Here is a 72,089-nt window from a genome sequence, read left to right as displayed (position 1 = left end):
ACTTCTCTGAAGAGGAAAGAAGGATGGCAAATAGACACATGAAGAAACGCTCACCTCTCTAGCCATAAAAGAAATGCAAATCAAAACAGCATTGAGATTCTGCCTCACCCCAGTTAGAATGGCTATAATCAAGAACTCTAATAACAACTGATGCCGGAGGGGATGTGGCCAGAAGGGAACCCTACTGCATTGTTGGTGGGAGTGTAAACTTGTTCAACCACTTTGGAAGGCACTATGGAGGTTCCTCAAAAGACCACATGTTGAGCTCCCCTATGACCCAGCAATCCCACTTTGGGGCATTTACCCAAATGATCGCAAACAAGACCATACTAAAGCTACCAGCACAACTATGTTTATTACAGCATTATTTACCATAGCTAAGATATGGAACCAATCCAGAAAAATGCAATTTTGTGTGGAATTTAATTATTCTATTAATGTTTATGAGAGTTAAGACATTCTCTGTGTTTTTCACAGACCCTTAGTCTAAAAAGGACAACTGCGAAACACCTACAGATACATACTTACCGTGCCAAAACAGAGGATATCTTCTCTGACTAGTGTAATGTACATGTCACAGATGGACTAGCAAGTGAATAAAACATGAAAACAAAAATTACTATTGGAACAGAATTGCAATACTCTATCTGTAGAGTTTCATTTGGCAAATCAAAAGAGACATGCAAATAGCTTCTAGCTTTTACTGAAGTTGGCAAGGTGCATGATACCATGACAGATTCAATCACACTGACTATGCTATTATTACAGAATTAAAATTGCGTACACAGTATGCTTTGATCACACTCACATTACCTCCCTGTCCTTCATCTCTTCTCCCAAACCAGTGTAACAAACTTCACTGATTCACTTTCAAATGCGTACATAAAATGTTTTGACCATACTCATCCTACTTCACCTTCTGTACTTTTCCTCCCCCCTCCCAACCTGAACTTGGATTTGGGCTGGTACAATTTTTCAGCAAGAAATGAAAAACTTGTGTCATAGGTAGGCATTGTATTATAAAGCCATATTACTCTAACCTAATTTACATCTGTGTACATAAACCTAGGAAAATAACTCACTTTTTTATAGAAATTATGCATTTCATGTAACATTGAAAATCATGTAGAAACTTTGCAAAAAGCAGTGAGAAACATATTCTTATAGATAGTTTGGGTAGTTGTAAGTATAGTTAGAATTTTAGCAAAGTGTCACAGATTTTTGTCTAAAACCTTTAAGACTGGAAAAACTAAGTTCATTATATAAAAACAGAGATTCAGACAACTTAGGAACTGATATTTTCTTCTGCAAAAGTAATAAATTCTATTGCATTAACAAAAGTACTTGAAGCGTATTATTGCAAACTAAAGAATAGAGAAAGGTCGCCTAGATTTTTAAATTTAGTTACAACTAAATTAAATTAATATTTCTCTACCTAGCCTTAAAGATATTCATCACTGACAATTGTTTCAATTAAACTTGAGGAATATAAACATACACGTCCTATTTTCATTAAAATTTTTTACTTAGAAAATTCAAATGTTTCTGTTTCTTACAAGGTTTGTAATACAGTCTATGTGTGATACTCACTTGGAAAGTAAAATCCTTCTATTTCTACCATGTTAGACCTATTTTCATCATAGGAAATGGGCTATCTATAATCTACATTATATATTATGTTGCCATTTGGAGAAAATACTTTTTTTAATTTCAGTTAAAAATGAAAAGGAAATGGGAAGCAATGGTGGCTAGGATACACTCAGTGCTCTCATGCACAGATTGTCTATGCTGCCATGTCTTAATGCATCCATAAAGTTGATGATATTTGTTTGCCATGCCTGCTGGTCCCATCTTTGCTTTCCCTCAAAGAGCTGTGACAGACAGTCTATGGCCTATGGGGGATTGCTCGTACCTACAGTGGGTGATATCTGTCAGCATGTCTTGTTCCTCTTTCCTGTCTTGACAGGAATTCTGCATCAGGGTTGAGGATGGTTGAGAACCCAGTCCATTTATGCCTGTCAGCTTCACTGACAGGGAGCTGCCAGTGCTGCCCTCTTCAGGGTCGTCTAGCCCAGCTTCCAGGCACGTAAGAATGGGAGATTTTTCCTTTCCGATGAGCAAAGAACAGTGCATGCCACAGAACAATGACACTTGCTATTGCAATCTGGCTAATTTATTGAACGGATTGTCCCTCCCCCTACTCCAGCTAAGATCAGAAGGGAACCAGACTTATCTGCATTAACTCTCCTGATACAAGAATGCTGAACACCCTCCCCCCCCACACACCATGGATATGTGCACCCATAGTGAAATGAGTCCCCACTGCTCATCCCATGCTAAGCATTATAAAAGATGAATTTCATCTTTGTATCATGAATTTACCTGGTGCATTAATTCCATCTTATAAGAATATCACAAGTTCAGCTACTTCTTTAATGGCAATGTACTTCTGATACTCTATGAATTGCAAAAATGAAGGCCACAGTGCTAGCTAATTTGGACTGTGGTGAAAGTCCTCTTCTTGACTTTCAAATGGTGTCTTCCTGTGGTATCTTTATCTGAGAGAGACAGAATATACAGGGAAAAGAAAGAAGAATTCTAGTTACTACCTCTGCTTATAGAATACTGATTCTTCTCATTTCTTTTTCTCATTGTACTGAGCTAGGAACTCACAGCCTGATCTTTCTTTGACTGATGCTTGACCACTTGAACCATGCCTACATCCCAACTTCATGACCCAGTTTACACCAAATTACCTCCCATGGGCCATCTGCTTTCTTAATATTATCAGATATTAAGTGAGGCAAATTTTCTATATGTGATATTTTTTTTTAATTTAATTTTATTTGAGAACATACTGTACAGAGGGGTTACAATTACATGGGCAGGATAATGCATACATTTCTTACCAAGCATTGCAGCCTCCTCCTTTGTTTACCCTTCACCTCCCTTCCCAGCCTCCCCCCTCCCCCCCACCCAATCATACCCCCCCTAGCCCCCCCACACCGACATTGTAAAGCTGGTTTTGACATGACATTTTGTACTTCTCATTGTTGCAACAGGTCCACCTGAATCCTTAAACGACTTGTTTGTCCCCATCTCCTCCACATGTTATACTGACATCAAATATAGTGAAAGCGGGGGTTACACTGTGGGGGAGGAACATACAAAGCAACAAAGAAATAATCTTATAAATGCGTTAGAAACACATGCATGAAAGAAACAAAAACATTAAAATACATATTTGAGGGTTCGTTTTCCTAACATCACATTATCTGACCTTTTCCGCTTGACTCATACCTATACTAGATATTGCAAATAAGGGAAACCATGGGACCTATGTTCTTTTGGGCCTGGCTTATTTCATTTAACATAATTTTTTCCAAACCTTTCCATTTCCTAACAAATGGGGAAATGTCATTCTTTCTGATAGAGGCATAGAATTCCATTGTGTATATATACCACATTTTCTTGATCCATTCATCTACTGAGGGGCATCTGGGTTGGTTCCATATCTTAGCTATGGTAAATAATGCTGCAATAAACATAGTTGTGCTAGTAGCTTTAGTGTGGTCTCTTTTGTAAACATTAGGGTAAATGCCCAAAAGTGGGATTGCTGGGTTATAGGGGAGTTCTATGTGAAGTCTTTTGAGGAACCTCCATGCTGCTTTCCAAAGTGGTTGAACAAGTTTACATTCCCACCAACAATGAAGTAAGGTTCCCTTCTGTCCACATCCCCTCCAGCATCTGTTGTTGTTAGAGTTCTTGATTTTTGCTGTTCTAACTGGAGTGAGGTGATATCTCAATGTTGTTTTGATTTGCATTTCTTTTATGGCTAGGGATGTTGAACATTTCTTCATGTGTCTATTGGCCATCCTTCTTTCTTCTTCAAAGAAGCTTCTCTTTAAGTCTTTAGCCCACTTATTTATTGGGCAGTTGTTTCTTTGAGGATTTGTTGTTGGGTGGTTTAATTTTTAGGGTTCCAAGTATATTTTAGATATGAGACCCTTGTCTGTTGTATGGCTAGTAAAGATCTTCTCCCAATCCGTGGGCTTTCTATTGATCTTGCTAGCTATGTTATTTGCCCTGCAGAAGCTCTGCAACTTCATGCAATCCCATTTGTCCAACCTTTCTTTGATTTGCTGTGTTTCCAGGTCTCTATTCAGAAAATTTCGGCCTGAGCCAAGGAGACCTAGGGTTTCTCCTATTCCATCCTGTAATATTTTCAGAGTGTCTGCTTTGAGTTCAAGGTCTTTGATCCATTTGGAGTTGATTCTGGTGCAGGGTGATATATAAGGATCTAGCTTTAGTTTTCTACATGTAGTTAACCAATTTTGCCAGCACCATTTACTGAAGAGGCTGTCTTTCTTCCATTCTATTGTTTTAGCTCCCTTATGGAAGATTAGATGGCTATAGGTCTGTAGGTTCATTTCTGGGTTTTCAATTCTATTCCATTGGTCCTGAGGTCTGTTCTTATGCCAATACCAAGCTGTTTTGATTACTAAGGCTTTATAGTAGAGTTTGAAATTTGGTATTGATATTCCTCCAGCAGTGTTCTTTCCGTTGAGGAGTGTTTTTGCTATTCGGGGTCTTTTATTGTTCCATATGAATTTTTGGATTGCCTCTTCTATTTCCTTGAAGAATGAGGTTGGAATTTTGATGGGTATTGCGTTGAATTTGTAGATAGGCTTGAAAAGTATTGCCATTTTCACGATGTTAATCTTTCCAATCCAGGAGCATGGGAGTTTTTGCCAGTTTCTAAGTTCTGTTTTGATTTCCTTTTTCAAGATTTTAAAGTTTTCATCATAGAGGTCCTTCACTTCTTTAGTTAAGTTAATTCCTAGGTATTTTATTTTTTGTGGGCCTATTACAAATGGAGTTGCTTTCCTAATTTCAGCCACACTTTTCTCATTGTTGGCATACAGAAAAGCCATTGATTTTTGGGGGTTAATTTTATAACCTGCTACTTTGCCAAAGTTTTGAATCAGCTTGAGTAATTTGGGAGTGGAGTCTATGGGATTCTTTAAATACAAGTTCATGTCATCTGCAAAGAGGGAGAGTTTTATTTCTTCTTTCCCTATTTGGATCCCCTTTATGTCTGCATCTTGTCTTATTGCTGTAGCTAGGCATTCTAATACTAGATTGAAGAGAAGTGGAGAGAGTGGGCATCCTTGTCTTGTTCCTGAGTTAAGAGGAAATGTCTTTAGTTTTTCACCATTGAGTAAAATGGTGGCTGTAGGTTTGTCATATACAGCCTTTATTGTATTGAGGAATGTTCCGTGGATTCTTAATTTTTCCAAAACCTTCATCATAAAGGGGTGTTGGATCTTGTTGAATGCTTTTTCTGCGTCTACTGAGATAACCATGTGGTTCTTATTCTTGCTCCTGTTGATGTGATGAATAATATTAATTGATTTGCATATATTGAACCAGTTTTGCATCCCTGAAATGAATCCTGTTTGATCGTGGTGTATGATTTTTGGGATGAATTGTTGAAGTCGGTTGGCCAAAATTTTGTTGAGAAGTTTTGCATCAATGTTCATCAAAGAAATGGGTCTATAGTTCTCTTTCTTTGATGAGTCCCTGCCTGGTTTTGGGATGAGGGTTATGATGGCTTCATAGAATGTGTTCGGTAGTGAGCTTTCTCTTTCAATTTCATTGAAGAGTTGGAGGAGAATTGGTGTGAGCTCTGCTTTGAAGGCCTTGTAAAATTCCGCTGTAAAACCATCTGGTCCTGGACTTTTCTTAGCTGGGAGGTCTCTTATTGCTGTTTCTATTTCAGTGCTTGATATGGGCCTGTTAAGATGGTTTAATTCATCTTGGTTTAGTTTTCGCATGTCAATATTTGCTAGGAAGAGGTCCATTTCTGTCAAGTTCTCAAACTTATTAGCATAAAGTTTTGAGAAGAATTCCCTTATAATGTTCTGAATCTTGGTTGTTTCCGTGGTGATGTTTCCATTTTCATCTCTGAGTTTATTAATTTGGGTGTGTTCTCTTCTTTTTCTGATAAGATTTGCTAAGGATCGGTCAATTTTGTTAAGTTTTCGAAGAACCAACTCTTTGTTTTGTTGATTCTTTCTATAGTTTTTTTGGATTCTAATTCATTTAATTCTGATTTAATTTTGATTATTTCTTTCCCTCTACGGGATTGGGGTTTATCTTGCTGCTCTTTTTCAAGGAGGTTTAGATGTGTCATTAAATTGTTGTATTCATGTCTCTCCAATTTGTTGATGTAGGAGCTCAGAGCTATAAACTTGCCTCTGAGTACTGCCTTTGCTGTGTCCCAGAGGAGCTGGTAATTTGTGTGTTCATTTTTGTTGAATAGCATGAACATTTGAATTTCCTTTCTAATCTCTTCCATGACCCACTCATGATTCAGCAGTGTGTTGTTCAGCCTCCATGTGATACCGGACTTTCTTTGGTGGCTTTTGGTGTTGAGTTCTAATTTTATTCCCTTGTGGTCAGAGAGAATGCAAGGTATAACTTCAATGTTTCTGAATTTAGACAAGTTTGCGTTGTGGCCTAAAATCTGGTCTATTTTAGAAAACGTTCCATGTGCTGCTGAGAAAAACGTGTATTCTGATGCTGCTGGGTGAAATGTTCGGTAGATGTCTGTTAAGTCTAGTTGATCTATGCAGCTGTTTAGATCTGCGGTTTCTCTGTTGAGTTTTTGCCGAGTTGATCTATCTAGTGGGGAGAGTGGTGTGTTAAAATCCCCAACAATTAATGTCTTTGGATCTATATGGGATTTGAGGGAAAGTAGTGTTTCTTTGATAAATTTGGGTGCTCCATTGTTTGGCCAATAGATATTTAGAATTGTAATATCCTCCTGAAGGAGAGATCCTTTAATTAGTATTTAGTGACCTTCTTTATCTCTTCTCACCAATTTTAATTTGAAGTCTATTTTATCTGATATTAGGATTGCAACTCCCGCCTGTTTTGGGGGGCCATTTGCTTGGTAGATTTTGTTCCAGCCTTTAACATTGAAAATGTGTTTGTTTTTACGGGCAAGATGTGACTCTTGCAGGCAGCAGATAGAAGGGTCTTGTTTTTTAATCCAACTAGACAGTCTATGTCGCTTAATTGGAGAGTTCAGTCCGTTAACGTTAAGAGATAGGACTGAGAGGTATTTGGGAGTTCCTGCCATGTTATCCACCTTCTTGGGGGCTGCGAAAACTGGGTTCTTCCTATGGGTCTTGGATTCTCAGTTTGGGTGCAGTTTCTTGGCCTTTATTGCGGTTTTGTTGGTTTTCTATGTGTAGGACATCTTTAAGAATCTTTTGTAGGGCTGGTTTGGTGGAGATGTATTGTTCAATTTTTCTTTGCTATGGAAGGTTTTTATTTGGCCTTCAGTTATGAAGGAGAGTTTAGCTGGGTACAGTATTCTTGGTTGATAGTTGTTTGTTTTTAGGGCATGGCATACATCATTCCAGGCTCTTCTTGCTTTGATTTCTCTGCTGAGAAATCTGAGGTGATTCTAATTGGTTTCCCTTTATAGGTGATTAATCTTTTCTCCTTGACAGCTTTGAGGATCTTTTCCTTGGTCTGAGTTGATCCAGTGTGGATTATAATGTAGCGGTGGGATGTCCTATTCTGGTCTGGTCTATTTGGGGTTCTAAAGGCTTCTTGTATCTGGACAGGCCTATCTTTTTGCATGTTTGGGAATTTCTCTGCTAGGATCCTGTTAAACAAATTTCCTAGACCATTAACTTCTGTTTCTAGGTGCTCCTCTCCACCCATTATCCTTAGATTAGGCCTTCTGATGGTGTCTTCCAGGTGTTGGATAGATCTATCATATTTCTTGGACTTGTCTTGGATAGTTGTATGTTCTTTCTCTATAATATCTAGGCTGTCTTCAATCCCTGAGATTCGATCTTCTGCATGGTCTAACCTGCTGTCAAGACTCTCTACTTTGTTTTTTATCTCTTTTCCTTCTAATTGGTCAGCTTTGATGGCTTCAAGTTCTTTGTTGAAGCTCTGTTTTAGGTCTTGTATGAATTTCTTTACTTCCTTAATTTGGTGTTCAGTGTTTGTCCTCAAATCACTTAGTTGATTGGTTATGGTTTCTTTGGATTCCCATTCCTTCTGTTGGGTTCCATTCAGCATTCCCTTTGTGGTCTCCCTGACTTCCTTCAGCTCTTTGTTAATGGATTCCGTGAATGCTTTTAGTGATGTTTGTGTGTTCTCTACCTGGTCTCTCAATTCCTGTATTACTCTTTGATTAGCTTCCTCCCATTCGTGGGATTCCTGCAGTTCTCTTTGAGTGTTCTCAGCCTGCTCACGCTATTCCTCCCTTTCTCTTTGAGTATTCTCAAGTTGTTTACGCAAATCCTGTATCAGTTTTTGAGTAGCTTCCTCACGCTTATGATATTCCTGTATAAACTTCTGGGATGCCTCCTCTCTCTCCCTATCAAGCTCATACAGAGTCCTTTGTACGTTGTCAAACTTCTCATTTATCATGTTTGCCAGCAGTGTTTGTAGAGCTATTTGGGAACTCTCCTCTGGATTATTCATTATCTGTTCTAACCCCTGATTATCAAGATTGGGAATTGAGATACCCGAATTTGCCATTTTTCTTGTGTTTTTCCGGCTTACTCTGCCCATTTGAGATGAAGATAGCACCAGTTTTGTGCTAGAACACTATCTTAAGGCAACCATCAACCAAAGTTTGCATTTGTACAGTCAATAGTCTACAGATACAATCTAGTTCAACAGATACATCTATTTGACATCAAACAATATATGTTAAAGGACTTCGAACCGCAGAGAAGAATTTGGAAAACCAGAAATTATTATTATTAGGGAGAGATGTGGGTAAAAAATAGGAATAGATTGGTGTGGGGAGGCACAGGGAGAGTTAACTATGTCCTAATCACAATGCAGGAAATAGGTTGGGTAGGATGCAAGTAGAGAGAGAGAGAAAAAGAAGAAAGGGAAAGGGGGATGAAAAGAGACCAGAAAAAAAATAGAAACGTAAAAATTAATGTTATTATAGAGATTAAAAGACCATCTATTTAGAGAGGAATGTGAATATATTGAGAGAAAGGGAGGGACATAGAGGAGATGTGAAAAACTTTAAAATAATGCTTAAAATATTATATAGGTATAAAGAGGTAGTACTGCTATTAATGAATTTAAGTCTCAGAGGTTTTGGATTGAGTAATAAATTTGTGGATGAAGTGTTTACACAATGGGGGATAGGGTCTACTAGTTAACTACGGGTTTATCTGAGGATGTGCAGGACAAGAGTTAAGTCACATAAAGAAGAACAAAAGAGAGGAAAAGGTGGAAAGGATAGGAAAGGGAGAAGAAAAGATCAGAAGTTCAGTAGAGCTAGACAAAAAACAAAAAGATAATTAAGAAAGAAAGAAAAAGAGAAAGAAGACAAGAAAAGAAAGGAAAACGCACATTCACATATTCCTAAAATAAAAATTATAAGAGGAGAAAAAAAAAGTTACTGGAAAACAATTATTTTTTCAGAAGAGGCAAAAATTAAAGATTAATAAAATTTTAGAAAAGGAAAAAAAATTTATATATATATAAGGTTACAAAAAACAAACAAACAAAAAAGTTCTTTGATTTTTTTTTTTTTTTTGGGAGGGGTGGGAAGAATCCTGTATCTCCCTTTTGTCTGTAACCAGCCTCTTGTTGGAGTCTCTGGTCAGCTTGAGGTCCTGTGGCTTGATTGGTTTCTTAAGTCAGTTTGTTCGAACAGGTAGAAAAATGCTCTGCTTTACCCAAGATTTTGAGATCCCCCTCCCAAGTTAGTTTACTGGGAGGGTGATCTGCTTTGAGAATCACAAAAGAGGGGGATGCAGTGGTGAGGCTAGGTTCTGGGTAGAGTTGAGGCCTTTCAACAAACAGTAGCTTTTCCCTGGGGCTATTTTGTGAAAAAACTCACAGCGCCCAGCCTGGAGCCATTCTCAGGGTTTCTGTTTTTCAATTGATTGTGGTGGCTGCTAGAAGGAGGGGCAGCCTCTGGCTCTGGTTACCCAGTGAGGAGAGCCACTCCAATGGCTGGCGCCTGAGCTGGGTGACTTTTCCCTGGATGGAGCTGAGTCTGTGAGGTCACTTCGCTGTTAAGTTCTTGTGACCTGCTAAATGACTCGTTTTATTCCAAGGCCTGAGCTGGAGCTAGGAGCTCCTCTGAGCTTTGTAGGTATCCAAGATGGAGATCAGCGGTGCTGGGGGGAGGGGTGGCCTTCCCTCCTCTGCTCCCTGAGAAGGAGTGAGGACGTTGGGCTTCTACTCATGCCGAGTCTTGGATCTTGGGTCGTCTCTGGTCTGCAAACTTCAGGATGAAGATGTCCATTCCTTGTCGGTTCTTGCTGGTGTTGAGTAGAATCCGCTCGTCCGCTGCATCTGGCTCCTTCATTCTAGACTCTCTGTGTCTCAGGTATGACCCCGCAGTGGTGGTTGCCGCAGTGACCCTGCCGCCGCAGCGGCAGCTGCTGGCAGGCGCTCAGATGTGTCTCCTTGGCTTCCCCTCTCTTGACTAACTCTCTGTCCTGTGATGGCACACTTGGTGTGATTCTCTGGCTTAGGACTGTTCACTGGAACTCTAAAACTTCTTTCTATGCAAGAGCTTGTTCAGATTCCAGCTTCTCCTCCGCCATCTTCCCGGAACTCCCCTATATATGTGATATTTTTATGTCGAGTAATCAATTGTATTTTTCTGCCATGGTTCTTTCTTTCATTTAAAATAATCATTGCAAAGGTGATATACAGAGCGGTTCAGATCATGTCAGGTAATACATACACTATATGTGAATATTTTAGTTCACATAAAGTTTCAGTTCATAGCCACTTTATACTTTAAACTACTCATTGTTTAAATACTGACATCAGTGTTTAAATTTTTAATATATTTTATGTAAGGATCTTGAGAACCTACATCAGTTCCTATAAAATGAGGTATTTGCTTGATTAGTTATATTCAAAACATAATCAGCATTGTTCTTTGACAACTAGTTGATGGCAAAAGATGTGGTAGATTTTATTACTCTCTAGGTTTTGTCACCATCTGTATATATGTATATGTGTGTATATATATGATATATGACATATATATGATACAATATATATAAAGTATGCATATGTATTACAATATAGCCATTGCTATATTTGCATGTTGTTTCCATGACACATTTTGTATTACATTGTGAAAAACTTGAAAGCAAAAATCTTAGTAATATTTACCTCAATTTCAATTATTTATGAACTGTAGTAGAAACCAAGTAAAGGTTTATGAAGAGGATACTGAATAAAAAATATCAAGGGCTTGGAACTTATGGTTTAAACCTGAAATCTTCCACGAATATCTCAATCCCCAGGAAACAGTCAGAAGCATAAATGATTTCTTGTTTTCAACCTATTGAGCCAATTAATAGAATACATACCCTCATGTGGTCCAGTTTCCACCCTACTGGAACTGTGCAATACTAAATAGATATTGTTCTTAATCCAAGATCATTATGATTTGTTACGTAGTAATTTAAAGTTAATGTATGCAGTTTAAAGCTGTGGCTAAAATTATATTTTATCACCCAATAGCTCTGATTCAGGATCTGATATATAATCTGTGTAATTTGTCAATAATGTTCTGAACTTAAGGATGACTTTGAAAACAGAATGTGTTTTTCCCTACTATCAATTCTCTTCTCGATTCTTTGCTCATTCATTCATCAAACAGTTGTTGAACACATATGTCTGAGGACATGAGAAAAACTCTTGGCAACTGAAATATAAAAAGACATAATTCATAATTGGAAATAAATGAATAAAATCTATATTCAAATGGTATATGTAAAATTAATTTTGGTCTATAATTAATATTTTTAAATACAATTAGCTTTATTCCTAAACTCAGAAATATCTCTATTGAAAAATGCATACCTAGTGCACTACAGCAAATTAAAATGGCAAAAAAAAGTCAGATGAATCCAGAAACTACAAGGATACTAGTGCGTAACTTTTAGAGTCTGATAATATCAAGGATCAGCCAGTCGTCAATCAAGGAATTTCATGGTTTCGGATACATGAAAGCCGGCTTTGAAGAAAGTATATTTCTTCAAACTGGATTAAGATTCTCAAAGTTATTCCTAGAGCAACAGGAAATCTTCCCACAAGCATATGCTTGGGCCAGAAGTCTTAAGAAGAAAGAATTGAGCACTGGCACTTTCTCTATTAATCTATCAAATGAATGCTAAAATGTCAGAATCAAGAGACAAATGCCTACAACATACACAGTCCTTCAAAGACAGAAAGTAGCTTGAAAGAGAGGTCAACAGCCTCCAAGACATTTCACCTTTTCCTGGAATTAAAATGAGATGCTAAAATAAAAAAGCCAAGGCTACTTGATCTTCGTGTAAATTCTTCTTTAAAGGTCCCTAGTTAATTCACTAGTACATTTTCTTTGAATTTTCTTATTTAGAAAATGCTTTCAAGGAAAATATTTTGAAAAAACTTAAATCACTGCAAGAAATACCCAGAAGAATACACAAAGTCATTTATGTTTGTAAATCTAGTATCACAAATCCAGTGACTACAAACAAAATTCTATCACCCAGATGTGTGTGGTGGTACACACATTAAGACCAGCACTCAGGAAGCTGAGGGAGGAGAATTGTGAATTTTGTCTAGTAAGACTCTGTTTTAATTACCTAATAAAATAAACATTTGTCACAACAGTGTCTTCATTCTTTTCTGTCAGGATGTCCATTGCTTGATTGTCTTGTAGAACCATCATCATGAGTACAGAAATAGAGAGACTCAGAATACAATATGAAGGGAAAAGTATTTTGATGAACAAAGAATAGATATGAGACTACTTCACTGGAGTAAGAAAAAGAAAAATTTACTCTATAACTTTTTTTTTACAGAATTTATACCAAAGATTGTATTTTTTCACAAATGAAAACCAAGAAAAAGACCAAGAATGATATCGCACCGTGGAACATGTTTGCTTAACCATTGACATTGACATTAAATACAAAAGAAAACCCAGGGAAGCATGTGCAATGTGTTTGGGAGTGTGAGCGCAGTGGAGAAGGATTTGTCATGTCTCCCAACACTGTGGACTGTTTGGAATACAGATGGGGCTTTGAGCTTGTGACTCCACTCATCATTCCTTCCCTTCAATCTTGTATGATTATTTCTCAAGGATATTTACCATCATCTCTTTCTTGAGATCAGCTATTAGTAGAGGTTTTTTTTATTTGTTTTTATTTGGAGGGGGGTTGTTTTTTCTTTGTTTTGTTTTGTCTTTGTCCTATCAAAGTACCCAATTTGGAAACTTGTGTAACTGTCCCGTAGTCAGTCCCCAGGATGGCTGTGAAGAAGTCACTTTCTAGTCTTCATTCTACTTGTAGAATTAAATAGGGTTGACCTAATCAGCACAATATTGGTGAAACTATAAATGTGACTTCTAGGCCAGTGTCATCAAATCTACTATAGCTGGTTTCTTATTCTCTTGGGCCAGTCACTCTGGGAAGGCAGTTAGCATGTGGTAAGGACATTCAGCCCTGCATAGAGAGATCCATAGAGAGAGATTCAAGGGTTTGATAATGACCAACATCATCCTGTTAAAGAAACAGAATGACTACAAATGACCTAAGCTAAGTAAGAGGTGATTTTTCTTCCTTTTGAGATATTAAGAATGCATCATCTTGTTCTCCTTATAAACCAATAAAGATCCAGATAAAAATATTTTTAAAAATAGGCACTACACATTTATATTTAGTTTTTATCTGAGTCAACAGCATTTGAAGTTTCTGCAAACCTACTAGTGCAATAAATTAAACATCTTTCAGTAATCTTAAATGTATAGTTTTCATTTGGTAATAGTGTGCTTTGAAAAATTACATTTATTTAAAAAAACTAAAAACAGAAAGGTTATAGCTAGGTTATAAGTCAGGCAAAGGGTTCATTTGCTCCTGGATAATGTGACTCTTCATATTTTCAATGATACTTTAAATATATTTGTTTGTAATTTGTATTTAGTGTGGAAGCTATAAAGCCATGATCATATGATCATATTCCATTTTTCATATAATTACATTTCACATGTAAATTTGATTTTTTTGTATTCATTACATATGAAAGCGATCATTTATTTTTAAACTCTACTTTTCATACTATTTTGGATATAAACAACAATATAATAAACAGATGTAAGAACTGTTATAAAACAACTGCTAGAGAAGTGAAAATAAAATATATCCAGGTGAATTCCTTCAGGGCCATGAAATAATGAAGCTGAACTGCTCACTTCGCCTCACTGATCAAAACCAAACAACCACTGACTCTGGCATGTATGGGAGATAAATGGCTCATCAGGTCATATATTCTGAATTATAGACTAACAATACCAATTTTTCCTCAAGAAATATCAGGTCTGGTTCTTTCATTGAGGAGTAAAAGATAAATGCAGGTTGTTTTGTTTTCTGTTTTTTTGTTTTAACAACAGTACCAACACAAACCTGGGTAAAATGAAGTTTTTAATGTTAACTGAGAGAAAAGAACTATTTTTTCCTTTTTATGAAACTATCATGTCTTCTCACTAAGCAAATTTGATTATTGAGATAATTATTTGTAATTGCCAGCCTTAAATATGATTCTGAAGATACCTAATAAAATATGATTATAAAGATACATTAGGAAACAATAGAAATATAAAAGCACTCATATGGAAAATTAAATCTAGCAATTATGTCTACAGATATCCCATAAATTTGGAAAAATGGTTTGGATGAAAGAATCGGTGTATTAAAACATGGATATTATCACATTTAATTTTTATAAATACAAACATATAAATACAATTGTTTAATGTTCTTTATGTATTTTCTTGCTGGAACTTTACAGAAATATTTTACTGTGAGACATTTGTTCTAGCATTTAAGAATCAGAAATGATCCAAAGGACAGTGATATTGATTAAATCTTAGTCTAACTGCTGACTTGTCATCAGACAATTTCCTAGGCCAAATAAATTCATAAATATGCTGTCCTGGGTGCTGCCTCAATCACTGGCCTGAATATGAGAGCAACCTGACAGTAAGCAAATACTATTACAATAACCCATCCATGTGGACATTAAAATTTGTCAATAATTGCCTTTCTTTTGTCTTTTTTAAAATCAAAATTCCCAGTTCTACTAAAAAGATTCCAAAAGTATCTATACAGTCTGTTTCTGGGTAACTAAAATACCAAGAAACTTCTTTATCACGTGTTACAATAATATTAATGTTTACAGTTTCTTGTTGTCTCTCCACATCACTCTTCCAACACTAAGGTCTGCTTCCTCCCTGTGCCCCAGGCTTCTGCACACATGTGGGCACATCACCCAGTGGCATCTGTCCTTCTTCTGTGCTTCCAGTCTGTAACTCCTCCCCCAAACACTTAGCTACTCTTATTGAAGTTTCCACATGACACTTTGGGATCACATCTTCAGTTCACTCAACCAACATTCACGACACTATGCTGTAGCATCTCTTAGAGATCCAAACATATAGTGTATCCACTTACCTCAACAAAAAAGGCCACAGAAAGGTGGGCTCATTACAGTACACTATGAACCTGTGTGTACATCAAGACAAAGGAAGTTATTCCTCTAATACTGACTAGAATAATACAAGTGGCTTCCTAGAAAAGATGACATAAGAGTTCAAATTCAATGATTCTTATCTTCATTGTCAAGGATAATGCCTAATGATGAACTTTTTTTTTAAGATTCCAGAGTAAACAAACAAAAAAAAAGTTAGTAGAACACTACTTTCAGGTAGAATGGCTCTAAAAATGTACTGCAATTTTATTAACAATGACAGGTCTCAATGGTGGCTAAGATTTGGTAGTTTTTAGTCTATATTCTTACATATTATATATTGGAGATGGATAGTTCCAAGCTTGGAAAATGAGCATCTAATTTTTAATATATTTTTTTTCTTTTTTGTTGGTCATGGGGCTTGAACTCTGACCTGGACCCTGTCCCTGTGCTCTTTTGCTCAAAGCTAGCACTCTACCACTTTGAGCCATAACTCCAGTTCCAATTTTCTGGTGGTTTGTTGGACTTAAGAGTCTCACAGATTTTTCTGCCCAGGCTGGCTTCCTCAGATCTCAGCCTTCTGAATAGGAGTACAGGCATGAATCATGTGTGCCCACTAAACATCTAATTTTAATAATCTCATAACATATCCTAAAATGTAAAATGAAAACTTATTTTCCTGATAGTAACTTCACTGTTTCTACATTGATTCTCCCATTAGTTTATGTGTTTTCAGAGAATGAATTATTCCACACACTCCCCTACTGGCTCGTCAGTTCTTCACAAGAGTGCAATATATCATGAGGAGAAGCCACTAATTAATACCTCCAAAACATAGATTGATGAGCTCTGTAAGTTCCCTGAGAGTCTGTGAAGTCCCTCATCTGAACTGTTGTTTGTCATAAAGAATACTGACATGATGATTAAGTTTGACTAGGTAATTCTATCCCAATTTAGGATTTCAGCAACATGCCAAACTTAACAAACCACCCATTCATTTTGCTACAATCAGGAATACAAGAACTATATCCAAAACTGTTATGCTATTAAAATTGTGGCTCACACTCAGCTGGTGAGTTGATCAGCTCCTGACAAATGGTTACATCACTTATTTATGGGTTTGTTTTTTTTTTGGTCAAAGTAATGCATCATTGTCTCTTGGGGACTGTTATTGTGTAGTGTTACATTGTAACACAAATTAAATTCTACTGCTTTTTGTACATTCAAATTGAAATGGAGAGAAAATGGAGGAAAGGGCATTTGTACTAAAGAAATTGTAAGCAGTTGCTGTTTCAGTTCCTGAAGAGTAGGTAAATAGTAAGAGATATTACTTATCAATTACAATTGTTATGTCACTGATACTGTCTGAGAAATTGCATATTTATCTACAACATTTACCAATTTCTCTCTCCTTCTATAGTTAAATTTTCTCTTAAAAAGATTATATCTGCACTTTAATATAAGGACCATAGCCATATCTCAAACACTTTAAAGGGGGTAATGGTACCAGAGTTGATATGAGGAAGGACTGAACAGATATATAATCTCCCCAAATGGGAATTATTATCTGAATGGAACATACAGAGGAAACATCATCACAACTTCACCACTAGATAATGTAAATCCAAGTTTGGATGTGAATAATGAAAACCTAAAACACAAATGAATATGTAGAGAAGTAGAAAATAAGAGTAATTTAAATTGAGAAAGATAAAATTTAATATATAAGAATGGTAATTTAGCATAGTATTTTGTAAATACTCTCATACAGAATCTTTATCGTTTTAATATTGCTCTTGCTGTGATGGTTCATTTAAAGTTTTCTCATGACTAGATAATAACTTTAAAACCTAGATATCAGATGAAGCCTTATTTCTAGATTTTTTTCTAAAAGTGTTTCTTAATGAAGTCATGTTGAATTTATGATGAATTTGCTCTTGCTTAATTCACAATGGTGCTATCTTAGGGTGATCATTTTTATATTACCTGTGTCAGATTTTGTCTGTGTTCAGTCCCAAATGTTTTTATTACCCATAGATATTTTCCCTTCATAGCTCACTTATTTTTCTGACATTCTTTCCCTTTGATTTTGAAAATGCTTGTTTTACAACTTAATTGGCTATTTCATATGTTTATTGAAATCACTTAACTATAACTTTCAAGATCTCACTTTCTAATTTTTTTTTTTGCAATAGCTCTGAACATTTCTCTTCCTGGAACTGATCACAATCACCCGAGACCTCTCTGCTATAAAGTATCATTTTCAGTATTACTGAGTTCTTATATAGGAAATGTGGGTTAAAGCAATATTTCTGACAGTGAACTGTGATTATCTGTGGATTGTCTGCTTGAAAGCCTGAGATAGATCTTCTAAGCTTTTTCTATTACAGTGCATAAGACCCAGACTTTCATCTTAGATATCTGAAGTAAAGAATTGCTACTGATCATATTACTCAAAAGGAAAAACATATTTTCTTTATTGAAGTGAAAATATTATTAAAGACACCTACATGAGTATAGAGGATTCTTTTCCCTGGCTCAAATGAGATTAGGTAAGACAAAATCTAATGGTTTTTACTTATGTCTTTACTTTTGTTTGCAATGACAAAAGATAATATATAATTAAACATATAAAAGTATTTCATTTAGTGTGACTTTTCAAAGTGTATTATAAAACATAAAATTACCACTTACGGCTATAAGGCTTCATTTAAGGATACTAGAAACAACTCAAAATGACAAGTTTTGTAGTTCTGAAAATGTTGCAAATTATTTTTCAGTTCAAAAATCTCAAAATGTTTCCTAATTTGGAAAAAAAATTAAAGAACCGGTGATGCATCTGCATTTCTCAAAAGAACAAATACATAAATTTTGATTGGCCAATATTATAATCTTATTGTATGCACTATAAAACTTTAGCATAATTGTGAAGTTCTCATGAGAATTTGAATCACATCCCAAAATTTCCATGTATTCAAATGTGGACAGACACACACACACACACACACACACACACACACACACACACACACACACACACACAAGTAATTTTGATGAAATTAATCCAATTAATGCAAAATAGTGGAATGATGTAAGTACATCCTGGCATGTAACATTTACATACATATGTTAAAATTAACATAATTACTGAAATAGTATTTCTCACTTTTGAGCCCTAATATATCTTTGCAATATGCATCATATTTTGTGCACGTTCAGCAACATTTCAATGTTTATTTCATTTACAATGTTAGATATGAATATAGTAAAGGTATTCTAGAATTCTTTTGGTATAATGGAGCAAATAACTCAAAGGAGTATAAAACCTATTTAAAGAGTAGCATGTAAAAGAATATGTATTCTCTTTCAAATCAAATATGTTTATTGTGGAGGAGCTAATTAGAATAAATTTATTTATTTTTATTCTGTATTTTGAGCTAAGCACTGGCAGCTCATGCTTGTAATCTTAGCTAGTCAGAAGGCTTAGATCTGAAGGATCATAGTTCAAAGCCAGCAAATTCAGAAATGTCAGTGAGATTCCACCTTCAAATTAAAAGCACTAAGCTGGTCATGTTAGTGTTATGCCTCAAATGTTGGATTATCAGCCTAGAAGGCATAAGGACTTGAGTTCAAACTCATATTTGTAACAAAAATTCTGTAGTATGGAACACAGAAGTAGCCACAAATACCCGTGTTTGCGGAGTATTTTGGGTTTTTGCTTTTTGTGTTTCCTTTTGTCAAGGGGAAACCCAGAGAAGTGATTTTTTTCAGTTTTGCCAACACATTAAGAGTTTTCTGTACCCACTTACCTGCTTATCCAACTGTGATCCACAGTGAAAAGAACATTAAAAGCATGGGAAATTTTCTTTTTTGGGAAAATTCCATCAAGTGAATTTAATGTTTTATTGGATTCTTTTTTATTTCTATCATCTAAATTTGAGAAGACATATTTCCAATATTAAAATATTACTATAGGTATTTATTTTGAACTAATTTATAAATAAGACATTTTCTGATGCATTATGATTAGAAATTGGTCAGTGTCATATTTTGATATACAATGTATGAATTTAAACCTTTTGTTGTTCTACAATTTTTAATTTAGCTGTCAGGAAAACAAAAGTATCTATGTCCTTCAAAGAACATATTTTCCTTTCAAAATGCTGAAGCAAGATTTCATATGCTGGGCACTACTGACATTTGGGGCCAAGTAAATATTTGTTGTGTAGGCTGTTTAATACATTTGAGGATGTTTACCAGCACCCTTGACCTTCATCGCTTGACTCCAATATCTGCCAAACACAATGCAGTCATCACAGTAATAAATGAAATCAAGTATCATCTGAAGGGATGAAACTACCAAGCTGGAAACTACCTTACAACTTAATAATATTCAGGAATCATTCATGAAGAATGTATGACTATGCCTTTAGTAATACAGATGGAGTATATCTTATTAACTATTAAATGACTAATAATGTAGGGTTCCTATTTAACAACTAAATATAAAATATTAAGTCTGTACATAGAATATGTAAGCACTGCAGCCCTGACCTATGAATATTGAGGAAAAGGGCCAGTTACAAGAGCGAGCTTTGAACTGACTGTTACGTGTTTTAAATGATTAACAGGGAATGCATGAGGACAGATGAATATTTTATTTTTTCAGAACACTGTATGTAAAACTATATTTTTAGTGATTTGTGATTTGCTATGAATTTTTTAGACTTACTCTATATACAATTATGAACTTTATATCAACATTTGTTTTTTTAGGGCAGGAAGGTTTTCATTTTTTAAAGTCATAAAAATTTATAGATACTTTTCAGATAAGTATAAATGATAGAGTTTCTTACTAAAGTTTAAATACAAGCCATTTGTAGAAAAGTTAACTCATCGGCAAAGGTCATTTGCAGATAGAATAAATGGATCTACCATAAGCATTTACCATGTAGTGGAGAGAAATAACAATGCACATACAACTTTCTGATGTAAGGTGTAGTGAACTCTGAAAATCCCACCTTGCAATCCTCAAGACAATCTCATGTGACTACCAACAATCAGAGAATGTCTTTATGTTTGTGTTTCAACAACAGATGCTTTAAATTAACCTTGATATATTCATCATCAATTTTATTTATTTTTATTTTTCATTATTTTATACATTTTTTATTGTGAAAATACCATACAGAGGAGTTACTATTACACGGGCAAGGTAATGAGTACATTTCTTATCAAGCATTGTAGCCTCCTCCTTTGTTTCCCTTTCCCATCCCTTCCCATCTCTAGGCCTCCCCCACTATAGTTGTAAAGTTCATTTTCCACAGTGATCATTCAATATGAAATATGAAATTTGAATATCAAAAGAAAAATTATTACATAAATTCATAACAATTCTATATTTTTTACTTTGGGGTATGATGATTAGAAAAGAGCAGAGTTAGGAAGAAGGTGATGAGAACAGAAGAATATTTTTTCAAAGCCTTTCCTTGTAAATTGGTGTTTGATTCTTTATTATCTTGCCTTCTCAGTGTCAATATTTTCTTCTAGAATATTTCTATGACCATTATATTTAAATGGGACTAAAAAGTATCATAGAATAACTTGCTGCATAAAGACTTGGAGAAGAATATTATCATCATTTTAGGATTATTTCAAAATATAATTTACTATGTAAACATAATTTGAACAAATATATACATATATATGTATATATGAACTGTATTGGTAAATATGCCAACATGCACATCTGGACATTTCCGGACACTCACTTGTGTTTGTGTCTGGGAGGGCATTTCCAGAGACAATTAGGTCATGAGGAATCTGACCTAATGAATAAATCAATCTCTTGACGGTTGAGTCACATAATGGCATTTTGGGAAGGTTGGACAGAGTTGGGGAAGGTATACCACTGGATGCATTTCCTTGAGGGTTATTTTTTAGGACTTGATCCCTTAATTACCATTACCAAAACTTAAGATTTCAACATATAAATTTTGGAGACCACAATTCATTTCATTTGAAGTTATATTTTTAATCATTTTTATTTTGTAAAATACTAGTTATCTTTCAACTTAAGGTATTCTGAATATGATCTGCCTTCCATGTCCATACTACTTCTTAAGGAATAAGTAACTATAGCATATGCTTATTATAGTCATATACCAACTAATGGTAGAAGTATATTCTGAACAATTTAGTGTTATTCATTATTGTCATTGAGAACAGCAGAATGTACTTATCCAAACCTAGATGCTAGATATCAGCATTGGGTTGTGATCCAGTGTTATCACAAACCCGTGAGTACTGCATTTTACTATGATATGAAGACACCAATTGATTGGAATTTTCAGATACATTATAATTTCCTAGATCACAAACATATAAGCCTTTGATTGTTGGTTGAAACATAGTTATATAGAACAACTGTGTTTCCCCCAAAGAATATATCTGCTTTTATCCCACCATGGAAAAGAGAATCAGTATGTTCTCATTGCTGAACTATACAAGAGCAAAAAGGGAAAGTTCAGAACTCATGTCTAATTGCTTATATTCTCTTCCCACCCCAAGAAAAAAAATTCCTTGTGTTGACTTAGCAGAAACTAATATCTTCTATGCAAAGAGTTCCAGCTAGAAAGCGTGTTTATTGCTTTTACTGTTAATTTTTTGAGACATAGTCATACTATGTATCCCAGGCTGGCCTGGAACTCATGATCCTTTTGTCTCATTCTTTTGAGTGTTAGAACTACAAGCATGTACAACCATAAGCAACTCTGCTTATTTTTTTGGTGCCTATTAAGGATTGTAATAATTTTAGAAAAACAGTCTTCAAAAACCCACAAAATTATTGAAAGTTGAAAAGGCAGGATTATTTTATTTTAATAATCAGGTTTTATTATCCTTTACATGTTACTAATTATTTCAAGAACTTTCCTTCTTCATTTTGAAGCAACAAAAATATGCTAACAGCAAAAAAAATCCTGTAACTTCTTTTTCTGCTGTAAAGTCAAACTCTGTGCTAATGTAGGAGAGAATTCATTTTCGAATAATTCAAAGCAATTGGAGTACCACTTCTATACTGCATGCATATGTGATCCTATAGAACTTTTATTCCTTTCAAGAGTCTTATAGAATTGAAGATAGACACAGAGCAACTATTCTTATCTGTACTTTGCAGGTAGGTCAACTGAGTAATTGAGAGTTCCATGAGTATCCTAAAGTAACAGCAGGAACCTCTTAAATCCTATTTGCTTTTGGACTTGAAGCTCTTCTTTATTTTCTTTGTTTTTGCCCCTTCTCTTCCTGTATTCCAGCAAAACTTTCCTTCTTTTGCCAAATTGCTTCCAGGTGGATTCCATTATGGAACAATATCAAAGTAGCTTGAATGCAACTGCTCCAGTTCTGCCAGAAGTTTAAAACACGACCATGGATTGTTTTTGAATGCTAACAGCCAAAGGCCAGGAATAGTTCCACTATCTTTGCATACACGATGCCACCAAAATTTGCTGAACCGATTTCCCATTCGAATTCTGTAACTTTTTACAGAGTACTTTGATATCTATATGCTACCACACTATCAACAAAGTAGAGTCCAATTGGCATACTATCCATCTAATTTGAGGGGATTAAGAAATTGCCAAAGCATTCCTTTGGTGAAGCTGGCATTAAATCCCCAAGATGTTTCAGTCTGAGGGTATATGACTAAAAATATCATTCCACGAATCTAGAGCACAGTAGTAAACAAAATATTTCGAGTTGATTTATATGGGCACATCATATGATTTCTTACCTCCTAGGTATGAATATTAATGATGTCCCCACTCTCAACTTCACTATAGTGAAAAATGATTTGATGAAGTGACATGATTGAGAGCTATTAAAATAATTGAGGTATTGGGCAATGGAGGGTAGCTGCACATTACTAATGATTAGAGATTGAACCTGCATGGCCACGATGGTAGATGCAAGCCCAAGACTTGATTACTTCCCGTCAACACTTTTTACATTGCATTTAGTAATCGCAATAGCAAGCTTTAGATAAGAACAAGATGATCCCCAACGTTTTTGAGCAATCAGGGCCTAAGATTGTTCAATCTGAGAAAGAACAAGAAATTTGTGCAATATCACATTCAGTTCATTGCCTGCAATGTCATTGGTTCACGTTGCCCTTCAAAATTAGCTGATGAATACATATTTTTTAACTTACAAGATAGTATCTATTTATATGCAATCAACCTTGGTAACTTTATTGTTTGACACTGACCTTATACTACATTAAGTCTGGGGCAATGCAGTAACTGTAAAAGTGAAAGTAGGAGATATAAACCAGTAGTAAAAATAACGCATGAAAGTCAAGTCTACACTGAGATGCAAAGGTTAGGACCAAGGACCCTGTCACTTCAAGAAAAAAAATTACAAAATTTCAGTTTGTTAATAACAAGATTCAGAAGTTATTTAACTTTTCTGGCTCATTTTTAAGAAACATTTAAACTATCCTATATTAGTGCTTTGGACTAGAGAAATAAAAAATACCAAATTTATTTCAGTATACCCACAGTCCTTTATTGTTGCATTTTACCCAAATGGCCTCATTTGGTTGTTCTGGTAGATGAATATCTATAGCAGATTGGCTTCATTGTAAATGCATATAAAATTCAGTCACTATTTGTCTTTTCATCAAGGTCTTCCTACTTTTGCTTCAGATTTAGACAGTGATGTTCAGTACAATGAAAATACAAGTAACGTTTACTATCATAGCTTTTAAAAAATAATTTAATTGTACTGTAAGAGTGATGTGAGAGGAATTACGGTTACATAAGTAAGGTAATGAGAACATTTCTTCTCGAACATGATTACACCCTCCCTTGTTTATTCCCACTTTCCCTTACCCCCTACTCTCATCCCCACCAAGTTGTAAAGCTCATTTCCAACATAATGTCTTGTGACTATCTCTGTCTTTTTAGTTTACCCTTTGTCCTGTGTCTCACCATTTTGTTATTCCCCTAACCTTCCCCAAATCAGATAAATGTATATACAAGCTACAGAGTACCAAAATCAAAAACAGTGACAACAGAGGATAAACCAAAGGAAAAAAAAATGAAAGAAAAAAAATAACTTCACACAGTACATTAAAAACAAAAACAAAAACAAAGAAACAAAAAAAACCCCTCTTTTGAGTAGTATCATTTTATATGATCATATGTACATAGCTATTGTGATGCTCTGCTAGGACTATCCTAGATATTTACTAATTATTACAAATGAGGGAAAACATGGAGGCTATGTTTCTTTGGGTCTGGCTTACCTCACTTAAGATAATTTTTTCTAACTCTTCCCATTTCCATACAAATGGAGTGATGTCATTTTTTTCTGATGGAAGAATACAATTCCATTGTGTATCTATACCACATTTTCTTGATCCATTCATCTACTGAGGGATAACTGGGTTGGACCCATATCTTAGCTTATCATAGCTTTCTCTTTATATATATATATAGTTATATATATATAATTGTCAAGGTGATGCACACAGGGATTACGTTATATACTAAGGTAATAAGTACACTTCTTGTCAGACTTGCTGCCCCTTCCCTTATTTTTCTCCTACTTTTTTCTCCTCTCCCCCACTCCCACAAGTTGTACAGACATTTCCAATATATTTTCCTGTGTATATTGTGTATTGTTTTTCTTTTCCACAGCTCAAAAAGTAAAAGGTTGCCCAAAGAAAACTTAAAATGTCCATGGATGTGTTCAGTCCTTTTTTTTATCAGAAGCACTGTTTCCCTCATTTTTCTCATCCCCTCTGTCCCTTCTCCTTGGTCAATTCATGTTTCCTACTTACTTTATCACACATATACATGGAATATTTGTCCCTCAATCCTTTCACCATTCATCCACCAATCTCAAGGAGAGATGAAATTGAAGCACTGATTGGCCTACACAGTGCATGGAACACGATAGAGCTAAGTTACAAGTTGTGACCATGAATTCAATCAAAGTTTTTTTTATTGTGAGAATACCATACAGAGGAGTTACAATTACATGGGCAAGATAACGAGTACATTTCTTATCAAGCATTATTGCCTCCTCTTTGTTTCCCCTCCCAAAATTTTTGACACAAGGTTAGTAACTGATGTGGTTCCTATGAGATAGGCTGTTATAGTAAGTGAGTGGGTTCACACAAGTCACAAGCTCTTACTAAAGGGACAGAATGTAAACACCATTGATCTGAGGTCCATGTGAAGAATCTTTACTGTTAACTGAAGTAAAAAAAAAGAACAAAGAGGAAGAAAAATAGCCCTGATTCTAGAGTGTTAAAATTATCTACTTTATCTGAAGAGGAAAGAAGGATGGCCAATAGACACATGAAGAAATGCTCAACCTCCCTAGCCATAAAAGAAATGAAAATCAAAACAACATTGAGATACCACCTCACCCCAGTCATAATGGCTATAATCAAGAACTCTAATAACAACAGATGATGGAGGGGATGTGGACAGAAGGGAACCCTACTGCATTGTTGGTGGGAATGTAAACTTGTTCAACCACTTTGGAAAGCAGTACGGTGGTTCCTCAAAAGACTCCACATAGAGCTCCCCTATGACCCAGCAATCCCACTTTTGGGCATTTACCCAAATGATCACAAACAAGACCACACTAAAGCTACCAGCACAACTATGTTTATTGCAGCATTATTTACCATAGCTAAGATATGGAACCAACCCAGATGCCCCTCAGTAGGTGAATGGATCCAGAAAATGTGGTATATATACACAGTGGAATTCTATGCTTCCATCAGAAAGAATGACATTGTCCCATTGGTTAGGAAATGGAAAGACTTGGAAAAAATCATATTAAGTGAAGTAAGCCAGGCCGAAAGAAACATAGGTCCCATGGTTTCCCTTATTTGCAATAATTAGTATGTCTGAGACAAGCAGAAATGGTCAGATAACTTGAAGTTTGGCGAAATGAACCCCAAGATAAGGATTCAAATGTTTTTTTTCTTTCTTGAGATTGTTTCTAACACATTTATAAGATTATTTTTTTGTTGCTTTTTATGTCCCTCCCCTGGTTTTCACTGTATTTGATGTTGGTATAATTTGGGGAGGTAAAGGGAAAAAAATAAATTGTTTAAATAGGGATAGAGGTGGACCCATTACAACAATGAGATGTACAAGACGTTATGTCGAAAAACGAACTTTACAACTTTGGCCATGGGTGGCAGGGAAGGGAGAGGGGAATTGTGGGGTGGGAGTAGGGCCGATGGGAAAAGATGGTAAGGGAAAACAAAAGAGGCAACAATGCTTGATAAGAAATGTACTCATTACCTTGCTCATGTAATTGTAACCCCTGTGTACTGTATTTTCACAATAAAAAAATTATCTACTTTAAAGGAATGTGCAGAAATGCTAGAAAAATGACATTCCTGTAAACCAGAGATATGAATTTGCTTAAGATTGAAAATACGAATAATGGGAAATGGTCCTACCTATCTTCAACAAACTGGCAAGCCCTGAGTTAAGGCAGCAGAAACTTCCCACTGGCAATGGGACAACATAAACAGATATAATTGGTACAGAAGCAAATGAAAGGCTTAAAACTAAAGAAACATATATGGCAGTGCCCACCAAATAGAATAGCACACCAGAAAAATTTAACACTAATGGCAAATTGATAGTAACACAGCTAAAACAAAGCAAGAATAATTATTGGCTACATTGTATGGAACATCCATAGTAAAAGCTCACCAGAAATGGAAAAGTGACATTTTATACTTATTTTATTCTACTCTCCTATTTAAGATGTCAGGGTTGCAATAAAAAAATCATCAGGTTTTTCCAAATAGAAGCAAAACCCATTATTATAAGCAATGTGAGCCATATGTTGAAACTATACAGTTAAAATAATAGAATTAACCCGGCACACTCAGAGATTATGTTTTTTTTTAACTTTCTCTTTACAGTATAAGGAGATTGTTGTATTAAAAGTTAAGATGCAAATGGAAATCCAAGGTAGCTTGTGAAAACCACATTTTATTACTCATATGCCACATAATTGAAGTTGCAAGGTTGAGCTTTTTTTCATATAAATACACAAACCATCAAATACATGGAAAAGTACTTGGAATGAAAATATAAACACAGAAATCTTAAATCTAATCCTGAATCTACTTACAAAGTAACTTTTCATGCAGGACTAAGACTGGTTTGCATTTTCATCATTACGATCTTGAAATCTAATAAATAAATCAGCATTCAGAAAAAGCTAGAGAAGAAAGAATCCTACCACCTTCAGAAAAATATTCTGACACAACTGGCCAGATGTATCCTGTTGACTTAGTGAAAACTGAATACAGCCCTAACATTAAGAACAAGGTGACCATATCATCAACATAGAAATTCATATACTAATGAGCTAGTAGGCATGAAATACAAACATTATTAATAGCCTATGATATTTACAAAGATAACTGTTTCAAAATTTAAAAAAAGGATAGCGTTGCATGTTGTTAACTGCATTCCATATTAGCAATACTTATCTTCCAAAAGCTGATTTTACCACTGGACCATATGGTATTTAGCTAAACTTGGGTATTTCTTCAACTCTACAAAATATCAACATGGTTCATTACATACTTTTAATTTCTATGCATGCACAACTACTTTTGATCTCAATATCTTTTACAACTTCTACTTTTAAAAATTTAATTGGCAAGGGTACTCATGTACAACTCTGCCATATGTTGGTGTCTGCTGGTCCCTCCTGTCTTATTTTATCTCTTACCTCCCTTTCCTGGATCTTCCTTCCCATGCTATATTGACCTTCTGCCATTTTTTTTTAACCAAGTGATGCTCTTAGAGCCTTTGTTCTAAATGTTCCTTCTGGCTAGAATACTCCAAACCTTCCCTGATATTTTGCTTGGTTTTGTGCTCACATCTCCTTCAATCAAATTTCACTTTCTAAATGAAACTGACCCAGACATCCAAGTTAAAACAGGTTCCTTCTAACCCATTCTGATTCCCTTATTTTTCCCTTTGTTTTCATTTAACACTTACTCGTCAACTACTGACACAGTATATGTTGTATGTTAGATTTATTGTTATTATTGTATATTGCTTGTTCTTTTGTATTTGCATATACATACTTGAAAATAAGTTCATCCAGGGCAGAAATCTTAATCTGTAGTGTGCATAACACATTTTGCTTGAATATTTCATAAAAGATAAATGAACTTTAGCATAAAGCTTTTAATGTCATCATACATGAAATGGAGATTATAGTAGTCATAATTCATCTGAATCTAAGAGCTTAATTCTGTGTAAACACTTTTAAGCTGCAGATAGAGTTTCTAAAGAGCTATGGAGAGAAATTAGTAATTATGATGAAATATATTCTATGGAGAAAAAAATGTTGCCCAAGGAGACAAAGTTATTCTACCTAGATGTATATGCTTAAAATGCTATGGTTCAAATTAGCTCATGGTATATGTCTCTCATTGAGATTTTTTAATGTTTACACATGATACGTCTTTTGTGATGATCAAGTTGTTTTATGAATTAAAATTTTCATGTGTAGAAGAAGAGAGAAAAACAAAATAAAAACAAAATAATCTTTTTAAAAATGTATCAGCGATAAACGATATGGAAAGCATTCCTCCACAGATAATAAACATGGTACATTGATTTATGCTAATGATAGTACTAAAGTATGTTTCTATGATATTAGAAAATGACAGATAGGATGAACTTACTTATCTCTTCCATGACTATCTGTCATTCTCTCTTTTGAAGAGTTTTAGTTCATAGAGATAATGGAGGTCCATTTGTAAACTATCTACTTCCAATAATTTGAGGAACTGCTCTTTCAATCAATACACTCTTTTATGACAAACCAACCTAGAAATATGTCATCTAGGTTTTTCTTAGTACACAGGATTTATGTCTTCTAGGTAGAACAGAATCAGTTTGTTTGCATATGAAAAGTGAGTAGGTGAGGAGGTCAGGTTGTTTGCTTTCTGGAAAGAAGAATTAGCTAGAGTTGGGAGATTTTTCCTGAGATGATCAGGATCTCAAGTGCTAAAGTCTGATTTAAGAAAAAAAAAAAAAGAAAACCAGGCTGAGAAACAATATTAGAGGCAGCAACAAGATGTAATAATAAAAATATGGAGAATTGGGGTGGGAAGTTTGCCTCTTAAACAAAGGCCTAAGTTCCATGAGGGCAGCAATTGTACTGTCCCTAAAAACCTCTCAACCTCAGCTATCTCTGTACAGTGGGAGGCGAGGGAAAAGTGGATGCTTTCTATAGACATGAGTCAGGGAAGGCTAGGATGTGTGTTAGGCATCTGGATGAAAATCAAATGAGGGCTTAATGCGACCAAAAGGCAGTCATGCTACAGCCTGGCAGCCATAGACTTGAACCTGACTATGCATAGTCCTTAGACCAGCTGAGGTGAGTTTGAAGGACATGGATGCATAGAATTGTAGAGTACCAACATCACCTCCTGCCTCGGTTTCCCCATGGTTGTTACCCACTCTTACCTCTGACATTGGAAACAGTCCTCTCTCATTCTGGTCATAGCCCAGCTTCAACTTTAGGAGTGTTTTGGTGAGGAAGAAGAGGAGAGACACAGAAGAGAACAGGGGAAAGGGGAGAAAAGAAAGGGGAAAAGGGGCAGGGCAGAGAAGAAGGGAGAGGGGATAGAAGACAGGTGAGAGAAAACAGGAGAGAAAGAGAGAGATAACTTATCCATGAATAGAAGGCATCAAAATTTAGGAACTTTTTCAGGTATACTAAATGATTTTTTTTTGTTTTGTTTTTTGATTGGCCGTGGGGCTTGAACTCTGGGTGTGGGCGCTGTCCATCAACTCTTCAGATCATGGCTAGCACTCTACCACTTGAGTCACAGCGCCACTTCTGGTTTTCTGAGTGGTTTATTGGAGGTAAGAGTCTCATGGCCTTTCTTACCTGAGCTGGCTTTGAACCGTGGTCCTCAGATCTCAGCCTCCTGAGTAGCTAGGTTACAGACATGAGCCACTAGCCCTAGCTAGTAAGAATTGTTTTAAAACATGTTAGAAGAGAAAGAAGATGTGAGATAGTCTAAACATAATGAAATAAAGAAAAGGAAGAAAACAATGATTAACATGGATGATTAATGCATCTCATTTTAGTTACACATTTAGGAAGGCAGCATTAAAAATATGAAAAATGCAAACTTCATACAATTAATTAATGTTTTCCAAAAGAATGCTTTAAAAGTATTTAAATTATTGATTACAACTAGATATTACCCATTAAAAATGAACATATTATTGAAATCCAGTTGTATGTTTTTAACAATTAGAAATGGTACAAGACAGGTAAATGCAGAAACTGAAGAGAAAACATTGAGTTATTAGAAGAAACTGCTCTGATAACAAAAGTGAATGTCTATAAAGTCGTATCTCACAATGGAAACAAACTGATAAAACAATAACTTTGTGATTTTCCATTAATGCTAATTCTAAACCCTTACATTTATTGCTGGGGCTAAGGGTACATGTTTGTTTTCAGTTATCTTATGAATCACTCACCACAGTACTGAAAATAGAATACAATTAATGGATTCAAATGGAAAAGTTAAGGACATACAAGAGAAAAATCTTCTCAAATGATTACTTCATTAGCTTTTCTCTACATTGTAGTTGAAATTTGAAATTTCTTGTTATTTTATATATCTAAAATTTCTTCTTAATTCCACTTTTAAGGTTGGCTCCACTCTCTACATTTCATTCTTCTATGCAAATTGATGTCTTACAGGAAAAATTTTCTTTCTTTTTTTTTTTTTTGTTGGTCTTGGACTTGAACTCTGGGCTTGAGCACTGTCCCTCAGCTCTTCAGCTCAAGGCGAACACTCTAACTCTAACACACTTCCGGTTTTCTGAGTGGTTATTGAAGAATCTCATGGACTTTCCTGCCAAGGATGGCTTTGAACCACTATCCCCAGATCTCAGCCTCCTGAGTAGCTAGGATTACAGGCGTGAGCCACCAGAACCCAGCAAAATTTTCTAAATACTACTTACACTGAAGAAACTTTCTATAGCTGATTATGTATACATTAATAGATAACATGGTAATTATATAGTCATGAATTCACTGGATAGTAATAAAGCGGAGAACTATTCCTAAAATGATTTAAAAAATATTCCTGGGTTAGAATTTTCCCTTTAAATATAAATATACAAGATCATTAAGAGCATCAATTTTAGTCATCTAATTTTTAATTTTTCCTAGTGTACATCTGATTGTTTGAAATGAATGTTTATTGCTTCACTTATTGACTAATATGTGAGTAATGAATAAGGAAGCAAGGAGACAAGGAAATGATCTTGGAATAGGACCTGGAGGAATATTAAGAACTGAGAGAAAGTTTGTAATATTTTCTCCTGCAAATATACTAACTTAGATTCTCCACTCATTGAAAAGAATTACCATAAGAGAAGGTGTCAGACAAATGAAATATATTCTAGAAAGGATGGCCACATATGTCACGAAAATGGTAATTAACAAAGAAAGTCATTGTTTGATTCTATAATGATTAAGCAAGAGAACTTTCATATTTCAAAACATGAAAGTGCAAAAAGAAAGATTAATTATTAAGCAAATTGCAGGATAATGCAAGTTTAGTTTGTGGTATAACCTTCATGTCAGTTTTGCCTTTGCATTAAGTACCAATTTAAAATCATCATTATTGTTCAGGTGACTTCTTCAGAATTCTTTTTACTTCTCAAAAAATTGAAATGCTAAAATATGAGTACAGATGGAGGTGGTACTTATTTCTTGGCATTCATGTTCTTTTTTGAAAGTTTCAAAGTAAGTATTACCATTATTGCTTTTAGAGGACACAAAAAAGCACTGAAGAAGAAAGGAAGAAGGTACCCAATAATTGACTTTAGAATCTATGGACAGCTCCTTGTCTTTGTCCTCTTTTTGTTACTACAAAATAAAGCCAAAGTATTCTTGTTTTTTGAAAAAGTTCAGGTTCACATTTAAAATAGAATCATGCTGCCTTGTTTGTGATCCACAGGGAAATCTTAATGAGTTCTCTTTCTATGCTAGCAATCTTTAAAGTCAACATTCCTCATATATTATTTTCAAATCTATTTTCTTTACACATTTACAGTCCACCGAGGTATACGTGCAATGCAAAACACTATACCTGCTGAAGGTGTGTAGCATGTTGAGTTTGGAAATAAATATGCACCCAAGAATCAACAATCAAGCCTTAGTATATCTATTACCTGAAAAAGTGCCTCTATTATTGCCTCCAATAATCATTTACATGATTGCCTATTTATTTATCATGATGAAAGAACAATTAATGTAAGATCTACCCCCTTATTAACATCTTTCTTTGTTAAATGTCTGTAAAATGCTCCATTGAGATTTTGATGGGCAATATATTAAGCAAAATAATCTTCTACCACCTGGCTCCAAAGCCAGCTCCTCCCCTGCCCATGCTTCTGGAAGTCTGTCTCTGAGTTAAAAGTGGGGTTAGGGATTTAACTCTGTGGAAGAGCATTTTCCTGGCAAGAGTTCGATCCTGAACTCTGCAAAAACAATTTTGAACTTTTGAAGAGATGTAAAACAGCTTCTAATAACACAGCAAAATGAATAACCTGGATTGGTGGGAACTTGATATTCTAGAGATAAGAAGTGGTATTCTTTCAAAGATCCAATCCAAACCGCACAACTGAGAAATGATGCTCCATCTCACGGAGAGTGAGTTTATAGTTTTTTGTGTGTATTTGTTTGTTTTTACCAAGCTCCTTTGTATTTTCTCCATAATAGCAAATGTGCTCATATCCATCATTATTTTTCCATGTTTATTACTTGTTACTTTTCTCTTCTACTACATATAAATGAAATGAAGGTAAGGTTTTGTTTATTTAGTTTAGTTTAGCTTACTGATAACTCTTATATAGAATAGCATTAAAATATTAAAAACTGTCTAGTGACAAAAAGGAAGGAAACACTAATAATAAATATAAGAAAAGGCCTTCAGTGATGGAAACTTGTCAAGTCAACTGGAAGAATTCAAAATAGCTTACACAAGACAACTAGAGCAATAAAATTAAGTTATTTTATAGTCTAACAAATTATACAATACTACCATATTGAATAAATTAAATAAGGAAAATAGGAATATTCTATGGAGAAAATTGCATCAATGTTTTAAAGCTAATATCAAGCTCATTTCCTTCCCCATTACTCTACCACATATTTGACACATTTGCACACATGCCTGCATGCACACACATACACATTTACGCACACTTTCAGTCATTCTCACCTTTTACATCAGTGCCCCAAGTGTTATTCTAAAAGAGTGAATGAAAAACTTCCAAAGAGATAAAATTATTTTTAAGGTATCTAATCAAAAAATGATTAGGTCATCTATTCTTTTATTTAAGTCAGTTTATATTTGTTAGTGGAATTGCTCTATCTAGAATAATTACCGTAAGAAAAAGCTACATAAAGTCTAATGGTAAGATCTAGGATAGGAATGGTAATAGACATCCAGAAGTGCAAAATTCTGGTATTATGCACTGCTCACAACTCAACTGTGAACTTCTTAACTCACAGCAACCACTGCCTCAGGCATTTAGTTCTTCCCTGGAAAATCACCCACATCGAATCTACTACTCTCTGAACCTGCAAACATTTTTTTAAATCTTAAAGAGTCTAGTGATTTTTAAATTATCTCTATTAGATAAGTAACATTTGGTAAAAAAAATAATCCCTAAGGAAAAGGGAAAAAAACCCTTTCTACAGTACTAGTAGGGAATTTTACAAAAAGACTGGCAGATTTTCTAATTGACAGAACTGAGATACAACTGAACTTTAATCTCCAAGGATGTGAATCACAGAATCAAAGATAACCAATGCCATGTACATATGTGTTAAGGAAAGGAATATATTGTTTTTTTATTTTATTTTATTTTATTTTGTGAACATACTGTACAGAGGAGTTACAATTACATGGGCAGGATAATGTGTACATTTCTTATCAAGCATTGCAGCCTCCTCCTTTGTTTACCCTTCACATCCCTTCCCAGCCTCCCACTCCACCCCCACCCCACCCAATCCTTCTCCTCCTCCCCGCCCCCAGCACCAACCTTGTAAAGCTCATTTTCCACGTGACAACTTGTACTTCTCATTGTTGCAACAGGTCCACTTGCACTTGTTTTTCCCCATCTCCTCCACAAGTTATACTGACATCAAATATAGTGAAAGCAAGGGTTATACTGTGGGGGAGGGACATACAAAGCAACAAAGAGATAATCTTATAAATGCTTTAGAAACAAATGCATGAAAGAAAAAACATTAAAATACATATCTAAGGATTCATTTTCCTAACATTACATTATCTGACCTTTTCCTCTTGACTCATACTTATACAAGATATTGCAAATAAGGGAAACCATGGGACCCAGTTTCTTTGGGCCTGGCTTACTTCACTTAATATAATTTTTTTCCAAGTCTTTCCATTTCCTAACAAATGGGGCAATGTCATTCTTTCTGATGGAGGCATAGAATTCCATTGTGTATATATACCACATTTTCTGGATCCATTCATCTACCAAAGGGCATCTGGGTTGGTTCCAAATCTTAGCTATGGTAAATAATGCTACAATAAACATAGTTGTGCTGGTGGCTTTAGTGTGGTCTTGTTTGTAAACATTTGGGTAAATGCCCAAAAGTGGGATTGCTGGGTCATAGGGGAGCTCTATGTGAAGTCTTTTAAGGAACCTCCATACTGCTTTCCAAAGTGGTTGAACAAGTTTACATTCCCACCAACAAAGAAGTAAGGTTCCCTTCTGTCCACATCCCCTCCAGCATCTGTTGTTGTTAGAGTTCTTGATTTTTGCCATTCTAACTGGAGTGAGGTGGTATCTCAATGTTGTTTTGATTTGCATTTCTTTTATGGCTAGGGAGGTTGAACATTTCTTCATGTGTCTATTGGCCATCCTTCTTTCTTCTTCAGAGAAGTTTCTCTAAAGTCTTTAGTCCACTTATTTATTGGGCAGTTGTTTCTTTGAGGATTTGTTGTTGGGAGATTTAATTTTTTGAGTTCCAAGGATATTTTAGATATGAGACCCTTGTCTGTTGTATGGCTAGTGAAGATCTTCTCCCAATCCCTGGGCTTTCTATTGATCTTGCTTGCTATATCCTTTGCCATGCAGAAGCTCTGCAACTTCATGCAATCCCATTTGTCCAACCTTTCTTTGATTTGTTGTGTTTCCGGGTCTCTTCAGAAAATTTCAGCCTGAGCCAAGGAGACCTAGGGTTTCTCCTATTCCATCCTGTAATATTTTCAGAGTGTCTGCTTTGACTTCGAGGTCTTTGATCCATTTGGAGTTGATTCTGGTGCAGTCTGATATATAAGGATCTAGCTTTAGTTTTCTACAAGTAGTTAACCAATTTTGCCAGCACCATTTACTGAAGAGGCTGTCTTTCTTCCATTCTATTGTTTTAGCTCCCTTATAGAAGATTAGATGGCTATAGGTCTTTTAGGTTCATTTCTGGGTTTTCAATTCTATTCCATTCGTCCTGAGGTCTGTTCTTATGCCAATACCAAGCTGTTTTGATTACTACACTTTATAGTAGAGTTTGAAATTTGCTATTGATATTCTTCCAGCAGTGTTCTTTCTGTTGAGGATTGTTTTTGCTATTTGGGGTCTTTTATTGTTCCATATGAATTTTTGGATTGCCTCTTCTATTTCCTTTAAGAATGAGGTTGGAATTTTGATAGGTATCGCGTTGAATTTGTAGATAGCCTTGGAAAGTATTGCCATTTTCACCATGTTAATCTTTCCAATCCAGGAGCATGGGAGGTTTTCGCATTTTCTAAGTTCTGTTTTGATTTCCTTTTTCAAGATTTTAAAATTTTCATCATAGAATTCCTTCACTTCTTTGGTTAAGTTAATTCCTAGGTATTTTATTTTTTGTGAGGCTATTACAAATGGAGTTGCTTTCTTAATTTCAGCCACACTTTTCTCATTGTTGGCATACAGAAAAGCCATTGATTTTGGGGGGTTAATTTTATACCCTGCTACTTTGCTAAAGTTTTGAATCAGCTTGAGTAATTTGGGTGTGGAGTCTATGAGATTCTTTAAATACAAGTTCATGTCATCTGCAAAGAGGGAGAGTTTTATTTCTTCTTTCCCTATTTGGATCCCCTTTATGTCTGCATCTTGTCTTATTGCTGTAGCTAGGCATTCTAATACTAGATTGAAGAGAAGTGGAGAGAGTGGGCATCCTTGTCTTGTTCCTGAGTTAAGAGGAAATGGCTTTAGTTTTTCACCATTAAGTATAATACTGGCTGTAGGTTTGTCATATACAGCCTTTATTGTATTGAGGAATGTTCCATGGATTCTTAATTTTTCCAAAATTTTCATCATGAAGGGGTGTTGGATCTTGTCAAATGCTTTTTCTCCATCTATTGAGATAACCATGTGGTTTTTATTCTTGCTCCTGTTGATGTGATGAATGATATTAATTGATTTGCGTATATTGAACCAGCTTTGCATCCCTGAAATGAATCCTGTTTGATCGTGGTGTATGATTTTTTGGATGAATTGTTGAAGCTGATTGGCCAAAATTTTGTTGAGAAGTTTTGCATCAATGTTCATCAAAGAAATGGGTCTATAGTTCTCTTTCTTTGATGAGTCCCTGCCTGGTTTTGGGATGAGGGTTATGATGGCTTCATAGAATGTGTTCAGTAGTGAACTTTCTCAGGAAAGGAACATATGGAAAGCAACGTATCTGCTTTGAAAGCTACAGATGAGCTCCACTCCATTACTGATTATTTCTGGCATCAAGATCCCGACACCTATGTAGGATCAGTTAGTGTTTTATAGTCTCTGTACTGTATACCAAATATCTCAAGAAATGTGATTTGCTTTCAACACCATAAAAAGGAATATCTAAGGAATCAGTGGCATGACTATGAACATTATAAAAATAAAAAAATAACAAAAATAGATTGTGCATCATGTACTTTATAAGAACTTAAATTTCAAAATGTACATGCATAAACTGGGTGCCACTGGTGGCCCATACCTGTAATGCTTGCTACTCAGGAGGCTTAGATGTGGAAAATTGTTGTTTGAAGTAGTGTAGGCAGGAAAATCCTATTTCAACTTCTGTTTTTAGTAGGTAATGTCAATATTTCACAAAAGTTCTCTAATTTCTAGGAAGTAAGTACTTCAACCTGGTATGCTAGATTTTGTGTCTTAATTGTGTGCCAAGATGACACATTTGAGAGATGAAGAAAGTTCTCTTGTACCTTATAAAACATAAGAAGAAGGAACCAATAAGCTAAGTAATACTCCTGATAATGTATAAAAATAAGAAAAAAGTAAATTAAGTCATAGTCTTGATAATCACGAAGAAGATCCTGAAAAGTAACTAGGATCTCATTGTGGTCATTGATATTTGAGTCACCCTGACTTTTCTTATATTATCTTATGTTCTCTTATATATTTCAGTTGTCTTATATATTTCTGTTTTATTTTTTGTTTAGCTGGGAACCTAACAGGAAAAGTACATACAGAGGTTTTCACATTTGAAAAGAAACAAGATGAAGTGACTCTGTTTACATCAACTATAATTAATCCCATATTTACAGCAGTATAGTTAGAATAAAAATAACATTTTAATAAGTAATAGAGAAGAATAATTTTGTGTCTTCAGTTACATGTTTTCTATTATAAAGATGTCAGCGAAAACATGCATAATGTGTTCTATTAAACACAATAGGAATACATTTAACATCAATATTCTGTTTTTTTGTTTTGTAGGTGTCATTTCAATACTATATCATAGATTCTTACATACAGAATAAAAGTTTAAATGATATTTACTCTTAGCAGAAAGCCTATAGAAGATATTGTTTGAAAAGTTATATTACTGCCAAAAAGATGCTGTTAAAATCATAGTAATATATGTTTAGTCCTTTCTTCTGAGGAAATTGAAATTTTCCGTCATTTGCTCAAGCATATATTACTGAATGGAGCTATTTAGCCCTCCACTGTTCCTTCAAGAAAGTGCGCAGTCTGAACATGAAAATATCCTGCTGAATCTCATTTTGTGCTCTCTACTGTGGGGGGGGAGGCAGTTTTAATTATAATTCAGACAATTTTTTCAGAATCTTTGACTTAATTCTTCCCCATCAACTGTAAGCCCCATCAACTGTAAGCCCCTCCCTTGTTTCCCAAGGGTGATGAAATGTCTCCCTGCTTTCAGATTGTAGATTTGTAACACAGAGATGATCAGAATTCTCTGCCTTTGCTAGAATCACAGATTAGGGAGATCACTTGTAGAATGACTGTGTGAGGAACTCCACCGACATTCTGCCTGTGAAACAAACATAACGGAATAAATGACAAAAAAAAATATCCAACTTCCGAAAGCTTTAAAATACTGCCATAAAGGCATAGAGTGAAAAGATGACTCTACTAACTCATGCTATGAGCCATGATTTACAGCGTTTGAGCCAGGATTTACCTACCTCATCCCATGTCCATCATGATGAATGTTCTTCTCCGAATTGACTCAGTCAAAAAACCATGGCGCTTTCTCAGCTCCCAAGTTACCTTGTCAGTCTACTCCTGGCAAGAGAAACTGGGGTCCAGGGATGATGGGCTCTCTTTCCTTATCAAGTCCCCATAAATAAGGCTCCAAGAATGATAGGATGGGGATATCCAGCCTGAATAAACCTTCATACTGTGTCCAACATGAGACATGAATGCTAAAAATGAGCAAAAAGAATGCCTGGGTTCAGTATCTACCAACAGCACAATAATAGCTCTTCCAGATAGGAAACTGAAGCTGGGCGTGGTGTGGCATAGCTGTAGTCTCTGATTTTTAGAAGGCAGAGACAGAAGGATCACAAGTTTGAAACCAACCCAGGGCAAGTAATCAAAATCCTATTTCAGAAACAAAATACAAAGCAAAGGGCAAAGGAAGTGGGTCAAATAATACAGCACTTTCTAAGAATTCAGAAGGCCTTGAGTTCAATCCTCAGCAAAAGAAGCTGACCACTCTTCTTACTCTCAGGCCCAGAGGAGTGGAAGACAAAAGAAAAAGAAGTCAAAAAACTCGAGTGATTGCTTTTTTTTCCTAAGAGAAATGAATTTGTATTTTAAAAAAGTTGAAAGACAATGTAATCCGAGGACATTTTTGGAAATAATCCAGGCACGGTAGTTCAAGCCTGCGATCTCATTCCTTGGAATATAGAGGTTGGGGTATTATTGTTCAAGGCCAACCTCAGCATAAGTTTGAAAGCCACCATTTCTATCAATGGCTTGGTCCAGAGCATACCTGTTACCCCAACTACAATGGATGAGCATATGAGAAAGCAAGAGTATCAAAACCTGAATGTGCCTGCCTTGTTTGATAATAACCAAGAACAGAAACATGACTCAAGTAATAGAGCATTTGTATTTCAAGTTCAGTATCCAGTACTAAAAGAAGAAAGAAAGAAAGAAAGAAAGAAAGAAAGAAAGAAAGAAAGAAAGAAAGAAAGAAAGAAAGAAAGAAAGAAAGAAAGAAAGAAAGAAAGAAAGAAAGAAAGAAGAAAGAAAGAAAGAAAAGAAAGAAAATAGGAAAATAAGAATGCTAGATCTAAAACGGCAATATTCCTAATTGTGGATCATCTCAAATTTTAACACAGAAAAAATTAAACAGCTACAAAACATCCTCTTGAGGTTAGAATGTGGCTCTAATGAAATCTACAAAAGCATTAAATAATAGCTCCACAAAAAATTAACCACAGGGAAATCAACTACCAATTAATAACATGTATGACAGCATTAGAACAGATGGATAGAAATAAAAATAAGGCAACCAGGGAAAGGAAATACAAAGGTTAGTCATCACAATCCACTGTAATACCTGCTCTAGAAACAGACTATTGCTGAAATTATCAAGTCACTATACAAACAAACAAGGCTGTGAAGATAGGAAGAAAAACAATATTTAAAAATCCTGAACTTTTTTTTAACTAACATTTCCAATTTTCAACCAAAAAATAAGAATTATGCAGAGAAAGGAGAAATCTTTACACATACAGATGAAAAAGGCAAAAAATAATTACCCAAAAAGTCTCTAGGAAAGATTTTAAAAGAGCTATTACAAATACATCTAAAAAGTAAATAAAATAATGCCTGAATATAAAACATGTGATTATTATGGATAACATTAGCAATTATCAACGGAGAAGAAGAAACTATAAAACAAACAATGGTGTAAATTCTAGGATTAAAAATCACAACTAGCAAAATGAAATTTTGAGATTCAGAAAGAGACTTGGTCTGAAAATTTAGACTGAATAACTTAGGAAATATTAAAAAAAATGAATGAATATTCCAAGAAATTCAGGAGAACATTGTGTATCTGTATATGCACAATGAGGATGATATCGAAGAAGAGAAATGAGCTAAAATATAGTTAAAATACACATACCAAATTTCCTTAAGACTGTATTCATGGTAGAGTTGCCTAGCATGTATGAAGCCCTGGGTTCAATTCCATAGTACTATATAAACAGAAAAAGCCAAAAGTGGCACTGTGGCTCAAGTGGTAAGGTGCTAGCCTTGAGTAAAAGAAGCACAGAGACAGAGCACAGGCCCTGAGTTCAAGCCTCAGGATGGGCAAAAACAAAACAAAATAAAATTGCTTAAAATAGTAACTAAATATATTAACTTACACACCAAAAATTATACCCTACTTCAAGAAGGATAAATGCAGAGACAATCATGCCCAGACATATTACAGTAAAAAAATAGAGAAAAAATTCCCAACAACAAGACACTATAACCTCTCCATTTTCACAAAAACCCCTAAACACTTAACTCCAAGCTTCTCTTTAGAGTTCAAGGCCATTTGTTTCTACATAATTATTTGCAGAGCTCCACAACAGGTTCTATCTTAAGAAAAAGGAAAGGGAAAAAATAAGAGCATAAGAATTAGGTATTTTATATAACCATTTTCAACCATTCAATTGGAGTAAATAAAAGAAATGACTGGAGTGTGAATCATAGGTGCCACAAGGAACGCATAAAATCCTATATATGTATTGGAATTGTAGTGATGATGGAAAAGTCAATATAAAGTCATAATCAGATGCAGTGTAATACACATCTATATTAACAACTCTTGAGAGGCTGAGATAGAAGGATAGAGAATTTGGTGCCCATCTGTCATATGTAGCAAGACACATATAAAAATAAATTCAGGAATGAATAAATGAAGAAAAGTTATAGTAATAATTGTTTCACTGTATGATAACTATGGGATTAAAGATTCTAGAGAATGTAAACAGTGTTATTATGAAATAGTCATATAAAAGCAGCAATTCCTGTAACATTGATTAAAAAATATTAATGTGGTCCAAGAAAATAGAATAGTCCTTTTCCCTTATATGTTTGACATTTGTTCCATTGTTCTTACATTCATTCATACATTTACTTATATTTATAACTACATAACTCTAAGAGTCATGAAATTAAAGATATTTTATTTGTTATTATACCTAATATTAAGAAAATGGTTAGCAGGGCACCAGTGGCTCATGCCTGCAATCTTAGCTACTCAAAAGGCTGAGGATCATGGTTCAAAGCCAATCCAGGCAGGCAAGTCCATGTGAATCTTATCTCCAGTAAACCACTCAGAAAACTAGAAATGGCTCCATGGCTCAAGAGGTAGAGCACTAGCCTTGAACTGAAGAGCTGGGGAGCAGCGCTCGGCCCAGAGTTCAAGCCCCATGACCGACCCAAAAATAAGAAAACTTTATCTAAATGTGAACAATTAGTATTTTGATAAGTTTACCTTAAAATTGTCCTTTTAAATTATTTATTCTCAAAGAGAATGCAACTTTGGCACATGAAATTAAATTTATGTTAAAGATAAGACAAAACACTTTGTATAATACTGGTGGTTTAAGTAAATACACAATATCCTAGACAATCAGTTTCTATTTGTAAAAATATCCCATGAGTATAGCTAACTGTCCTCAGGTCAAAGGTAATTGAGTAATGATTTGTGAATTGCTTTGAATCTTCAAAGAAAGATTAATAGTTGTTTCTTATATGCTAAGGTAAACCTCATGACTATATTCATAAACTGCTTGTTGGATGGCAGCTCTTTAATAGAACTATTTAAAAGATAATAAAAATATTAAAAAATAAAACCTCATGAATACAAATTGCAAATTAATTATAACTCTATACCTATAAATAATATAATCTATAATTATAAAAATAAAATAGGACAAGCTTCCATATTAGCTCAAGAAAACAAAGCAGAGATGAACAATTTTTATTCATGTTCATAGATTATATATAAATGGGATATAGAATTTGAATGTAATACCTTGTTTTTGAATCTAAAGTAACACATCACAAACTTCAATTTAAAGTAATTTTTATAAATAATTTCAATTTTAATGGTAAAGAGTAAAGTCATTGTTAATTGAAACATTTACTCAATAGTGAGTAAATGTGTCTTCTTGCATAAAAAAGCAGTAAGTTAAAATACTATTGATTACCTAATCATTGACCAAATAATCCCAAATAAAATCAAGAACCATAATTACAGGGTCCAAGACATTACCAAGAAATAGATTCACAATTTGTGTGATTTAGAAAAAGACAATGAAAAGCTAAGTAAATCAAGAAATGAAAATGCAGAAATGAGGTATTCACATGGGTTGAGTCAGCCTAAGAATAGCCAGGCTAACTTTCCTCATTCTTCTTCTGAATCCCCATTCCTTTCTGCTGATGGACAATGAATTTTTCCACTCCAGTCTTCTTATCTACAACACTAAAAACCTATCCGATGCTCACTTATTTTATTATCTCTACAGCAGTCATGCAAAAAGGGACCAAAGACCATTTCTATTTAATCTAGACTGCTATAAATGCAAGCCCTTGCTTGACAGGCAACCTAGACATTGTTGCCTCTTTCAGACACTATAAAATCCCCATATGTAACAGCTTGCAGTAATCTAGATAGAAATAGTATACAAAACAAATTGCATGTTTGCAGGAAGATGAGGTGAAATTACAAAATACCTAACAGACAAAATATAAACAAAGATCTCAATCTCCAGGAAACACCATCTAAGAATCAGAATATATAAAGGACATTGTTTGAATTAAAGTTATACTATCATATCAAAATATTTAATTTTGGTATCATATCTATAATAAGGAAAATCCTTTGCATAGTTATATCACTATTTTATGAGCACAATTTAACAATATGAACAATATTTAAAAATAATAACAGGAGGGAGATACATAGTATCACTTATTGAATTTTGTTTTTAATTAATTTAGATACAATTCTTCATCTGTGCTAGTTTGGACACATAGGTTTATAGTAAGTGCCTGGATTTTTACTTGTATAGGCAACAAACGTAGGATGCATAGTTTTGGTAAAATGGGATTGCTGACTATGAGATTTCTAGATGTTTCTGGAGAACTAGACTAGCTTCTATAGTGTCCCTGTCCTTCATACTTTCTCTCTGCCATGGACCCCACTTTTGTCTTTTCTTTATGGTTGTCTCTGCTGAGTGACATCTAATCAATGAGACTACTTACTTCCGTATTACTCATTTCAGTATCTCTCACTCATTATTTGTTTTCTGTTTCTCCATGTTCTATTCATCACTGGGTTAATTCACTCACTGAATCTTCTCCTTAGGAGAACACTAGCATATAAATTTGAGGAAGGCAGTACTATTGTTTTTATTTTTTATTTTAATTTTATTGTCAAGGTGATGTACTGACAGGTTACAGTTACACACATAAGTCAGTGAGTACATTTCTTTTGTCAAACTTGTTACCCCCTCCCTCATTTTCCCCTGACTTTCCCTCCCAAGTTGTATAGTTCATTTCCAATGTATTGTCTTGAGTATTGCAGTTGCATTGGTTCCTGTTTTGCCTTTGGTCTCATCATTTGCCTTCAGAGCTCATGCTAAAGTTTTACAAGTTCAGTAAGTAGCACTTGACAAATGACCAAATTGAATTTGTTTTATGTAATCTTTAATGTGAAAAAGAAAACTCCATATTTTCCCTAATATTCCAGATATTTGGCAGTATTTGCCTAAGCTTTAGCACTTTTAGTTCCTTCATTATTCCTGTAGTGTCCCCTTTTTCATGTTTTCCTCCAGCAGTATCCGCATTCTTTTTCTCTTCACCTATTTCCCCTGTGTCATCATATAATGCCTTTAATTATTGGCTGCTATCTCTAAATGTTTTTTATTTTTATTCATTTTTTATTATGAAAATACTGTACAGAGGGGTTACAATTACATGGGCAAGATAATGAGTACATTTCTTATCAAGCATTGTAGCCTCCTCCTTTATTTCCCCTTCCCATCCCTTCCCATCCTCTTCCTACCCCCCCAACCTCTCCGCCCCCCCCCCACTCAAAGTTGTAAAGTTCATTTTTTGACATAATGACTTGTACATCTCATTGTTGCAATGGGTCCATCTGTATCTCTATTTAAATGATTTGTTTTTTCCCTTCCCCTCCACAAATTATACCAACCTCAAATACAGTGAAAGCAGGGGTTATACTGTGGGGGAGGGACATGCAAAGCAACAAAGAAATAATCTTATAAATGTGTTAGAAACAATCGCATGAAAGAAAAAAAAACATTTGAATACATATCTTAGGGTTCATTTCCCTAACATCAACTTATCTGACCTTTTCTACTTGACTCAGACATATACTATTTATTACATATAAGGGAAACCATGGGACCTATGTTTCTTTGGGCCTGGCTTACTTCACTTAATATAATTTTTTCCAAGTCTTTCCATTTCCTAACAAATGGGGCAATGTCATTCTTTCTGATGGAGGCATAGAATTCCATTGTGTATCTATATCACATTTTCTGGATCCATTCATCTACTGAGGGGCATCTGGGTTGGTTCCAGATCTTAGCTATGGTAAATAATGCTGCAATAAACATAGTTGTGCTGGTAGCTTTAGTGTGGTCTTGTTTGTAAACATTTGGGCAAATGCCCAAAAGTGGGATTGCTGGGTCACAGGGGAGCTCTATGTGGAGTCTTTTGAGGAACCTCCATACTACTTTCCAAAGTGGTTGAACAAGTTTACACTCCCACCAACAATGAAGTAAGGTTCCCTTCTGTCCACATCCCCTCCAGCATCTGTTGTTGTTAGAGTTCTTGATTTTTGTCATTCTAACTGGGGTGAGGTGGTATCTTAATGTTGTTTTGATTTGCATTTCTTTTATGGCTAGGGAGGTTGAGCATTTCTTCATGTGTCTATTGGCCATCTGTCTTTCCTTTTCAGAGAAGTTTCTCTTTAAGTCTTTAACCCACTTATTTATTGGACAGTTGTTTCTTTGAAGATTTGTTGTTGGGGGATTTAATTTTTTGAGTTCCAGGTATATTTTAGATATGAAATCCTTGTCCATTGTATGGCTAGTGAAGATCTTCTCCCAATCTGTGGGCTTTCTATTGATCTTGCTGGCTATGTTCTTTGCCATGCAGAAGCTCTGCAATTTCATATAATCACATTTGTCCAACCTGTCTTTGATTTGTTGTGTTTCTGGCTCTCTATTAAGAAAATTTCAGCCTGTTTCAAGGAGACCTAGTGTTTCTCCTATTCCATCCTGTAATGTTTTCAGAGTGTCTGCTTTGACTCTGAGGTCTTTGATCTATTTGGAGTTGATTCTGGTGCAGTCTGATATATAAGGATCTAGCTTTAGTTTTCTACAAGTGGTTAACCAATTTTGTCAGCACCATTTACTGAAGAGGCTGTCTTTCTTCCATTCTATTTTTTTTTTAGCTCCCTTATCGAAGATTGTATGGCGATAGGTCTGTGGGTTCATTTCTGGGTTTTCAATTCTATTCCATTGGTCCTAAGGTCTGTTCTTGTGCCAGTACCAAGCTGTTTTGATTACTGTGTCTTTGTAGTAGTGTTTGAAATTTGGCATTGATTTTCCTCTAGCACTGTTCTTTCTGTTGAGGATCGTTTTTGCTACTCGGAGTGTTAAATGTTTTAATTCTAAAACATTTCTTAGGTGATTTTTCACTCATATGCAACTTGGAGCATCTAAATTTCTACCACATTAGTCAAAACATCTTATTGGAAAATATTGATTTTTAAGTATTATTTACCTTTTAAAAGTTAATTGCTCTATGATAAACTTATTTTGGAACTAAAAGAATTAGGGATATTACTATTCATTTAACTTACAAGTACTTCAAGGTTTCAATTTTGTAAAGCAATATTGCTTTAAACCTATATGGCATATGAAGGATTATTATACAGTACTCATGTTGATGAAGAGTTCATGGAATTACTGGGAAAACAGAAGATTTATAAGAACAGAGATGTATAAGAATATAAAGTTACTATACACATGTTCAATTTGTGACAACTACTACTAAATGTCTCCATTGTTCTCAAAGGTGAATGTTAAACAACAGGAACTTTTAGGTAGTTTTGGATTATACTAGGGACCAACTGGAGAAAAAATATAAAAGAAATTAAAAAAAAACTCTTCCACTGACCATCATAAATATTGCAGCCAACACACACAAGTAGAGCAGAAGAGGAGTGGCCCTTGAATAGACAGGAAGAAAGATGAGGAAATATGAAATAAGAATATTGTTTATACTTCATGAATATGGTAATATAGTAATTAGTGAATTTGGAATAGAAAGGTTAATTAAGACTCTCTCAGAGCTACATTTAGAGAGATATGACCATCTTCCATTTTCTAGAGTCTGGTTGACTCTCTGTTAAACAGCATTAAGACAAGTAAAATCATTTATGTTAAGTCCATTTTACATCTGGATTATTGAACCACACATAAAGCATAAATATCCATGTGAAGCAGCAATGATTTAGCAGTATTTAAACCCCAAATAACCACCCCATTCTCTGTCTCTATGATACCAAATTTTGATTAACTTTATCAGTAATTTACTCAGTATTCATGGTGTTTGATTATATGTCTTCCACAAATCTAAAAAATGCTCAAGTATCTCATGCAAAATGGTTCAGTGTTTGCATATAACCTGTGTACAGCCTCCTTGATACTTTAAATAATCTCTGAAGTACTTAGAATACTTACTACAATTTATTCCCTAACAACTCAATAATTTCTCTCTCAGTAGTTGTTATACTATTTGCTTAGGAAATAATGACAGGGGAGAAATGTCTGTAAAAGATTATGGGTATAATTTTGTTAGAGAACAGTTATAAGATACTGGGTTTGAGTTCCTCCTTCAGAAAAATAAAGAGAGAAATATGGCTGTACATGATTGATGTAAATAATCATTTTTAAATGATTTCAATTCATGATTAGTCAGCTGAATATATGGAGGAGGACCCTGTAGATATGGAGCATGGGTACTATTATTCATATCCAAACATCATGCTAGACATTGTAATTACATGAATTTTTATCTGTTTTTTCTAAATACATTTGAAGACATCCCAGGGAGGCATGCAGAATATCCACATCTAAGGCTGAGCTAACATGCTACATAAGTATAAACAGGATGAGGAGGGTTTCTATGAAGTAGAGTCAACCTAGCACAAGGTGATTGGTTATGTAGAGGGATTTACACACACACACACAATTACAAAATATATAAATTATATGATATAAATGCATATTTGGTTTTGTTGTTTTTATTTTTGTTTTTTTGGGTCTGGTCGTGGGGCCTGAACTCTGGGCCTGGGCGCTGTCCCTCAGCTCTTTAGCTCAAGGCTAGCACTCTACCACTTGAGCCACAGCGCCACTTCCGGCTTTTTTCTTTTTGCTTATGCTCTGCTGAGGAATCAAACCCAGGGCCTCAGGCATGTAAGGCAAGCACTCTACCACTGAGCCACATTCCCAGCCCAATAAATGCATATTTGGGTATATAAGCTGTACATATATTTGAGTATATAAGTTGTGCATATAAATATGTATGAGTGCATATATTTGAATGTATATCACAGTATATTCATAAATATGTACAGATTTATATATAAATGTATATATTTATAAAAAGAGAAGCAGAAGACAATTTAGACTCTTAGGAAAGACATTTATTATTCCCGATTTATTTTCTTTCTCTTTATTTTCTTGTTTCTTGTGTCCTTGCTTGCTTTTCTCCTTCATGACTTCTCTCATTTCCTGAGAGTGGGGGTGAGGAGGGATGGGAGGGGGCTGGGCTGAGGCAGGGGGAAGGGTCTTGCCAGATCTGGCATTTTTGATTATTACCACCAATGTTAGGATTCGCTGGATAAAATAAGAATCCAAGTGTTCTCATTATATTAAATAATCAAGTAATTGAAAGATCGATGACCAGAATGGGTATAGCTTTAAATATAGATTGATTACAGAGGTAAAGTTAGTAACTTGACAGGCAAGTGATCTGGCTTATAACACCTTAATCAGATGATCAAAGTGGATACCATCAATAATTGAAGCATTCAAAATCAGGAGTTGCCTGATTAGAGGCAGTGTGAGTATAGCATCCCTTCTGTGATATTCCCGCCAGCAATTCGTAACTTGAATCCAATTATGCAAAACATCACATGAAACTACATTAAGGGGAATTCTTTATAGTAACAGCCCTAAAATCTTCAAAAATGTCAAAGTAATGAGAACCAAAGTAACACTGACTATCTCTTTGGAGTAAAAGAAAGTAGGGACACAAGGCAAATAAAATCAACACAGGATCCACAATTGGATCCTTTTCTTATTAGGGACAGTTTGAGAGTCAGGAAAAACATCAGGAGGCTCTTGATGGTACAGAGGTTATGTCTTCTTTCAGAAAGATCAATTAGGCAGCCTTAAATACTTGTGATAGGTAATTAGCTAGAGGGAGAATTGTTTAGACCTCACTACAAATACAATAGTGTGTGAGAAACTGTGCTTGAATAAGGTTATCAACATTGCTAGTAAGAAGAATGAGTTGGAGGACAACACAGACCAAGCATATCTAGTATGTGGCGATTGCTTGGAGGCAAAAATAAAACCTAAGATACATGTCAAGAATCGACAGAACTTTTATACTTTAATGACTAGAAGTTGACTATGTCAATATGGGATATTTCATTTAAATTAGTAGAGTCCTGAGTCAGAAAATACATATTACTCTATACTTCCTAGTAAGGAGAATGCAACATTGTGACTCGTCCATTATACGATAATCTCTTCTCATACCCCTGCTTATTCAGACCTGGAAAGTGTGGGTTCCAAACTTGTTTCCATAAGAGATGATGGATTGACCTAAAACAATGGGAATTTCTCATTGATTCAGCTTATGGCAGAGTTTGATGAGGTAGTTAGCTGCAGTTTGTACATTTATATGCAAGGACTGAAGAAAGCTACTGCAGGGTTACATGTTTTTAAGTGTCTAGGAAATCTCATAGAATTATGTTAGATATCATGTAAAATGTTATGAAAATCAGTTCAAGTTCATTGAGACTAAGCTTCAAACACATCTACGAGCTGTTTTGGTTTTTTCTCTATTTTCATAATCAACAGGTTTAGAAAACAATTCTTACAGACACACGACTTTTGATAATATCAAGGTCAGTGCAGATATTATGTTAGGAATATCGTTATATGCACATCTTTAATTGAAAAGTATGACAATACATACTAGTAGTTTATTTTAGCGTAATTGTCCTATAAGCTCACTGAGTACAAAAATTAAATCAATTTCATTTAAAAAACATTGTTTTCTCAGACACTGCTCTTCAACCTCATTCTTAACTGCTGATTGTTTTGTTTTACATCCAGCATATTTTTTTCCTGGACCTTTGTTGTAGAGATTACGTATTTTCAAAAATACCAAGAAAATACTTTTTCATAATATAAATGTGTCTTTGAAAGTTATTTTTAAACATGTAAATCTACCAGAACAAAGAACAATGTAAAGCTTTTGGAATGCTGAACTACTTCTAAGTGCTTTTCTAATACGTTTATGTTTCTGCTCTACTATAATATATAACAGAACTTTGTAAAAAATAAAAAAGAATTATTTGCATTTGTTTTCTTCAAGGGGGGTTTGCCAATTCATAGACCTGTGACTTCTGTTACTCAGTCTCTTGTCATTTGAGCTTCTTAACTGAGAAATTAAGAATATATTAATAAATCCTTTATGTGCCCTGGCCAGTGGCTCATGCCTGTGTTCCTGGCTCATGCTTGTAATCCTAGCTACTGGGGAGGCTGAGATCTGAGGGCTGTGTTTCAAAGCCAGCCCCAGTAGGAAAGTCTGTGAAACTCTCATCTCTGTTAACTACCTAAAAGTGAGAAGTGGTGCTGTGGCTCAAGTGGAGAGTGATAGCCTTGAGTACAAAAGTTCAGATACAGCACTCAGGCCCTGAGTTCAAGGGCCAGGACTAGCACAAAAACAACACTATACAAAACCAAACCTCCTTCATGGAACTGTAACCATCATCTGATGTAGCTCAAATTATGATGCTGGTTGCAGAGTAAATGTGTAATTAATGGCTGTGATTTGTCTCATATTGCAGTTATTATCATATATGAGTGCTGGTTTTCTGAGAATCTTTCTAAATTACCTGCCCTGGGTTTTTAATTAACATCCACTAGGCTATTATATATTATGATCTACTTTCAATTAATTCTCAAATATGTCCTCTTGTGCCCCTTAGTGCTTTATGCCTTTGGGAAGGCTATGATTCCCTATAGGTGTGAAATTCACCTCTTACCTTTATCTTGTAATTATCCCAAACTGAAACCCTGTTTTATATCTGCACATATTCTCCCCAAGAGAATACTGAATCAACATCATTTCACCTCTATTGTATGACCTTATATCAATTCTGCATGATTCAAGTTACAGGTTAACTGCCTCATGTGTAAATGCCTTGATTTGTTTTTTTCCTGACAGTTCTAATTTTTTATTGAAATAAGATATGTTATTGTGAAATTCTCATATCATTTTTTAATTAAAAACATAATTATGTACTTTTTGCCAAAATAAAATGGTGTAAAAGTGCTTCCTCTATTTAAGAACATTTGTTGCCACAACTCTCTGATTTTATTAAAAAATAGTACATTAGAGTTTATTGAGGTTTTTGTTAATTATTAGTATGGGACAGATGTTGTTTTTTAATCTAATTCTCAAGATTGAAATTGTTATTATGTTGTGAGTGTTTATTATATAACATCTTTCAAGCTCCTCAAATGTATATCTTGTAGCTACCAGGCTTCCTTTATATCCTGTCATGGGACTCTGTTATGCAGTAGTTTCCCCTCTCGTTTTTTTTCCCCCTCTTGTTTATAATCCCATTGCTTCAGCTTCGGTTTCCAGTGCTCTGAACAGTATACTTTGATGAATGGGTTTGTCACATATACACACAAGCACACACACACACACACACACACACACACACACACACACACACACACACACTAGCAGCAGCGGCAACAACAGCTAGTTCTAGAATACTAGTTTAGGTTCAGAACTCTGTTAGAAAGCTTACAATTGACTCGTGTCTTGTATCAGACAAACACAGTGTCTATAAGGCACAGCAAAGCCAAGACTAGAGATCATTGTGACAGCTTCTTCCAACTATAAACAAAGGAACAGAAGAAATGGAACAGTAATTGAATCTCAAACTCACATTCTCTTTTACCAGCAGTAAACAATGTAGATGTTCCATCATTTGTGAAAATTCAATAGACTCTGACATCCCAACTCTCTTCCTTCTCCATGCATATTTTATTTGGGGATTCTAATATCCAAGGGTCTCCAATATGTTCTCCTGCTAGATGATAGCTTGGAATTTTCATCAGCACTAATCCATGTAATAAAACATCTACCCATGGTATTTACATGGTCTGGTAGAGGACAGAGATGAATAACCTACTATAACAGAGACAGGGTCATTTCCAAGAAGCTATGCTGGAATAGCTCTGAAGATATAGTTCTATATAGAATTCTGAGGGAAATAATTTAACCAAATCTTTTGACTATTCCAGCGTCAGATTCTGCTTTATATTTATAATAATGTATGGCAAATTCCTTAAGACTACTGCTACTGAGCTTCCTAACACTCCCAGGACAAGGACTATCATCTGTCTATATCAAATATCTGTCTATCAACTATATATCTATTGTCTATTCACATTGTCTAATGGTACTCACAATCATAACTCTTTTTTTTGTTGGTCATATGGGGCTTGAACTCTGGGCCTATGCACTGTCCCTGAGCTCGTCAGCTCAAGGCAAGTGCTCTACCACTTGAGCCACAGCACCACTTCCTATTTTCTGGTGGTTAATTGGAGATAAGAGTCTCACAGACTTTTCTGCCCAGCCTGGCTTTGAATCATGATCCTCAGATCTCAGCCTCCTGAGTAGCGAGGAGTAACTTTTTAAATAAATAAATTTGCCCTAGGTTACTACTTTGCAATGAAAATGCTCTGTAAAGATTCTACTATAAATTCTCATTCTACAATGTTCGTTGGGGGTCTTGGGGATCCTTTCTTTAAGCTTTTTCCTGCCTGTAATCACAGAACTGTGTGCTACAACCATACTAAACTTCAGTCTGAGATGCCTTCCTCAGATTCAGTAAGGTAGTAAAGGCTCTTGACCTCACCCTAATGAATTCTGATTCAAACATCCTTAGCAACAGAAGGACTGAACTACAGAGAGAGAGAAGTAAGTAATCAATGAGACCAATTATACTGATTGCATAGGAAGAAAACTGTCATTAACTCAATGATACTTACTACCACAGGTACGCACTTTCAACTTGAAACTTGGCTATTTCTGCTTGTGCACACATAGCATTCATCTTCTTAACATCAATAGTGGCTGCTTGACATCAGCTTTCTTACCTTATAATTTCTAAGGTTGCCTATTGATGCCCATCTCCTTGGCTATCCTTTCCCTATGAACCATGGAAAAGAGGTAAATGTGCAGTGAATAACAATTTCAGAGGTGAAGACAAGACTTTGCCATTATTTCACAAAACAGGCAAAATACTCTTAGCTCTAGTTATATATACCTTTCCTCCCTAATTACAAGAATTAGGGTTTCTGCAAGTCTTTAATTTGTTTCCTTTGTCCTTTCAGTAATATTATATACAGTGCATCTTAATGTTCTAAGCCAACTTTGTAGGGTGTATGTCTTCATAAAGTTAGATCATAAATGAAGTCTGAAACCTAAAAGACAGCATATAATGACAAGTACGCAGTAGTATCTAGCACACTAGACTTTTATAGACTAGTGTTTATGTACTTAGTCAGGGTTACCACATGTTCCTCTGGTGTACTCAGAATAATTTATTTTCCAGGAGGTTTCTTTGTTCTCTAAGTATTTATTTTGTGAGAACATTGAAACATCTTTTATAACCTAGGCTTAAACAAGGTCTCACAATACACATTTATTACATATCATTTTATGTACTAATTATTTATACAATTATTTTTGTGTTTATTTGGATAAAATTGGCAACTTGAAAAGGCATATTTGTTCATTATTTTGTATATGTTTATGTTATATTTGTTGCATGTGGTAAGTAGCAATGAAGGAAAAAAGTAGAACAAAAGAAAGGAAAATTGAGAAGGAAGGAAAGATGAAAGGAAAATAAAGTACAAAATAAGAAGGCTAAATATGATAGGAGGCAAGGAAAAACATGTTCTATAATTTCAAAATTTATCATCCTGAGTAACAACATGTTAGTGCTTCCAATGCAGCCCACAAAATAATGGAACAGTTATTATCAAAGTAAAAACTTTCCCTTTACCAGACAAAATGTCACTACAGAATGAATGCAATAGAGCTTAGGAATATGCCAACAGAAACCTTTAAAGACAGAATCATGAGATAAAGAAAAAAATTCTAAGGTCTGTCAGATTCATTGAAAAATGAATAAACAAAATCTTGACTTCCCATTCATTTAAATAATCAGAATATTAACATTTGATTATTTAAAGCAGAAAAATGTTTATCTAACAATTATTAAAACTGTCAGTAAAACAGAAGGGAGAATTTGTATGGGCATATGTAAAAATAACATCAGATTCCATCCCTACCCATACTAGGAAATGTCTTTTTCTTGGATGCAGAGGACATTTATCCCTTTGGCAATATGAGGCAAAGGTTATTGCTGTCAGTCAAAGTTACATTCTTGTATATGGATGACATACTTAGCAAACATGCCTCAAAGCTCTCTTAGAACATTCATTATGGTCATGTTGAAATACAGATTCCTTCTGACTCCATTCATAGTGAATAAAAATCCCCTGAACTGGAAATACTTTTTAAAATAGTTAAATGATTAGAGAGTAGTTTTCCTGGTTTTTCTCCTAAGAATGACATTTACACTCACCCTTTGAAATTTTCCATTGCTCACATTAGGAACTATTCTACAAGCTGACTTGTCGGGGCTGGGAAGGTGGCTCAGTGGTAGAGCACTTGCCTTGCATGAATGAGGCCCTGGGTTCGAGTCCTCAGCACCACATAAGCAAAAAGAAAAAAGCCAGAAGTGGCGCTGTGTCTCAAGTGGTAAAGCATCAGCCTTGAGCAGAAGAGCTAAGGGACAGCCCTCAGGCCCAGAGTTCAGGCCCCACGACGGGACCTAAAAAAAAAAAAATTAAAAGTTGATTTGTTGAATTTCATTTTAATATACTTAGGCATTACCATTACTTGTTCTCATCCTACTCCCAAGTACTTTTACACCTTTCTAGGTTTGCCATTGCCAAAACTGAGAAACTCGTTGAGTAAGCTCCTTTTCCAACATGATAACCAAAGAATGCTTACAAATTACAATTGCAATTTGTGAGGATTTTTTTCCTCAGTTACGGTTAAGTATACCAGATACATAAGCTGTCAAATCAGAAAGCCATTTAATGATGTCATAATTAAAACCCAAGACATTTTGTGTTCTTCTATAAGTAACCTCAGAGAAAAGTCTGTATATTGGATACACTGCCCATCTAGAAGCGACTGCTCAAGATAACAAAGTTTTCCCATAATGGAGTGAACAGGGTCAGGAAATGGGGTTATCCTTTCCCAAAATATTTTCAGTGCAGGATTGGATGTCTTTTCCTGATTGTAAAATTATTCCTGAAGTGTGTACATCTATCAGCCCATATACAATAGCATACTTTTTAAAGGGAGGTAAGCATATTTTCCATAATATTTCTTAATTCTTGTGTGTTAAAACAATTATCACAATCAATCTTTGTCAGATTAGTCTTCTGGCTTAAGAATTTTAGAACCTAGGGCATGCAGAAGATGCCTGACTTTCTTAGGTTTCTGCAGTAAACACAGAACTCAGAGTTTATTGTCACCTGTTTTCAATAGAACAGATAACTCAAGTCCTCCAGAGAATTTCAGCTTAAATATCAGTGCTGTTGCAATATTCAGGAAAAGAATTATTAATCCATTTAAATCCTTATCAGATGGAAGATATAAAACTATGGATCAGCATAGAAGATGAGTTCTTTTTTGTCAATTAGAAGTTGAAGGAACTTAAAGCACTCTGTCAATGTCTTTGTGGAATGAGATCATAAAGGATAATAGCAGAGGCATATTGAATGTATGGAATATTCGGAGATCAGAGACTCTAAGTCTCTATGAAGAGAGAGTCACAAAATCCTTCCTTTAGATAAAAATGCCTCAGTGCCTTCACAATGCAAGTGCTCATCCTCACCCCCACCAAAAAAAATCCTGTTTTGATTAAATTTCTCCTTATGTTGCAAGAAGTTGGAGTTAGCATTTTGTCACATGAATAAAAGGATGAAAACCTAAGAACAAGATAAGCGCCATCAAATTACTGTGAAAACTGCTTTCTCCTTTCCTGCTAAACATTGAAGTATTGTCACATAAAAACATAGAAATGACTGTTCAAAGGAAGCCATGGTAACTTTTAAATGAGAAATGTGTTTTATTTCGCACAACTAGGGATCAGGGAATGGAAGAACATAGATACATTGTATACAGCTAAACATTATTTTGGTCTGGCTACTTGAGGCTTTGGGACTGTATTAAGAAGAATAATTGAATTTCTGCCACAACCACTCCAAGAGGGTGAGTGGCTATGTGTTTATTTTACTCTCAGGACAATCATAGTCGGCAGATACCCTCACACAACAGTTCAGACAAGACACACATGCTCCTGCTCTTGATAGCACCATCTTCTTCTAAGTCTTTGAAGCTATTTTGCTCGGTGCTCAGATGGGGAAAGAACATCTTAAAGGCAGTCAGTGCAGTGTCTGGGATGAAGATACTTCATCTTCATTTTGGCACAAATTTTATGGACAGTCACAGAACCAATGGACAGGAAACATGTTTCAGTTCTGTGGTCAGGAAGAAAAGGAAGCCAGATTTGTACAGTGATATCCAATTAGCCATTGGAAGAAATGTAAAATTGAAAGGTTCTTTTTGTATTGTGCATTGTTATGAGATAAATATTGATTATTATGAGTTAATTTAAAATGGCATGCTGGAATATAGATGTATCATGTAAATTACTTCATATAAATTCATTTTTTTAAAATGAATTTTCCTACTCTTGTTATCTAGACTAGAGATTTGAGGAAAAAATATTGTTTTTTTTCTCCCAGTATATAATTTGTAATAGTTCTTGCTCTTCATAAGCATGGAAAAGTAACAAAAAATTGAATTTAAGAAATGTGTTGCTTAAATATAGTTCCTCTATTACACGCTAGAGTACTGCACTACATGTTTAGGACAAGAAAAATATTTGGTTTCTTAGTTTACATAATTATTTTGAGTATGGGAATATTATTAAAGGATATAACTCACCACCACTACTTAATGACAACATATAATATTTAGATTTCATGCACGTGGTATACTAATTTTTGGTTTCCTTAATTCGGTTATAGTAAGATATTTAACATACTAAAAACAGTAGTATCTGTTACAATGTAATATCCATTATTATGATAAAATTTAGAGGGAAAACTTTTGGAGAATATATAAAAACCTCTGGCAATTAGATTTTTCTTTTCCTAATTCAAAGACATAAAATAAATACAAGCCAGAGACCTACATTTTAACTAATGTAATTAAAAGATGAATAATTAGGTTATTATTTATTAAAAACTTTAATGCTAAAAATGCCCCTACAATGGCATAAAAGAAAACAAGTGAACAACTAAAAATCAGTAATTTGGGGAAAATTTGTGATCATCTCACGAATAATATGATATTTCTCTTAATATCATGGCTTAGCAGAGTTATGTTTATGTTTATGTTCCCATCAGTATTATTCTGTATGACTATCGAAGAATAACAAAAACAGATTCAGGCTTTGAGAGATACAGACCAAAATACAAATACTTGCTCAGACTTAACATAAAATGTGATATTCCTCTTGTAAACCTTGTCTTCTACATCAATGACGGCTTGTGAAGACCACTAAGTTGACAGGGATGCTAAGAGAGTTAGGTGTGAACCATTCTTGGATAAACAAGAGCTTGGAATGTAGTTTAGGAGAAATCAATGAGCTAGATCACATCGTTGGTATTTCATGAAATTAAGTCCATTTCACATGCATGAACTAATCCTTACTGTACTTACCTTAAACATATGAAATAAAATAATAATAATGAAAGGATTTTATGGACCAAAGAGTGGTAACAACTTTAAGTTGCCATCAATTGCAAAGTCCCATTTTTTTTTTCATTTTTTCTCACCATACATAAAATGACCTCATATTTAAGTGCCTGCCTGGCACATTGGAGTGAAGCCTTGGTATTCTTTATGAAATCTTCAGTACCCTTGTAGGGTAAATAAATTTCAATACCTGCTTATTCTCAACCATAAAAGATTTTTTTTTTCAGATCAGACGAGTTTTAGCTTGAGTAAATAACCACAGCAAAACAAAGCATGTTGTTGCTTGAGAAATAAAGACAGTGAGAGGCAATCAATTTCCTCCCATCCTTCTTTTGCTCACCCACTTGATTTGAAATCACATATTGCTTCTCCCAAAATTAACAGTGAAGGCACTTCTGCAACTCAACAAGCATTGCGATGTATACTCTACTTTGAGTCTATTGAAACATCTCATCATAAAAGATCTTCAGGGATGTCAGTATTTAAAATAACAGCATTTTCTCGTTAAGATCACAAAGAGATAAAGAAATTTCTGATGAATTAGCTGTATGGGGTAAGCTGAGATTAGCTCTGTGCACACATTTATCCATTTATTTTACACAGTCTGCTCATTTGTTGCAAATGCAGACAGTCCAGTTTCAATGTTCATTGTAAGCTCAATTTGGTTTTACTTCCTTACTATGTTTTCTTGGCAACTGTTTTTATGGAAATATAGCTGGTCATTAACACAGCTTTGTCTGCCTTGTAACTGTTGTTTTTCATGCAAAATAGACATTTGTAAAATAATTACAGATGGGAAATTACACCCAATAGAATTTTTTCTTCATTACAAAATCATCCTGTTCTGATTATTTTATATCCACTTCATTATAAGCAGACAACATAGGAAAAATAACAAGATTTCAGTTGTGATAGCAATTTTCAGAGCTCTTGTTCTTTCAAATAGGGAAATGAAAGGATATATGTACACACATATGTAGATGTGTATAGACTATATATATCTATATCTAATTATCTATCTATCTATCTATATGGCATTCTTTTTTTGGGGGGGGGGGGTCCGGTCGTGGGGCCTGAACTCTGGGCCTGGGCACTGTCCCTCAGCTCTTCAGCTCAAGGCTAGCACTCTACCACTTAAGCCACAGCGCCACTTCTGGCTTTTTTCTTTTTTTTATGTGGTGCTGAGGAATCAAACCCAGGGCCTCAGGCATGCAAGGCAAGCGCTCTACCACTGAGCCAACTTCCCAGCCCCTCTATATGGCATTCTTATGGAAAGGCTTACATAAGTTGTAAGAAATAAGAGGTGAGTGAGAGCCATCAAGGCTTTATTTGGGGGTGGGGGCAGACCTGCTGGGCTCCAAGCAGAAATGGGAGTAGCAGCCATGGACAGGTGTTGACAGAATTTAAACAAAATGTTAGGGGGGCAGTCCCATGGGTCACATGGGCAGTCCCATGGGTCACATTATGTGGACTATGGGATTTTGGGGGTAGGGTCAGTTCCAAGAAGAAGTGTTATAATGGTGTTATGTGGACTATGGGAATTGGAGGGAGAGTCACATTCCTAGAAGTAGTGTATGTAAGGAGATTGTTGCACCTGGGGAGGGAATTTGTATGTCACACAGGGAAAACCATACAGCATCGGGAAAATAGAAACGTAACAGACTTTTGTAAACAAGTAGGGACACAGGGCAGGGCCTAAATGGGCAAGCTGACCCTGAGACCTTAGATAAGTAAACCATGTTTGATTCATCTTCTTCCCACGGTCCTCATTCTTTAAAAATAGCCTCCTTTAGCCATGCATGAGGCTCCCGATAGAGCTTTCAGACATTACATAGTCCTGGTGGACTTGGCAGCAAGTTTTGAGAAGATGAAGATTTACCTGAACATAATGCTTAAAACAATAAACTCTTTTCCAGACATAGTTTTGCTATCCAGCAGAAAAGTTGGTCTCAAACCTTCAATTCCCTTGCCTCAATCTCTTCAGTGGAGGGATTACAGTCATATGCCACCATGCCTGCCTAGAACACATTGCCTGTTTTTCCAGCTTTCTCTTTCATCTTTTGGGAGGTTGACCCTGGGCTGAATGCTCCCCTTGAGATTCTGCACATCCCTTCCTCACCCTTCCCCACCCTGCTGTGTTCTTCAGGATGGCATCCACTGGAACCCACTTGCTTTCTAATTCCCTCCTAGGATAGGCCATCAGAAAGCACATGAAGATGATTTAAAAACAGGAGAAAAAGAGCCTCTCAGCTCCATCTCTACTCCTGCGGTGGTGAAAGCATCTGCTACTGCAGCCTCCAGACCATGCTTAGCAGCTCCCCTGCCCCTTCATTCTTTGCAGATTCTAGAAACTTCTCTTGCCTTCTCTTTACCCTTACTCAAGCCCACACATGAAAACGCTCCAAATTAAACTTGTTTGTAGAATATATCTTCATCTTTTCCTGGTTTCTCTTGTTCAACTTCCAATTGGATAGTTGCAGCATTTGAGTTGAAAGGACCATAATCTGCCTGAACAATGGAAGCCTTTATCGCCATGTGGTTTCCATGGAAATAGAGGCAGAGAAGTTGCAAGGTTTCTTGAGCTATAGAATGATCCACGTTAGACCAGAAGGGAATGTCATAGATAAACCAGAGTGAAAATGACATCCATAAATATGAAGTGTTCTCCCCAGGGCACACGGTTAATGTGTTGAAGACATGAAACCATAACCAAGACCTTTCCCCTCCCTTTCAAAGGTTATTTAGTGATCATCATTATTGTTCCTAATGTCATCCATATTTGGTCACTCAGAATCTAAACACTGAGGAGACTAAGAGTTTGTTTGTTTATATTCTTCACCTTATTTTGACTTTTAGTCAATTTTTGTTTGATTTTTTGTTTGTTATTGTCAGTCATGGTGCTTGAACTCTGGGCCTGGGCGCTGTCCCTCAGCTCTTCAGTTCAAGGCTAGCGTTCTACTACTTGAGCCACAGCGCCACTTCTGGTTTTCTGGTGGTTTATTGGAGATAAGAGTCTCACAGACTTTCCTGCACAGCTGGCTTTATACCGTGATCCTTAGATCTCAGCCTCCTTAATAGCTAGGATTACAGGCATGACCCACTGTCTCCTGGCATTTACTCATTATGTTAACAGCTACATGCCAAGCATTTCAGAACTTTGCCCAGGGAAATGCTAGATGCTCAAGAAATCCTTAAAGTGAAAGAATCAGTGAAATAATAAAAGACTTCCTTGTGCCATTAGCTTAAACTTAAATCTCACATGATGATATTGAGGTTTTCCTTGTAGAGCTATAATTATGTGATGAGTTCATAAACATATAAAATCATTATGAAATGAGAGATATTAAGGTATTAAGGACCAAAGAAAATGGAAAGATTGCTGTACACATTGCATAGTTATGGTCGAAAGATAAAAACCTATTCAAAAGCAGACTTTTTGCAATTAAGACTTCAGCCATCTTTAAAAAGTATAATAATGGAGGTTGCCAAGTTATTAACCTTGATTTAGAGATCTAGGCTAGTAAACAGAAAGGAAAAGCAAAGAAAAAATCATGCATTGTAACTATTTAGAATAAATAAATAAGACTATTTAGATTTTCACAGGTCATTTATCACTCAGGCAGTATTGTTATTTCAATTTATAAATAAAGTATTCACCATCAGCAGCATTAAGTCTATATGTTTCCACATCCTGCTACATCAATTTGCCCTCGTGAAAGGCTGTAAGAGTTTTATGCAATATTATAGATCTAGATGTCAATTTTCTCTATATACTTTTCAGAGAAATCTGGTCTCTTCTCCCTGCTGAAATTGTCAGGCCAGATGATGCAGGATCATTGGAACCTACCATCTCAACTGTACTTATGTGACCCAAGAGAACCTTCCATGATCTTGTGCAAAAAGAAATGATGAGTTAGCTTCACTGTTTTCATGGGAGTTTGAATTAAGAAACCAGAAGCAGTGTGAACTATTAATAGGTTTTGAAACTTGGTTTCGGAGAAAGTTTGCAAGATAACAAGATTTTCTATCCCTATGATTATGTTTCAATCCCTATAAGATTATGTTTCCTATATTTAAATACCAATACAAAAGGTGGGGGCTGGTGGCTCACTCTTGTAATCCTAGCTACTTAGGAGGTTGAGATTTGAGCATCACTGTTGAACGCCAACTCAACTCCCGGCAGGAAAGTTTGTGAGACTCTTTCTTTTTTTTTCTTTTTTGTTGCCAGTCCTGGGCCCTGAACTCAGGGCCTGAGTACAGTCACTGAGCCTCTTTGTGCTAAAGGCTAGCACGCTACAACTTTAAGCTACTTCTATGAATGTGGTACTGTGGAATGGAACCCAGGGCTTCATGCGTGCAAGACAAGCACTCTACCACTAAGCCACATTCCCAACCCATGTGAGACTCTTATCTCCAGTTAACCACCAGAAAACAGAAGTGGTAGAGCAGTCAAAGTGGAAGAGCAATAGTCTTGAGAAAAAAGAGTTCAGGGACAGCACCCAGGGTCTGAGTTCAAGCCCCGTGGCCGACCAAAATCAAACAAATAAAACCCAAGTATCAATATGATCTATTACATCTTTATAAACACATACTTTCCCTTACTTTATGGTAGCTAAGGACCTCTTTATTTCTTTTTGGTCAGTTGTGGGGCCTGAACTCTGGGCCTGGGCACCGTCCCACAGCTCTTTCAGCTCAAGGCTAGTGCTCTACCACTTGAGCCACAGTGCCACTTCCAGTTTTTTCTGCTTATGTGGTGCTGAGGAATGAAACCCAGGGCCTGATGCATGTTAGGCAAGCACTCTACCCCTGAGCCACCTTCCAAGCCCCTGGTAATGCTTTTTATTTTAAAGCAAGCACTTAAAAAATTGAATAATCAAAAGTTAATAGGAATCCATCTTTATTTGTTACATCCTTCCAACTGCAAGTCATCAACCCTGAAAATTCAACTTTAGGTATAGATAGCTTACTAAAAAGAAAAATATTGATTTTTTAGGAATCAGATGCCTTAAATGTACCATAAATATTATGTTTCACAGCATAGCATATCAATTAATCTAAGTTTTATTGTAATAATTAGTATTGAATTTACTGAAGCTAATTTTATTCCAAACAAAAGCTTCACCACTGTGCATTTGCAGTTTGTAATTCTGCCAGCTCAACAAGGGCTTAGAGAGAGAAAAATCTTTATGCAATGAAAATATATGCATAAAACTAGTGTGAGCTATGTATGATTGCCATTGCAGAGATATAAGATTTAACTGTGAAAAAGCCTGCTGATCATATGCAATGACTTTAAAAGAATAAGGTAAATATCCTTATATATAACTTAATAAACCCAGTTTCATTGTTTTATAGTTACACAATATACCCATTACAACTTATAGTCATTATACTAGTTAATAAAGAGTAAAGAGAAGTTTTTTTCTTTTTAAACTCTTGAATTTGCATGAATTTTTAGTTTGAAGAATTTTTATGGTGCTATGTACACACTACACACAATATACTTTTGACAAATTTAACCTCCTACACCAAATCCCATTCCTTCTCTCATCCCTCCTTTTCCAAATTAGCCAAGTTCACTATGCTGTCTTCATAAATATATAGGAAGTAGCTTCTGATCCTCTTTATTCTTCACTTATCTACTTGTTTCTTCTGTTCTGCTCCCATTAGGTTCCTCCTAGACAGTCTACTTTTTACGTTAATGTTCTATAACTAATACTGTTATCATCATCATCTCATCATCATCATCATCATCATCATCATTATTTTAGATCTATACTTTGCAAATGAGAAGAAGTGTGATATTTATCCTTGTAAGATTGACTTATCTTACTCAAAATGATGGTCAATGTGTTTTTATCTTCCTGCAAGTGACATTTAATGTTTTTATAGTTCAGTAGTATTTTGTAATATGTGTGTATTTGTATGTGTAATTGTCTTCATCCATTAATTGACTGGGCCTAATCCTATCATTTAAACACCATAGCTGATTGCACATTTTGCTAGAAGGGCAATAAAAATGCGTGTGCAGGTACTTTTCTTGCATATTGGTTTACTGTCCTTTAGCTATATGTTCAGCTTCATTGGTGGGGTCATTAGGTAGACCTATTTTTAGTTTTTTGTTTTTGTTTGTTTTTAGGAACTTCCATACTGATTTCCATGGTGGTTGCAACATTTGCATTCCCAGTAAGATTGCATAAGAATTACTTTTCTCTGACCAACATTTGTTATTGTTTGATGATTACTAATTTATTTGGAGTGAAATGGAATTTTAATGTCATTTCTGCTTATATTTCCTTTATGGCTAAAATTTTTGATATTTCTTAGAATATAATTGGCTATTGAAATTTCTTTTCTAAAACTATATTATTTATTCTTTTACTTATTGGATTATTGATTCTTTTATTATTTAATTTTTAAGCATATTTCTTTTTTGTGTGTGAGTGCCAGTCTTGGGGCTTGAACATAGGGCCTTCGCTCAAGGTAGTGCTCTACCACTTGAGTCACAGCAATATTTTCAGCTCTTTTTTTTTTCCAGCACTTGTTATTGACTTAAGAGTGCCATGTGTTTTCCTGTTCTGTCTGATTTAGAACTCTAATCCTCAGATCTCAGTTCCTGGGTAGCTAGGATTACAGGCATGATCCACTTGTAATGGCAATTTATATGTTCTTGATATCAATTCATCATCCATTGAATAACAAGCAAAAATTTTCTCCTAATCTGTGGTTTATCTCTTGATTGTGGGAATTGTTTTCTTTGATAGATACAAATATTTTCAATTTGGTGCAATCCCATTTATTAATTCTTGCTCTCATTTCCTGAATAATTGGAATCTTACTCAGAAAATAACCTGTGCTTATATCTTCCAGAGTTTTCTCTATGTTTTTGTATAATAGTTTCAACATTTCCAATATTGCATTAGAACTTTTTATCCAGTTTTAGTTGGCTTTTTACAGGATGAGAAAAGAAGTTCAATTTCAGTCTCTTATGAGTAGATACAAGTTTTTCTCGCTCCATTTGTGGGAAAGGCTGACTTTTCTCCAGTGAATTCTTTTGACTTCCTTGAAAGATAAGTTTGTTTGTTTGTTTGTTTTTAATTTATGGTGTGGATATTTTGAGATATAAAAGCAGCAATAGTATTATTTGAGTTTCTGAAGATGCACAGGGGAATTAAGTATGCAAAATAGGTTTAAAAGTATAAACAAAAGTTAGAAATCTGTGAAACATCAGCACAATTCCCATGTAACCTCACAGTCACCTTAACAGGCTGCTAGAGGCCCTAGAGGCATTTCAACAATATTCTCCCCATTGCAGTGAATGCAACCTTGTTTCTTTTGCTAGAACTTTCTGTAAATCTAAAAAACAAACAAACAAACAATGGAGGTCTTTCCAATTGGTTTTACTTCAGCAGTCTCTTCTGAATTCGCTGCCTGGCAATCTTCTAATGCTCCATTAGTTTCCTCACTGACACTTGATGATACCTGCCAGTCATCAGGCAGAGCCACCAGAAAGACCTTTGTTATGCGTGTATTAAAGTTCTTCTTGACTCCCAAATTATTTTTTTTGACCAGCCCATTTTTCAAACTGTTTATGTTGTGGTAGTGAATCAGAAGATCCAAGTGCAAGAAGTAAAAGATATCACTTTATAAAAAAGGTAATTGTTGAGTTTTTCGTGACTTGCATGTTGGCAATTCATTAATGCGTATGTATGTATTTATTCATTAGAAAACCTAATTAAAACTGTTTTTATAGCTGGGTACTGGTGGCTCATGCCTGTAATCCTTGCATCTCAGGAGGCTGAGATCTGAGGATCCTGGTTCAAAGCCAGCCCGGGCAGGAAATTCCGTGATACTCTTATCTCCAATAAACCACTAGAAAACCAGAATTGGCGCTGTGGCTCAAGTGGTAAAGCACTCACCTTAAGCTGAAGAACACAGGGTTCAAGCCCCGCAAGGGACAAAAAATATGGGATTGATGAAGTCTGGAGGTAAAATAATATCTGCAGGAATAAAAATCATATGAATATATGTGCATGGATTACATATTTAATATTAGATTCTTCATTTACTACTTGAGTATGTTTTCTAAAAGACTGCTTTTAGCAGAATACTTTATAAGAATGCATTTGTTATCTCTCTACACAAATATTTCCCAAGAACAGAAAACTCTATAGAAGTACATCTGTTACTTCTCTTGTCAAATATTTCCCTCTCTAGAACTTCTATTCAGCCTTATTTTCACCTGCATCTCACCAATGTCAGTTTAATATAGCACCTCATATTTTATCACTCATCCTCATATGCAGCAAAGCATCAAACTGCCTTTAAATTTCATTATTACACATGTCTTAGATTCGTCTCTCTTTTGTCTGTGTCCCATTGAAGTTGTGTCTTATTTCAAACTCGGTCTATCTGTGCACTGACACGTCCACAGTGCATGTTGTTACACACTGTGTTACACACTACCAGCACTTGACACACATGATCCAAGGCTGTCTTTTCAACAGAAACTTTTGATTGACTCATGTGTTGTACATCCACACTTTTTATTTCTTCTTATGCTCATTGGTTTCGATTGTGCATGTTGCTGCCAGAATTTCTTTCTTGTGTTTCCATCGTATCATTCCTCTCTTCAACGCCACTTGGTTGCAGCTTACTGCTTGAAGACGAAGTCAAGATTTCTCTGCCAAATCTTTCAATGTTTGACAAATTCCATCCCCACCACCCTTATTGAAAATTACGCTTATTCACATTTTAAAAATTTAGACTGCCCCTTAGGAAAGTCGGGGAACACAGTCTTTTGGGCTTGATGTGTTTGTGCCAGGCTCCATTCCTCTCTTGTCCAGGTCTCACTCACTCAAGACACAGTGTTTAGTTTTCCAAATATCCACTGTAGCACCTAGCTCCTCTTTTACTCCTTTGGCATCACATTTAGCTGTGTGTTGCATGTGGTTTTAGCAATTGTTTCCCTAGGAAGAAATGCAAGCTACTTCAGAGCTGAGGATTGCGGGTTACTCAAATTATTATAAAGCTTTTTGCCTAGAAATTACCCTAGAGGCTGACTAGGTCAGCCCCTTCATCTCAAACCTGACAAACTAAAGACTTAGAGTAATTAACCAACTTTTCCAAAGCCACAGAGTTCTTAGAAAGAGAATTGGGAAAATATCAGTACACAGTACATACCAATGCATGCTTTCTGTCACTTAGTCACTTAATTCTGGATTGGTATTTAGCTAATTCTCAGCAGAGAGGAAAGAGCACTGATTTTCAAAGTGTAATGATTTTCAAAGCTAACTAATCTCTAAGTAGCCTGTTGTGATAGGAAATGAAAAACACATATTACTAGGGGGGAATATGTGTATCATTTATGAATAGTTATGAACTATTACAAATAGCTTCTAAGGAGAACAGAAATTCAAACATTTTGTTCTATGAGTGGGCGGGGTGCATAATAAATCAACTGGGACATCCGAAAAGAACAACTATGTACTTCATAAGAAGCTAGGCACAGCACGAGGAGACGCTGAGTCAGCAGGCTCTCCACTTTGAGACCATCTTAGATTACGTAGAAAAACTTCATCTAGATGAATAGATAGATGATAGATAGATAGATAGATAGATAGACAGACAGACAGACATATAGATAGAGAAAGAAGAAAGAAGGGAAGAAAACAAAGAAGGAAATGAGAAAAGAAAGAAGAACACGAGGGAGGAATAAGGAAAAGAGAAAGGAAGGAAAGAAGGAAGGAAGTAGGGAAGGGAGAAAAAAAGGAAGAAAGCTAAGAAGGAAAAAGAAAGAGAAAAAGAAGAGATCACTGGAAAATATGGAGAGAGAAAAGCATTCTGCGGCTTTAAAGCTGAACACTGTGTGTTGCACTATATTTCCTTTCCACAATCATTACAGAAAACATTAATAAATTATTTGTTAACTTATTACATTTTGAAAATAAAATGAAAATGCTAGTGTAGTGGCTCCAAATAAGTATGAAATCAGAAGAATAATCAGATAATCTTAGGCCCATTTGGTATTGTTTATTATGACACAGCTATCAATAACCTTTTTAAATTGTTAAAGTTTTATTAAAGTATTATTGTCTCTTTTTTATAATACTGACAAATCCCCAATCAGATTGAAATGATGTTGTTTTTAAAGTTAACTATTTTAGATAGCAAATAGAATGTGTAAAATATGTATTTGAAATATGTTCCAGTGAATAGAGAAAATTTCTCATTGAACTACAAAAATAAGAATGAAAATGACATTTTTTCTGAATAGAAGGAAACCCAGAATTTTGCAAATAAAAGTTGTAATTTTAGCAGTGTTTCCACAGGTTTTGACAGCTTATAGATGTTATGTACATTAACTGATGAGCACAGTTTAGATATGGTAATAACATTTTTAAATGTTAATTGTGGTTGCAAATCTTCTATTCAGTTAATTGCACTAAATCTCTCAATTCATACATAGAAATTGTAAAAGCAATCATGGGTTTTAAATTTTTGCTTAGCTCACTAATTAATATGGTCGATTTTTGTGCAATTTATGTATAGTTAGAACTAAAGGAAAACTTGATAGGACTCATACATCGTCCACCTGTTACAAGTATTTACAGTATTGATCTTGCGAGCTATGTTCTTTACCATGTCCACTAATTGAGAGATCTTCACTAGCCATACAACAGACAATGGCCTCATATCTCAAATATACTTAGTACTAAAAAAATTAAATCTCCCCAAACAAATCCTCAAAAAACAACTTCCCCATTAATACGTGGGCTAAAGACTTAAAGACAGACTTCCCTAAAGAGGAAAGAAGAATGGCCAGTAGACACATGAGGAAACATTCAGCTTCTCTAGCCATAAAAGAAATGCAAATCAAAACACCATTGAGATTCCACCTCACCCCAGTTAGAATGGCTATAATCAAGAAATCTAATAACAACAGATGCTGGAGGAGATGTGAACAAAAGGGAACACTACTACACTGTTAGTGGGAGTGTAAACTTGTTCGAGCACTCTGAAAAGCAGTATGGAGGTTTCTCAAAAGACTCCACATAGAGCTCCCCTATGACCTAGCAATCTCACTTCTGGGCAGTTCCCCCAATGACCACACACAAGGCCATACTAAAGCTACCAGGACGACTATGTTTATCACAACATTATTTACCATAGCTAAGATATGGAACCAACCCAGATACCTCTCAGTATATGAATGGAACAAGAAAATGTGGTATATATACACAATGAATTTTATGCTTCTACCAGAAAGAATGGTACCACCCCATCTGTAAGGAAATGGAAAGACTTGGGAAAAAAATCTTATTAAGTGATGTAAGCCAGACCCAAAGAATCATAGGTCGCAGAGTTTCCCTCATTTGTAATAATTAGTATATTTATAGGTTAGTCCTACCAGAACAGCTCAATTGCTATGTACATGTATAAGATCACTATAGTATCTTATACATGTATAAGCTATGTATAAGATAATGCCAAATGAAATGAACTCTAAGACATGAAAACAAGAGATTTTTCTTTGTTGTTGTCCTGAGTGCTGTCCATGACCTTTTGCGCTCAAAGCTAGCACTCTACCATTTGACCTACAGTTCCACTTCTGACTTAGTTAATTAAAAACAAGATGGGCAGGCCTTGAATGACAATCCTCAGATCTAAGCCTCTTAAGTAGTCAAGATTTCACCCACCAAGCTGAGCCAACAATATAAACTTTTGTTCTGTGAAGTATTCATATTATGATTCATTTGTTTAAAGTTTGGGTTATTTTAGTCACTGTGAATACTCAATGTATTAGTTTCTCATTGCTTCATTTGAAGTATTTGAATCTGAATCTGTTGAAGAAAAGGATTCAGAACAAGAGCCAAAAAAAAAATGAGCCTTACAATCAAAAAATAAAAATTAAAAAGATTTAAAAGAGCTAAAAATCTGTGGACTTGGGGGAGAATCATTTTTTTAATCCTTCACTCTTTCAGAGATGACTTGTGTTCCATAATACATCTGTGTAGCATCAAGCTTTTCTTATTTTTTTCCCTTCCTCTCCTACTTGTAAGACACATGTTTTACAAGGACACACTGAAATAATCTAGGGTAAATCCAGGTGGTTAAAGCCATGATTCTATCTGAGCACTAAATTCCCCTTTGCTATATATCTAACGTATTTACACATTCTAAGGATTAAGATATGTACAATGTTGAGATAATACTGGCACTATAAATAAGAGTTGCATCATTTTCCAATCAGTAAATACAATATTTTAATGCATCTGACTTCATTTTTACATTGGGATCTCACTATGAACTTTTATATACAAACACCTGCAGGACAGACCTTTATGTTTGAACAAGATTGACTTATTTTTGCTTGTTAAAAACTCAGTGTCTTCCACAACTTAGGGAGATGCTATACAAAAAACCCAACCCTTGTATGTGATGATCATTTCATGAAGAATATAGGATCAGATCTTATTATACAGCTCCGTGACAAGTGAGTATCCAATAGGAAGGAATTTTTTTCTACATACTCCCACCATTTTTGACTGTACAAATCATGCTATAAATGTCAAAACATGCTTCCTTCAATTCATTTTTTAAAGTTTCCTTTCCATGGTACTGAAATTTAACAACCAGTGAGCCAAACAGTAAACCTAGCTCTTATAGGCAAAAATAGCTTTCAAAATAATGGAATTTTGGTATTGACCTAATAAAACACCACCATATTGTGGGAAGTTTTTATGACATTATTTGTAATGCTGTATATCATATTTGACATTTACAACATATAACTAGAAGAACAAATTTATTTTAAGTTTCAGCCCATATTGAATTTATATAGTTCAATTATGCTTAAAATCAGACATTACGGCTAAAGCACAACTGACAAAATAACTTTCACAATCATTTACAAAATCCAGGAGGAATATTATAAATATTTTATATGTTAATATCCTGTTTGTTCCAAAAGACGGCTCTTTGGGAAAGACTGAAATTAAAGATATTTCTGAATATTTATTTACTGAAAGGTATGTTGATTCTAAGAAGATCTCAAAACATTTTCTTGATTGATCTACTCCTTTAGTATGATATCAATTATTTGATCAAATTTAAATCTATAAGCCTTGTTAAGCAAAAATGCCTGAGCTGGGGATCACTATAAATACAATAATTGTTAGTGGGGCTGGGAAGGTGGCTCAATGGTAGAGTGCTTTGCTTTGCATGCATGAGGCCCTGAGTTTGATTCCTCAGCACCATGTAAGCAGAAAAAGGCAGAAGTGGCACTATAGCTCAAGTGACAGAGCGCTAGCCTTGAGCTGAAGAGCTCAAGGACAGCACCCAGGCCCAGAGTTCAAGCCCCACGACTGAAAAAAAAATTTTTTTTAGTGATGTCTTGTGCTATATAGATCTGGAAATACATGGACATAGACTCTAACACTTGCCTTTTACTATAGATGTAATTTCATAACGTATTTTTCTTACCCATAACTGTCCAGAATAATGGTACCCTTTAAGAACACTGAAGATTAATCAGTTAATCTTCATACTTAACTATACAAGTTAAGTATGGGTGTTTGACTTGTGTACACATATTTTAATTCAATCAACAAATGATAACAAAATCCGAAATTAGTCTTAGTCTTCATATTCTAATGGTCAATGGAAAGCTGGCAACAGGTGATAATAGCATAAATCAGGGCTATACTTGGACTTTTTTATCTGTCTATGATGAGACTGGTCTGCTTATCATAAAACAAACATGAAACAAAATAACATATATTTAGAAATAATTAATCTGTAGAAATTGAAGAAAAGTAAGCATTATGTTTCTTTTTTCTCCCTCCAGGTCTCTCATTAATCATTTAATTTAATACCCTATTAATGTTAAAA

Source organism: Dipodomys spectabilis, unplaced genomic scaffold (genome assembly GCF_019054845.1).
Source record: "Dipodomys spectabilis isolate Male_0828 unplaced genomic scaffold, ASM1905484v1 ptg000197l, whole genome shotgun sequence".
NCBI lineage: Eukaryota > Metazoa > Chordata > Mammalia > Rodentia > Heteromyidae > Dipodomys > Dipodomys spectabilis.
Note: the sequence above shows the minus strand (reverse complement) of the source record.